Source organism: Carettochelys insculpta, chromosome 15, assembly GCF_033958435.1.
Source record: "Carettochelys insculpta isolate YL-2023 chromosome 15, ASM3395843v1, whole genome shotgun sequence".
In the NCBI taxonomy this organism is placed as follows: domain Eukaryota; kingdom Metazoa; phylum Chordata; order Testudines; family Carettochelyidae; genus Carettochelys; species Carettochelys insculpta.
In genome coordinates, this window is record NC_134151.1 from 32,124,847 (window position 1) to 32,195,666 (window position 70,820).

The 70,820-nt window shown below is 52.2% G+C and overlaps 1 protein-coding gene across 1 annotated transcript; it reads right to left on the reverse strand.

The window, feature by feature from the left end:
• Positions 1 to 3,364: 3,364 nt before the first annotated feature.
• CAMK2A (calcium/calmodulin dependent protein kinase II alpha) lies at positions 3,365 to 49,221 on the reverse strand. The gene is made up of 15 exons (XM_075009687.1): positions 49,170 to 49,221; positions 46,768 to 46,840; positions 44,386 to 44,488; positions 42,689 to 42,772; positions 41,476 to 41,570; positions 40,457 to 40,579; positions 38,575 to 38,658; positions 35,910 to 35,952; positions 27,286 to 27,326; positions 20,905 to 20,937; positions 19,752 to 19,800; positions 15,326 to 15,401; positions 12,865 to 12,959; positions 11,363 to 11,591; positions 3,365 to 9,765 (listed from the first exon to the last, which is right to left on the reverse strand). The coding sequence occupies exons 2-15, from the start codon at positions 46,792 to 46,794 to the stop codon at positions 9,762 to 9,764; spliced, it is 1,086 nt and encodes a 361-aa protein (XP_074865788.1). The 5' UTR covers positions 46,795 to 46,840; positions 49,170 to 49,221; the 3' UTR covers positions 3,365 to 9,761.
• Between the last annotated feature and the right edge of the window lie 21,599 nt (positions 49,222 to 70,820).

The window sequence follows — 70,820 nt, forward strand, 5'->3', positions numbered from 1 at the left end:
TCCCTTCCAGCCCCAGGATTCTGTGATTCTATGAGTCATCTCCTGTGGAAGATAAACTCAGTGAGAACTGAAGGAGGGAAGTAGATACCGAGTCAGTCAGCCCATTTCTTGGGGTATTCAAAGGTATCAGCCCCGTCCAGCTCAGCTGCTATCCCAAAATCCCTGTTGTGGAGCATTCCCTCAGTTTCCCACGCTCGCTCTCTGCCTGATGAAGTAAGCAGCTGTGCAGCTAGTGGTCTTTCACTGCCATCTGGTAGACAGACCTGGTATTGCAAGCAGAGGCTCCGCATACCCCTACCATCATGAGTGCACCAGGCCTCCTGGTCCCAGGGCTGGTTTGATGTAGTTTTTCTCATCATGTGCAGAGTTTACAGTTGTGCTCATGGCTTCCAGCACCAATCCCACCCCATACAAATTGTCCCAATGCCCCTGTCCAATCCTGTCTTGTCTCCCGTGCCCATCTGTTTGACTCCTCTGATTGAAAGACCTGCAGTCATTTTCAATGGGATTTTAAATGCGGTTTCAGCATTTTTCCTGGCTTTGACATTCTATTATAGCAGAGTGCATCACCGCCCTGTAGTCTGCTCTGTGAGCTGGATGCTCACCTAGGCCACTCAGAGGTAAGGTTCTCACACTTGCCTAATTGCAGTGTATGGTGCATAGCGAGGAGGCCACCAAGGGCAAACACCAGGCTCTCCATGTTGGATTACAAACACAATCAATTGACTGCTGTGGTTCAGCCGGACACTGTTTGGCTTTCAAAAGTCAAGAAACTTGCACCAAATCTTCCTGCAGCTGAAACACCAAATGCAAAGCTCAAATTCTTGTTAAAATCTTTAGTAGGAAGCCAGTTGTTCCCAAACCTTTGTCCAGGGGTGACAGAAATCCCCTGGTCTCTGTGTAGAGGCTGCCAGCTCCCACATGGGCCCACAGCCATGAAGGCCTGAAGTTCTGCCAGATCCAATGACTTTCTGTCACTCCTGATCCAGGGCAGATTTGCTCTAATGACCTAGATGTGGGAGGCTCCCTCTGTCATTCTGGGAATGCTGAACCATATACTCCCTTGGCAGGGAAAGCATAAGTAAAAACTACCGTGCCCTCCCACAGGGGATGTGCAGCTCCTGGCGCTGGGAAGTGAGGAGGACGCATCCTAATAGGTGCAGCCCCAGCTGGTGGCATTCGGGGAAGCACTAAGGACACAACAGCTCCACCAAGCATTGAGCTGGTAAATTCCTTACTAATTGCTTTAAAGCAGCGTTTCTTAAACCACGTCCTGTGGAACACTGGTGTTCTGCGAACAACGCCCAGGTGTGCCGCGAGCAGCTGACGCTTTTCTGGCTCGTATTTTCTGTTATTAAAACCAGATACAAGGTTGCTTCATTGCTATGCTACCCGATTAATTTACATCATTCTGGTTTTGTGGTAGATGTTGCCATTTGTTTTTGTTTTTTCCATCTGACAACAATCTTTTGTTTTGAAGAAAATTTCCAGAGGCAGTCTGCAGAGAAAAAGTATGATTGTTTGGTGTTCTGTGGTCTCAGGAAGTTTAAGAACCACTGGTGTAGGCGAGCAACAGTTTAAAGTGATGACTTTAAGCAGCACCCAGGTTTATCAAGACACCCCGTTCATGAAGCTCCACTTTGACAGGTGATTTTTGTTGGTTGGTACCTGAAGACAATGTTGCATTTTGCTCAGAACACTGTATACCTGTTAGAGGCCGTGCCTACACTAGCCAAAAGCTTTGTGGCTGCCCACATGCTAATGAGGCGCTGAATATGTATTTCAGCGCTGCATTAGTAAACTTTGAAATGGTCATTTACATGGCCATTTCGAAGTTTTTGGCTAATGTAGACACGGCCACGGTGTGTCAACACTTGCATTCCTCTTTCAAGAGGTATGCAAATGAGGTAAATCAAAAATGCAAATGTGGCATAAATGTGCATATTCATCACCTCATTTGCATATTCTAATTTCTAAAGAGCTTCCTTCGAAAGAAGAAAGCCAGTGTAGACGTTGCTCTTTCGAAAGTAAACCCCATCTTCGAAAGAATCCTTTTCCCTTAAATAAAGAAGGATTCTTTCGAAGATGGGGTTTACTTTCGAAAGAGCAGCATCTACATTGGCTTTCTTCTTTCGAAATTAAAATATGCAAAGGAGGTGCGGAATATGCAAATTTATACCTAATTTGCTTTCTGGTTTACCTCATTTGCATGCCTCTTTCGAAAGAGGAATGCAAGTGTAGACACATCCTTAAAGTTATAATGAGCTCCCAGGGAAACTCGGGCTGAAAGGAATTAGCATGCATGTGGGGCGGGTGGCAGGGGGAGGTGATTCTCTACTCTTCAGCTGCTTTGCAGTGCGTGTAGTCCATTTCAGTGTGTCTCTCTACGCTATGGAGATGGTCAACAGCACAAAACTAGATGAGGAAGAAACTGACCACAGTCCAGATTCAGCAAAGCAGGTAAGCACCTACGCTTAAATGCTGTGCTGCATCAGGGCTTAAGTGCACAAGAGATCTCTGTCGATGTCAACAGGGAGCAGGAAAAAAACCCTTTGAAATGTTTTTGTTTGCAGGAGACGGGGGCAGGGAGAATCACAGCCAAAGGTTTTTACGGGAGCTCTTCCCAAAAAGGGAACTTGCACAAATGAGTTCACCTCAGACACAGACATAAATACCTTGAAGATGATTGTCTCTCTTCCGTTTGCCTTTCTGGATGAGAAAATCAGCCAAAGAAAAGGAGAGTAAGCCAGGCTTCAGCCCTTTGGGCCAGATGCTTCTTTTGCTCTCTGATTGCACAGCACCTAGAGTAACGAGGACTTTGTCCCTGAATGAGACTCACAAGAACGGCCACGCTGGGTCATACCAAACACCCATGAAGCCCAGTGTTCCCTCTTCCGACAGTGGCCAATGCCACATGCCCCAGGAAAGGAGCAGAACACATCTAGTGATCTGTCTATCCCCTCTCACACATTCCCAGCTTCTGGCAAACAGAGGCTGGGGACACCCACCCCGTCCATCCGGGCAAACAGCCATTTATGGCCCCAACCCTATGAATTTATCTAGCTCTTTTTAAAACCCCGTTATAGTCTTGTCCTTCACAAGAAAGAGTCCCACAGGTAGACTCCCACGGAGAAAGATAATATAACAGAAACAATAAAGAAGTCATACAAATCCTTCTCCCTGGCCTCTAACTTCAATCCCAGACTCAACACCTTGGACTCCACGAAACAGACCAACAAAGCGGCAGACCATCTGAATCACTGCAGGAGAAATCATCGCTTTCCATGCTCAGAAGTTTGTAGCTATTTATTGCACTTGAAACACCAAGAATAAAACTGACAATTCCCCTCCCCACCCATTCCCCGAAAAATATAGCATAAAATTTGAGCAGTGATCATTCTGTTCACAGCCACAGGTTCAAAAAAACTGTAACAAAGAATCCAACACGGACACGCCGCTTTACAGATCGGATTCACTTACAAAAGATACCACAAGGCTTAGAGTCCAACCACATTGAGTTACAATCAGAAGAGGACACACCTTAGCCTCTCTCTGGGGTTTTCATGTATTACATTAAAAAGCGCCTTTTTTATTATTTTATGTCGTTTTTTGCAGTTGTGTGAAATAAATATTTCCATAGAGATTTCATATATGTATATATCTCTCTATATTTCTCTCTATATATATATATCATTATATTTTTGAACCACTGTTAACGTTTTCCCTGCTTGTTCAAAAAATGTTACAAAAGCCCTAAAATTGTGCAACAGTTAGAAAAAAGTAACAACGTTCCAAAAGAAATAAGTCAACAAACAACAGCCCCGAAGCCCTCCCGCCCCTGCCGGTTTCACAGTTACAAAAAAGGTGGATGGTTCACAGCCGTGCAGGAACTGAGAAGGAAGCTCAGCCAAGGGAGAGGAGCCAACAGGGTCAACAGGGAAGGGCTGTGACCAGCTGTCCCCCCTCCAGCACTGAATCAGAGTGGGGACAGACAGCAAGTCCTTTGATCTGGGCTCCATCCCTGGCAAGGAAGGTGTTTTCGTTACACGCTATACTGAGGTTCCCTACGTCAATAGACTATAAAGTGTTCAAATGTGCTTTAGTCAACTGTAGACCCCAACAGGTAGATTTTAAGTCTCTAGCACCTCTGCTGAGGAAGTGCCTACAACCTTCTATGGCTCTGTTGCTCAGGTCTGTGATGTTTATACTGCCTGCACTCATTTGTTAACCCTTTAGAAACAGTTTGTAAATAGGTGACCACTCATTCTCTGCTGTTCTGCCTGTGAAGGGATAATTGTGGCTCACCCCAAGAGTATCTACTTCCTGGAGGTCCTGGAAAATATCTTCCCCTTATTCCCAGCCAGGCAATCTGGGATTGGATCCAAAGCTACCAAAATATGGGCATATATCTCCAAACAAAGTACTTCCTGAAACCCAGATGAGCCTGCCCAAGGGAATACGCCCCCAACGTGACCACAAACAGATGTGCTTCTCTTGGCTAGGCCCAAAGGGAAGAGATATCTACAGGCACTTACTGCATGACTTTCTGCATCTCGGCTGTCCGACGGAGAAAGCTACCACTTGGCCACAAGACTATATCTGTATTATCTGACAGATACATCACCATCCTCCGCAGGCACCATGGTCATGAGGCTCCAGCGCAAACTTCAGATGCAGCATCACCTCTACTTGCAACACCCGATGAATGAAAATTTGCACCAGCTGGACTGCCAGAGCACCCTGTCAGAGCCATCCTGCAAACACCAGGATGGGCCACCAGCCTACACCTATTGCTTGCTGACCTGACCAGCACCCTAAGGAGGCCACAGTCCGTGATGGTCATGGTGGGATTGGGGTCAGGAACAGGTTCTTTGCTCATCATACTGGGCAGAGTGATTGTCTTCTGCTGTAGAAAAGAGACTCTGAAATGTCCTCCCAACAACCTACAAGCTAGATTACCAGGCTGGCAACTTTTTAACCCTGTAGGTCCTCACAGACCACAGTGCCTTCATGCACAGGCACAAGAGTCACCATGGCATAATGCTGACCCTTTTTTCAGTGGCATGGCAAGAGGCAAACCTCAGCTGCTCCAAAGACATGAAAAAACATGATAACATCAGTGCTGCTCGTGGACAGGCAGGTTTACACTGGACTGTGATATGATACCACCACTGCATTCACCTTTGGCCAAAACTGATGGGATAATCTACTGTGACCATCTGCAGGACAGACCTCTGGGGATCAGGTCTTCTCGCCCTTCAGAGCTATCCACAGACAGCCAGCAATGAGGGATGGGAAGAGGATACACTCACCAATCTCCTTCCTGGCTACGGACTGATGCACTAGCCAGGACATGAGAGATGAAGCTGCAGACTGAAGCCGGCAGCTTCCCAAGGCTCAGAAGGGAATTGCCACCACCCGCTCCTCCAGCCTGGAGAGCAGAAACCAAAGTGGCAAAGAATGTCACTGCAGCTGCTGCTTGTGGTCTCCTGCGACAGACAAGGGAAGTAGGAAGATGACTGAGTGTGGCTTGGCCCTGACGCCCCAGCCACCGGGGAGAGAGGGTGCCCTTTGTTCTGTAAGACAAAGCAGAGCCACTTGCAGGTGATGGAAGATGCTTTGTCTGGGAAGAATTAGAGAGTTCAGGGAAGACCAAGGAACCCAGGAGCCAACCAGGGATAAAGGAATTTTGTCATGGCTGCACAAGGAAGGCTGCAGCTCAGTAGCCTGACACTTCTTACTAGCCAAAACCTCGGCTAGGGTTCCTAGGCCAGGCTGAGAACGGAGACCAGGGCACAGCAATCACTCGTGGTAGCAGAACCCAAAAGTGCAGGTGCTAATACCAGACGTGATGGGCAGGATGTGAGAAGCTGGAGCGCCTCTGCCTTGTCAGGAGTCTCCTTTCCTGGAAGACTAAAGAGAGCCAAACCCCCAGCCTCAGCAGGGAAACCGCTTCCCTTGGAAACGCTCTGGTGGCTCACTATTCTTACCAAAGTCCATTGGGTGTTGTATGGCATCCATCCAACCCTGGAGAGAGGATGAGCCTTCCCCTGAGAAAGAGGTCCATGGGGAAACAGGCACAATAGGGGGCCACTCACATCCATGAAGCCAGGCCACAACCATTGACTACAAGCAAAGCCACACCCCGTGCAGAAGTGGGTGGAGCCTAAGTGGGCATAGCTGTCCAACCCTAGCAGCAGAGGTCAGTGTCACCACAACACCCAATCAGCTTCATCCCTTAAAAGGGCACGCTGGTGGTGGGACAGTGTTTCTGAGCAAAGGTCAATACCACTCTTCTGAGCTCCCCTCTGTCTTCTCCAAGGTATTTGTGTTCAAGGCCCACCCTACGGCATCCCTTCCCTGGGGTGACCAGAAAGTGAAAAATGAGGACACGTTTCTGGAGAGAGAAGAGGGGTATAGATGCATGGATATGTCTAGTCACCCTGTCTCCCATACCCCACCGCATCTGTCCAGTCCTGCTGCTCTTATGGCTTGGCTGCAAGAGCCACCTTTACCGACAAAATTCACCATAGAATCAAGAACACGGGATACTAGAACATTAGATACATAGAACACTAGAACTGGAAGGGATCTTGAGAGGTCATCGAGTCCAGTCTCCAGCCCTCATGGCAGGACCAAGCAGTGGTGGAAGCTCTACTTGCAGGCTGGACCCCAACTATAGCCTGCACTGTCGGAATTACAGTGGGGGGCGGGGGAGATTACGACTATGGCACTCGATAGTGTAGCCACAGCCTCCAGGGCTCATCCTGGAGATGTTCACATCCAAAATACTACTGATGCCCAGACGGCATGGTGATAAATAGGTGGGTGAGATACTTTGTCTGATTTGGCTTCATGGGAGGTTTTAGAAGAGCACAGCAAGCCATGGAAGAGCTAATGCCCTCACTGAAACAGAAATTGCTTTGGCACCAAGCAAACACGGGAAGAAAAACACCATAAAAAAGCAACCCTAAAAGGCTGATCCTCTCCCCAGCATGAGAGTGCCTGTTTAAGAGATTTTGGGCCAGATTCTTGGATGGTGAGTCAGTGTCACTCCCTTGTAAATCTGCTTACAAAGTTTATAGGTCCATTGAATTTCATAGAGAGACACTGATTTCCAACAGCAGAGATTCTGGCTGATACCTTCCTTAAAAGGCACATTCAACACCCATTCTCCGTAACGAGCTCATAATGAGGTCAATAGAATCTCATCAAACGTGCCTTCTGAAGCTTGTTCAATGCTCTGGCTACTTGAGTTTCTTCCCCTCAGGTCCCACGGGAAAATATTTTTCGCACTTTGCAAATATATATGTGTTTCAACAGGTGGCTGTCCTGCTTGGATGGTGAGCTAAGCACTTGAAACCACGGAAAAGGCAAAATACATCGTTCAGAATTTACATTGAGAATACACTGGTAATTTTGTCCAAAACAAGCATTTTCGTTTGTTTGTTTGTTTCTAAATACACGCACCGTCTATAAAGTTAAGCATCATGCAAAGGAAGAAACTGCAGTTAGAAAGTCCCCAAGGCAGCACAAGCGCACTGCATTAACCTCACATCAAAGAGCAAAGAAGTTGCAGCTGGAAAAAAGAGACCAAGAAACGGAAGGATTACCAAAAAAATAACCAGTTCATGCCTCTCATACCTCTACCAAAAATAGATGTCTTTCCAGCCCCTCCTCATGTCATGAGACTGACATAATGGTGGCTCCGGAAGAATCGCCGGACAGTGGTTTGTCATTCAAGGAAATGCACAGACTCAGAAATGACCCATGCCTGTCTTCCTGCCAGTTGGCTCAGACGTCCTGTGGAGATCACCACTCCTCCTCCGGAGCTGGCACCTTCCGTCCAGGAATGCCTCGCTGTCCAGTCGTCTCCATTCACATGGGCACTTCTGACATTCAGACATTACCGTTGCAAATAGAAACGACCTTGTTGCCACGAGTCCCGTGTGTCTTAAGGGGCTCAGTGTGGTTCACAGGAAAACCAGATATGGAACTTTCCCCTCGATCCCCTCCTGGAACCAGGTCTGGGCTGGAGCCACCTTCGTTATGAATATCTCTCTGTTGCCAAGCTACTCCCGCATGTACGCAAAACAAAAACAGCCTCCCCAGAATCCAACAACCCCCAAAAGAATTCCCTGCCCTCCCCCCAACGTCCAGTATTTCTAGTTATTACATAAAGATCCATTTCAGCAAATACTCAAAATCAATTTACGAAAGACATGGTAGGTTTCTTTTTCCTATAAAAAGGCATGCGCTCAGAGTAGAAGAGATAGCTAGAGGGTTGCTTGTTTCTTCAAAGCATAATCAGACTCCTCAAAGTTTTATTACTAAAGTGTACATTCGCCATCTTTGCTGGAAGGTGTCACACGGTTGGTTTGTTTCTCTCTCTCAGAGTAACCAGCTCTATTTCCTGAAGCACCAGTGGTCAATACGGGGAATTTCCTGAAGCTGCTTAATGGGGAGGGATTTTGGTTCCTGGTTTTTTGGTTGGCCTTTATGGAGCCTTGGTGGGCAGAATGAAAGAAAAATCGGGTGGGGGCAACAGGGGAGATTCGGCCCTCTCGATGGTTGCAGCTGGTCTCTTAAATTAGCTGAGGGTAAAGAGGACTGCTGCAATGTGTGCTTTGATGGCAGGCTGCCTCAGAGAGGAACAGTTCCTATCACTAGTCAGGAACGGATAAGGAGTGCTTGCAGAAGGAGAGCCAGTGACTACATCCAATTCATAACCGTGGCTATGACTGCCCCCTGCACAGAGAGCTGATCTTTCAACTTTAGTTGCACTTGGCGACCTTATCGGGCCGCTAAAGCCATTGAAATTGTTTTCTTAATCTCTCCCTCTCTTTTTCCAGCCTCTCTAATCCCCACTCCAAAGGGAGAGGGGGGAAAGAAAGGACAATTTCACATTTGACCAGCATGGTCAAAATTCGTATGTGAGAACTCACTGGGCCATGCATACAGCCCTGCCTGCCCAGCTGTTTCTAGGAAGAGGAGCAAAGAATATGGTTTACTCACCTGGCACAATAAAACTCTCCTCGCTCTAGAGTAGCAGGTGAGTACGATTTTGAAAGAGCTGATGTCCGTCAGCTGTTGCTGCAAAGGAAAATCAGGGGGCCAGGAGTGACACAGCCCAAAGAGGAAGCAGTGAGGGGAACACGCCAAGGTCAAGGGCATCATACCAGGTACTTAGACACCAATAAGGCAAAACCCTCTGGTGCTGAGAGGAGGCGGCCCCAGACCTTGGTCAGCCCAGAGTGGCTTGTAACTCCCGCCCACGCGCCTCTCTTTGGCCTTCGTCCCCAGAGACGCGCAAGCAGAGGCGGGGATGGAGGTGACGTAGGAGTCCTATCCCCATCGGTGAGAAATGCCCAGAGCTGTGAGGGAGGACGTGCAGGAGCTGTGAGAGCAGACGAGGAGGCAGCTGGAGGCTTCCACCCCAGATACATTCTGTGGGTTGGCCACTGGGTTTTAATTACCTACTGCAGAGGCTTTCATGCAGAAGCGGAGGAGCCCGTGCACAGGCCCTAGAAGCGCGGGCCGTGCCCCAGGTGTGAGTGAGAGAGAGAGAGAAAGAAGTCAATTGGGAGCTCGCTGTGGCCTGGTTGTCCTTCCTTTGTTTTGGTGAGGAGCCTGGTGGGCAGGAGAAATTCCAGCAAGAGCCAAGCAACAGAACCAGCAGCCAAGTTCCGTGGGTGAAGGGTGGGGGTGGGTATTCCCTTCGCAGTGATGCCGTGACAAACCTGGCCCAAGTGGCCAAGGCTTCAGCTGGAAAACACAAGTCAGGGGAAAGACTTCTCACTCCATTTGTCCTTCCAAAGGGCCTCCTGGGCCTATTTCTTGTGCCTGCCTCTGCCCCACCCATGTGCAGGAACAACCTCCCACACCCCCGATCATTTGCCTCACCAGGCAGCCTCTGTTTGATTTTTCCTGGCTCAGATATTTCTGACTGAGAACCCAGCCCATGCACATGATCTGGAGGGGATGGGGCGCTTATTTCCCCAGCAGAGAGCTGCCACGAGAGGGTAGGACATGAGACCCTCGACTGCAGTGGGGATGTGCAGGGGACAGGCACCCCCAGGATCAGGCCCTAAGGCTCAGGATCCAGACAGAATTGCATCCCTCTTCCCAGCTGGATTTTCCTGGCCCTTTCCTCACTCCGTCCAGATGCCCTCATGCAGAATGGGCCAAGCAGGCAGGAGTTACAAGCGGGGTGTGTAAACACAGCTTGGCAGGCAGGGGGAGCACAAGGCATTTAACCTACATGGCAGGGCCATGCCGGGTAACGCTTCCCAAGCTGCCGGCACAGGCAGACCCTGAGTCCCAGGGCTGGAACATGATTTAGGTGGTGCTGCCAGAACTCTGTCCTCTAGGTAGACAGGGTGTTTCCTCCCCACCCCCACCATAGCTCTGCCCAGGGCAGGGCCAGCTTCTCTACTGATCAGCAGGGGACTGCTGGCTCCCCCTGGGTCCCTCCACAGACACAACTGCAGCTCTGGACCATTCTCTGCCTTTCTGGCACTCGCTCTTCCCATTGCACTCCATCCGGCCTGGCACCGGCATGGGGGCAGGTCACAGGCTCTATCTTGGACCTGGCTGGGGGGGAAACTGATAGGATGGCTCAGCGCGAGGGTGGGAGGCAAATTTGCTTGAACTACCCCCCGGCCCTATCTAGGATAAAATTATACTGGTGCCATCCCAGAGCTCCAAAGTCTGAGCCAATCCCGGCTGGGGCTGGGGCAGTGATGAACTTCTGTCCCCAAGGGAGAACTCTTCGCAGATAGGTGCACTGTCTGTAGAGCAGCAGTGGAGCGAGTGCAAAGAGCCACGTATTATATATTTATTTTGTGTATCTATATATGGGTATTTAAAATAAATACATAATATTGGCTCAATGCCCTCCCCTGCCCCCAGAACCAGGCGCTCCCAAGCCCCTGCTCTAACCCAATCCCTCTCCCCTCCTCCAGAGCCAGACACCCTCAGCCCCCTTTTTCCTCCCACTCTAACCCAATGCCTGGGACTCACTGGAGCCACCAGGCGCCCCTCCCTCCAGGCACTGGGGGGCCTACACAGAGCAGCGGTGAGCAGTCCAGGTGAGTGGCTCCGAGCAGGAGTTGCATTTCATGGACCAAAGAGCCGCATGTGGCTCGAGAGCTGTGGGTTGGCCACTGCTGCTGTAGAGCCTATTTAGCATCCCCAAACATCAGGCCTTGACCACTCTTAGAGACAGGGACTTGAAGGGACCCTTGGTTCATTTTGCTCCCTTAGTGGGCCCTTAACCACTTCCCGCTGCCTCTCCTCTGCCATGCCAGTCTCCAGGCCTGGTGAATGGGGGTCAAGCGGGGCAGGCCCTGGTTTGGCTTACTGTGGTAGAACAGAAGGTGCTCCAGATCTGTGGAAGTGAACGATTTGCCATTTGCCATCCCGGCGGTGCCAGATGCGGGTCTCCTCGGACTGGGCCGTGCGCGGGATGCCACTGGTATCGATGTACTGCGTGATGCGGATGTAGGCGATGCAGGCCGACTCCTCTCCCATCAGGTGGATGTGTGGGTTCAGGATGGTGGTGTGCACCGGCTTGCTGTTCCTGGACCACACTGGACATGGGGGAAGGCAGGTGGAATTACACAGAGGCAGGGGGCCCGTGTGGGTGACCCACACATCTCCTGGCTGCGGTTCATTGGCCCATGGAACCGCACTTAGACCACTTACAGAGAGAACCAGTGTCCTCCACAGCCTCAGCTGAGACCCAGTTGGCTTCTAACCCAGCCTGTAGAGGCGCCTGTCTCAACTCCCGAGATCCCCAGTTTGAGTCTGCCTGGGGTGGTTACATGTGCACATAGGTCTGCCTATGAGTAGGGAATTTCCCCTCGCCTTCACTAGCCACAGCAGGCTGTAGCCATCTAGAAAGGGGAGGTCCTGTACAAGCAGACTTCCTGCCTGCACCATGGAGCACTGGGTCATTTCTGCATCAACGCAGTTTGGACTGGGAAGGGGCCACTCTATAAATCATGTAATAACTAACCAAACTGCTAAGCAAAACACCACCCCATGTGCCAGCCGCTCCCTGCCTCAAATTACATACCAGCTGTGATTTGCTTCCTCCCTAGATCTTTTGGGATGGCCAGGGGACAGCACTGAGAACATACCTTCATGGAACCATAGAACACTGGAACTGAAAGGGACCTTGAGAGGCCACTGAGTTCGGTCACCTGCCCTGATGGCAGCACCAGGCACCATCTAGGCCAGGTGTGTCCAGGCCGCAGGCCGCGGGCCGCATGCGGCCCTGGACAGCTAGTAATGTGGCCCCACAAGATCATAAACTTTTAACATTATTATGTGATTTATATACATTAACTATATTATATATTTTATATGCGGCCCAAGACAACTTCTCTTCACTCAGTGCGGCCCAGGCAAGCCAAAAGGTTGGACACCCACGGTCTAGACCAACCTTGATAGGTGTCTATCAAACCTGCTGTTAAATATCTCCAGTGATGGAGATTCCACATTCTCCCTAGGCAGTTTATTCCAGTGTTCAAACACCCTGGCAGTAAGTTTTTCCGAATGTCCAACCTAAACCTCCCTTGCTGCAATTTAAGCCCATTGTTCCTTGTCCTGTTCTCAGAGGCCAAGGATAACAATTTTTCTCCCTCCTGCTGTAACCCTCTTTTATGTACTTGTAAACCACTACCATGTCCCCTCTCAGTCTTCTCTTTTCTAAAATAAACAAGCCCATTTCTTTTAGTCTTCCACCATAGCTCAAGGGGATCTACAGAGACCCCAGCCCAGCCACGCTGCTCTTCCAAGAGACATCAAAGCATGTCAACATGACAGGTCAAAGCCTCTCTGGGGAAAGGAGCTGCTTACGGTTTTCAAAGTAGAATCGATGGAAATCCAACCCTTCCACCAGGTTTCCCAAGGCCTCTGGTTCAAAGGCAGTCATTCCGGGGTCACACATCTTCCTGAGGAAGCCAAAACACAGAGAGGGGAGAGATTATCTCTTTGCTTCCAACTGAAAGGTCTCAGGGAATGTTGCTACATAACAATAAATTTCTCCCCACTGTGGGGGCTCTTCTGGAATGCAGAGTACAACATCCCCTCTCTCACACACACACTGTGCTTGTACTGTGCTTGTACTGGTCAGTCACCATGGGAATACCTAGCTCTCCTGCCTTCACTGGTGCGGAGTGCGAACTGATTTTTGAGTGCACTGGCAATTCCAAAATACTGGAGAAAACAATCCATTTGGATCAAACCCTAAACAATATATTTTATAAAAAATCAGCAAATCAAAGGAAAAATAATTTGCTTTGGGTCACGAAAAATATTTCATTTCGACTAAAGCAGACTGTTTCATTTCAAACGTCGACCAGTTATTTAAAAAAAACAAACAAAAAAACAAAAGGAAAGGACATTTTGACATGAAATGCCGTTCCAATTCCCTTGGGTGTGCAGGGCCATCAAAAGGCTGAATTCCTACATTTTCAAAACAAAACATTTCAATTTTTCTCAGCATTGGGGCTGTGGGGTTTTTTCCCAGCTGAAATAATTCAGCACAACCAACCTGAATTTGCAAAACCTTTAAGGGTGCATCTCACTACTGACACCAGTGTGGCTGATCTTCTGGAGTTTGATTTAGCATGCCTGGGAGGGATGTACTAAATCGAACTTACAGGGTGCCCCTATAGCGCAGGTACTCCTGCTCCTTGTTAGGAGTCAGGGAAGTCAATGGGAGTATTCACTGCTGTCAGACTCCTGCAGTGGAGATGGAACGGTAGCTCCAGTTAACGCGCATTGACTCCAGTTGTATAATTAACATAGCTGGAGTTGCACATCTCAATTTGACCTTCTGACTTCAGTGTCACCAAATCTGTAACCTACAGCCCACAAACCATGACAAGGTCCATCAGCACCTGCTGCTCTGGGGGTTTCCACACCACCTGGCCTGTACCACCATCACCAGTTGAACTAGAAAACAAACTGCAAAGCCTGGAACTGCCCCCCTCACCTAAGATCTGCTCCTGCTGAGAACGTCAGTTCTCTGACAGCAGGAACAAAATGCCCAGTGTGTCCTCTGCATGGTACAAGGGCTATGCAGATGCATGGACCACCGAGAAGCCTCTTAAAAATATTCTTAAAGATTCGCACTACCCCTCTGGATTACCCTCGCATTTCCAGGATAGCAGCTAATGATGGGAGCTGCCAGGATAAAGCACCAAGAACTTTGGAGAGACATGAGCCCTGTTTCTCAGTGTCAGCATCTGAGTCCCTGGTACAGAAAAGCAACATGCCAATCACAATTCATCCTTGTGCAGTGGCTGTAAAATGCGACTTTGTAGATAGCTTATGGCTGGCACCATACCCAAGCAAGGGGGAATTCTGTGATGCAGATGGGCCCACGTCAGATCCATTGGCCCAAATCCCTCTGGGCTGCAAAGGGTTCAGATAAAGGGGATCAGATCTGCAGCCTGAATTTGCAAAACAACAGGATTTTCCGGACCCAAAGCAGTGGTACCGAAGCTGCTAGCTGGTCCCTCCGTCTGGATCTGAGATGCCTTTTGCACATCTCCCTTCACCAAGTCCAGAAGGACTTATTGAGAAATCACATGCTCTGAGTCAATCCTGAGAATTCAGGGAGAGGATTTTAATGCTCCATTGCCAGGTGGAACTGGATCTTTCTGATGCACTACTTCAGCTTCTGCAGAGCAAGAATAGGCTTCCGACCGCCTCTCTTTTCTGAGATCAAATAAAACCCAAACAAAAACCTAACCCTGCTCCATACCACTAACCCTCTGCTTTTGTTCCCTGAGGCAGGAACTGCAATTTGTACTAGCTCAGCAGTTGCTCTTAAATAGGTTCTGGACACAGGAGCCTGTAGGTGGGAATGTCTTTGAGTCATACTTGCTCAGGAAATCGAAACGCGCTATGTTTCAAAGCACCACATGGCACTTCTGATTAACAGTGTGTAGCAATAACACTCTGTACAAGTATGCGTCCTTTAGCAACCCATAAAATGCACCCATCCAAGAGCTGAGCTAGAGGCACAGGCCAGTGGCTTGGTCGGAGTATGGGACTGGGAGAGCCAATCTGAACTCCAGTCCCAGCTCTGACACTCTGGAGTCTTAAACTAGACACTTTCCTTTTCTGCGTCTCACCTTCATAACAACCTGATACTGCCCACCTGGACGGTCACACAAACCAACCCGCCTTGTTTTCACAGGACAGACTGCTTGGCAGCATTGCTGCTTTCTGAGACCCTTTTAGCTAGCTCAGCCAAACTCCCCTGCTCCCCGTTATACAATTAGAACCCACCCCAAGGTACACTCACGTGTAGGACTCAAAGTCTCCATTGCTTATTGCTTCAATCAGTTGCTCTGTGACCTTAATTATTTCTTGTTTTCGTACTGTTGGGTTAAAAAAAAAAAGCGCAAATGTTTAGTTTCTCATGAGCAGAAGGGCACTCCCTATTCACCCAGTCACTTGGGAAAACCTGTTAGGGAGGAGGGACAGAGGACAGAACGAGGGGACTTCAGTGTGGCTGGAAACCATTTTCAAAGGGAGCAGGGAAGGGACTGGGAATGATGGGATGGAAAAGTTTTAACCACAGCAGATGGGAAAGCTCCTTCAGAATCAGGGAGAGCTTACAGGAATTAGAATAGAATCATAGAATCACAGAGCTGGAAGAGATCTCAAGAGGTCATCAAGTCCAGTCCCTGCCCCAAGCAGGATCAACCCCAGCTAAGTCATCCCAGCCATGACTATGTCAAGCCAGGACTTAAAAATCTCTAAGGATGGAGATTCCACCACCTCTCTAGGCAACACGTTCCAGTGCTTCACCATCCTCCTGGTGAAGTAATTTCTCCTATTATCCAACCTACTCCTCTCCTGCTGTAACTTCAGACCATTACCCCTTGTTCTGTCACCTGTTACCACTGAGAACAGTTTCTCTCCATCCCTTTCAGAGCTCCCCTTCAGGAAACTGAATGCTGCTATTAAATCACACCTCAGTCTTCTCTTCTGCAAACTAAATAAGCCCAAATCCCTCAGACTCTCCTCACAGTTCATGTGCTCCAGCCCCTTAATCATTTTCTTTGCCCTCCACTGAACCTGCTCCAGCACATCCACATCCTTTACGTTCATCCTTCTGTACAGAACTAAAGGGTTAGTGACTCATCTGATGGTCCATGTGTGGTGTAAAATGCTGGCACCGAGTCTTGCATGACCTCCACTTCACCATCTGGCCAGTTAATCTCCACTAGTTTAACTACCTCCATGCAGGAGAACTTGGCTTTGACTCTCCAAGGCTTTTTATCCTGCTTACTAGCTGGAATGCTGTGCTACAGACTCATACCCAAATGCTAACATGGATATAACCAGTTAACAGGTCCATCATCTGGTGGCTGGGTGTCCATCCTGCCCGTGATCCCAGCTGAGACTTTCATTGAATTGTACCAGTCTGGGGGTGGCAATTCTCCCATGGGAACCAAAGAACGCCCCTTGTCTCTGCCCAAGGTGGGAGGAGAGTACTATAATATCCTGACTTTGAAGAGGAGGATTGTCCCGGCATGTCTCAGAGGAAGGTCTGACTAGGAATCCCACCTGTTTCCATTCCATTGCCCACAGAAAACACAAGGAGAGAACTTTCAAGTGTAGCCCTCAGCAGGGACTAGGCCAATGTTTTGTACAGAGTCATAGAATACTACAACTGGAAAGCACCTCAGGAGGTCATCAAGTTCAATCTTCTGCACTCATGGCAGGACCAAGAACCACCTAGACCAGGGGTCTGCAACCCTTCCAAGGCAAGGTACAAGCCAAGTGCCAGTGATACTTTTTAAAGTCACTGATAGTCCTACTTAGACAGTTTCATTAATAAATAAATGAAGGTGCAGAGCTTTACCGTTGAAGTGGTGGTTGGTAGCATTAGCTGGTCTTTTGTTACTCCACAGATGGCCTGGCTTTGAGCAAGCTTCCAGCTGCATGGGACAGGAGAGGTGGGGCTGAGCTCCTGCCTCACATGCCGATGAAAATCAGCTCACGTACTACTCTTGGCACCTGTGCCAGAGGTTGCTGACCCTTGTTCTAGACCATCCCTGACAGGAATCAGTCTAACCTGCTCTTAAAAATCTCCTGGGAGGGAGATTCCACAACCTCCCTGAGCAATTTATTCCAGTGTTTAACCACCCTGACTGTTAGGAAGTTTTTCCCAATGTCCAACCTGAATGGCCACTCCCTGGCCACAATCTGAGCCCACTTCTTGTCCTATCATCACAGGTTAAAGAGAATAATTTTTCTCCCTTCTCCTTGTACCAACCTTTTACTTACTAGAAAGCTGCACTCATGTCCAGGCTCAGTCTTCTATTTTCAGACTAAACAAACTCAGTTCTTTCAGTCTTCCCTCATCTCCACACCTGTTCCCAGATGGATCTTGATTAGGCCTAGACCTGCTTGGGACAAGTCCAGTGATTCTCACTGGCACTTCAAAACAGAGGTTCAGAACAGGAGGTTGTCAGTGCTCCCCACTGTGCTTATTAATGAAGCCCAGTTCAGAGGCTGATCAGGGGTCTGCGTGACTCAGAAAGTGGAGTAAATTTTTTATTACGCCAAAGTGGGAAGAGAGAGGGAGAGAGATAGTGAACACAGTTGTTAATCAAACCCAATATCCAGCTCTGGGCCTTGCGTGCTTGCTTGGCCTGAAGTGCTTGCACCCTTTGAAATGTTAATTTCCAGTCCCTGCCTCTCCGGAGCTGTTCCCTGGGAGGACGCCTTTTCAATTAGCTTTAATGTCAAGCCAGAGTCCACATCACCTGCTGCTGGGTTCATTTCACTGGGATGAGTTTACAAATTAATGCTGAGCAATTATTCCCCTGGTTATTCTTGGCAAGCTGGCCCTGACAGGCGGGAGGGAGGTATTTCCTCCTTACGCTTGTCCCTAAGGCTGATTAACTTTTCAGCCTGTCTCCAGCGGCAGGGGCTGAGTCAGAAGGGACAGGCAGATAAGCAGTGAGGGTGGAGCTTCACAGGGCGAGAGATGGCTGAGCTCAAGCACTTGCAAAGACTGCGAAGATCCCCGGTGAAGCATGGGGACGGAGTCTGGTAGGGTCAGACTAACACAAGGGCTAATCACATAACCGCTGCATAAAGCCCAACGTGTTGTGGGAGGTTCTTGAGTCAAACACTATGGATTAGAGAGGGATCAAACTGTGGCCAGTTATCCGCCTCTCCTCCAATGATCCCTTGTGTGTGCAGATAAAATGGGCGAAGCTTCTTTGGTGTAAGTCCAATGAAGAGAATGACTTTTGCCCATTATGTTCACAGTGATTTGGCTACCCCACGATAACACCACCTACCTTGGATCTCCCACTTCTCAGCTCTATATCGCAAAGCACTTTGCACAGAAGGGCAGTATCATTATGCCCATTTGACAGATGAGAAACCGAGGCATGAGGCAATAGTGAGTTTCTATTGCATGGCCAGTAATCAGGCCTGATGAGGGGGTGGAGGTGGACAAAGGGGGCAGATGCACAGGGCCCAGAGTTCTCTGCTATCCTGACCATGGTGGCAGCTGGAGCTCCAGGTCCCTTTGAAACGCCATGACAGGGCTGCTGTGCCACTCCACGTGGCTCTCCAAGGGGGGAGCCCACTGCCATGTCTGCTCAGACCAGGCATGGTTTCCCAAACTGGGGGGTGAAGAAATTCCGGGGGGGGGTGAGGCAAACCAGCTCTCCCCCCATGATTCCCCCCCACCCTTTGCTTCTGGCTCTCAGCCCCTGCCATTTTACGTGGGTGACCTGGTGCAGCTGCTATAAAAAGCAGGCAGCCGGCAAAGACCCACGCACAAAGGTGAGTGAGTGTGGGTTGTAGGGGAAGGAGGAGGAGGATGGGGTTAGGTGAGGGTTGGGGGTGCCTGGCTCAGTTAAGGGGGATGGGGTAGAAGCAGGGGGCTGGTGGTGCCTGGCTTTGTGGAAGGGGAGGGGCTCGGGCGGGGGGCTTGCAGGGCTCAGGTGGCTGGCCGCCGCGTGGGACTCATGGGACTTGGGTGGCTGGCTCCAGCATCACAGGGTTCAGGCTGGCAGGCGGGTGGCTGGCCCCAGCAACATGGGGCTTGGGCCGCTTGGGCTGGCAGCTGGCCCGGGCACTGTGGGGCTTGGGTGGGTGGCACAGGCAGCTGGCCCGTGGCTGGGGTGGGCCCCAGTGGCTGGCAGGCGGGCAGGTGGCTGACCCCAGCAGTGCGGGGCTTGGGCAGGCGGCTCTGGCAGTGTGGGTCTGAGGTGGGCAGGTGGCTGGTGTGGGCAGCTCTGGAGGCCGGTACAGGGCTCAGGCAGCTGGTCAGCTGAGGCTGCACCAGGCACCCGCAAGGGGCCAGAAAAACTATTTGATCATTTTTAATTTTAAATAACATTTTTCCATCAAGTTTCTGTGTTCATTGTAACTTACGAATTGAATTGTTTGTTAAAGGGGGGTTGGACGATGGTAAAGAAGAGGCGTCGGGGGGGGGGCGCGAGGGTTTCTCAAAAATCAAAAGGGGGCATGATGCTGAATCGTTTGGGAAACACTGAGCTAAGGGCTGGTGGCCCCCTTCACCCAGTGGCCCAGCCCCCTCTGGGGTTACGGGGCTAGGCCTCCCCCCCGCTGCTGTGGGGCCCACAGTGGCTGCTGGCCCCACTGCCAGTACATGAGCCTGACTCGGGAGGGTCCAGGGAAAGGGGTAGGTCCCTGCTCCTCTTTCCCTGAGGCATGGAGGCCACCTACTGTACCTTTAGTGTCTTCGTCTTCAATGGTGGTGTTCGTGCTCTCCGAAGATTCCTGAGCAAAGGGCGGAAAGGAGACAGGAAAAGTAAGAGCCACTCTGTGAGGTTTGTTAGGAGGCTCCTGTGCTCGCCGCAATCCATCGCTCTGGGTCTGCCCACAGCACCCACCTCTGCCAACGGACCCAAACCAGGTCAAACACCAGCTGACCGAGCCAGCCATCAACCACTGCTCGAGTTTGGCAACTGCAGAGCCTCCCTGACTGTCCAACCTCGTCACCAACGAGAAGCCAGCTAGGAGTGGATGTGCCTTTCCTTCCTGCAACCACCTACAGGGACGTACAAGGGTGGGTCTTGGCAGGGTGGGGCAGGGGTGATGGAGGGCGTCAAAGATTCCTAGGACTGCAGCCGGAAGGGGCAGGGAGAGGCTGTGCAGGGGTGAAAGACATCATGTTGACTGTACAATAGGAAAAGAAATGTACAAATTAACAAAGAGAGGGAACTGCGATGAGAGAGAGCAAGGGACTGCGCAGGAGTGAGAGAGACCACATTGACTGCATAATAGGGAAAGAAATGGACAATAAAACAGAGAGGGCTTCCGAGACCCATGTGGACTACCAGAGGCTGAGACAAACAGCCGACCGATACACAGATTTGTGTGGAGAGATGCCAGGGCCAGCTGAACCCATCTGCTCTCCAGACTTCCCAGGAAGACGAATCTGCTAAATCAGCTAGAGTGATGCTCCACTAACTCATCCCAGCCAAGGTATGTGTATGTATTACCCACAAGCCACTACAGTGGGCTGTCAAGAGCTGCCATTGTTATTATGACTCTGGTGACCATACAGTTCCAGCAGAGCCAAGTCAGGTGGTTTTTTTCACGTCTCTTTGGACTGATGCAGACAGGAGAACAGGGAGAAATGCCGTGACAACCGTCCGGCAGGAAGCAAAGCTGGCTTCCTGTCAGCCTTGGGCGCCACCAACCCTGTTCAAGGGATGTGTGGGTGGGTGAAATCCTGCTTTGAAAATGTTCCCTCCAAGCCCAGTGTTCCCTCTTCCCTACCCACCTCCCTGTGTCAAAAGTTAGCTCCAAGGATGGGTGGGCAGGTGTACGTTGGAAGGCCCCGCAGTAGCGGCATCGAGGAAGACAAAGCACACTCACCATTAACTGAACGCTGGAACTGGACTTTCTTTTCTGGAAAAACAAGGAGAAGAGATGGGACAGGGAGAGACACAGAGTGAGAAAGGCAGAGAGCAGCACAGGGAGATGGCAGCTCCTGAGCCACCTTCACAGTCCTTCAGCAGGGGCGAATTTTGGGGGTAAACTTGGTACTCAAAGCATGAAACCAGGGCCACTCACTAAAGGGAAACCTAGTGCCGCCAGTGATACGCGAGCTTCCCAGTGCAGTTTGGCCAGTGCCTCGCAGCCCTGATCTCCTGCAACACCTGCTGTTCCAGTTCTGGATCCATGCACAGCTCTGCCTAGGCAACTCAGCCCTAGCCTGGCTTTTCCCAAATTTGTCTGTCACTGCTTATGACAATGACAGACAAATTGCACAGCAGTTTTGCAGTGTGGACAAATATCCACTTGGCGCTAGCATGAGACTGCCAGACTCATTCTACTTGTGACTGTACATAGATCTGAAACCGGGAGGTGAGGTGCTGCTATTCTAATCCTCTTCACCAACTTAATTTCCATCTCTCCTGATCCTGCATTAGTGCACACTGTAGTTACAAGCACTGGAATTGCTCAGTCACAGGTCCTCAGTGGAGCGATTTTTGCATTCAGGAGTGTGCTAGAGTGCTTCCTAAACAAACCAAGGCCAGGTGACCAGGGTACAATTCTAACACTTAGAACACAGCTGAGTTCCTCCAAAGAGAGGATGCCATGTGTCTGCTTTGACTCCTCTCAGAGAATGCTCTGGACTCCTTAACTAAAAAGATTCCTGCCTGTTATCTCAAAATACTGCTGGGCACCTCCTGCAGATTCTTGGCTTATGCACTCAGCTTCTTTTCACTTCTTGTTTGGTTTGGAGACCTCTCCAAAGGGATGGGCAAGACAACCTACTGTCCTTTCTCTGTCTCTGCCTTCTAGCAGGAGAGCCAGGGCTACCCATTCCCGGAGAACGAATTCCACTTTGACCACCGTGATGCGAGAAGGGGGAGGGAAGATGGCAGGAACTGGGAATTCCCACAACAGGCAAGGCCAAAGCATGATGCTTCAGAGTGGCCATGCCAAGATAACAGGCTCAGTGCCAGTCCATGGAATTAGGCAGACACACCTCCCAGTGCCAATGGAGCTACGGGCAAAAAGCTAAGCATGCCCTTATGAACTAACGCTCTGAGTCCCATCAGAGCTCGTGACAGGCTGCGTTAGAAAGAATGACCATAAGCCACTCATGTCATTCCCACTCCTTCTACTTTTGCATCCTATAGGTGTACAGCCATGTCATGAGGTTCTACCCTGCCTTAGGACACCTACCACCGCCCTGCTGACTTCATTGGATGTCCTAAATTAGTCACCCAGCAAAAACATACGTCCTCAAATCTGCCCTAAGGCTAGAGGGTGACAACTGCCCTGTTTAGGATGAAACCTGCTGAGCAGGCATAAGGACTGCTGCCTTGATTCAGGACATAGGAAGGGGCAAGGAGGGTCAAGAGCTTCCAATTCAGGACAGGAGACAAGGCAGCCAGCGTAGAGATTTCAGACGGAACATGATGCAACACAAAGCAGTGACCGCATTAATTTAGGACATACAGGAACAGGATGCAACATGGGGCAGCGACTTCGTCAATTTAGGACGTAACAGGACGTGACATGGGGCAGTGATTGCATTCATCTACAATGTAACAGGACGTGACACCACACAGGGCAGTGAATGTTTTGTACCTGCCAGGAAAAGGAGGACCAAAAATAGCCTCCGTGCATTAGGAGTAGGGAAGGGCAGGTCTTGTGTAAACTGCTTCATGGGAAAAGAACCTCTTGGGGTCTCAGGTTTCCAAACGAACACGACCACACTTCTGGATGTCTGCCCTAGCAGGAGAGGGGGTAGCAGACGTGGGAGGAGGAAACCTGCATCCTAACCTTTGGTAGGATAATGTGGCTGCTGCATTCGCTGAGGAATGGGATTGTACCTTGGGAATGGTGGGAAGCCGTGGGTTGTCACGGGAAGGTGGGTTCCCCCAAGCAACTCATCCAGCAACATATCAAACTACAGGGCCTGAGACACAGCCATGTTCACTGACAGACAGCACCCCCTGGCCACTGGGGGTGGGGGGGAAGGGGACTCACACTCCTGTCCCCAACGAGCCTCCAGAGTTTTCAAGACACTGTCTCACTTCTCCAGCTAAATCAAAATCACAAACCAAAGAAAGGAACGCTTGCAGCACGTCCTGGTTTCTGCAGACGGCCCACCATCTGTCACGCCAGCTGCACCCCGGGGCGTGTCCAGCTGACAGCCTGAACATTCCACTCCTCCGGGCCCGGAGGCTGCTGGGAGGCTGCCCCGAGAGAGAATGGTGCCTGCAGGCTGGCTGGGGCAGAATGAGGAAGAGTGCAATTGAACAATCCATTGGGAAAGAACTAATGCCTGTGTTATTTCAGCAGGAGACCTGCCTCTACCCTTCCCACAGAGGTAACACTTCTCCCCTTTCCCCATCAAGTCGCATCACAGCTCAGGAGTAGGGAGAAGGAGCGTCTGGGCACCTACCCAGGCTGTCCCTCCTTGATGCCCAGAAAATGCAGTCATGTCAGTGCAAAGCCATTCAGAACTATGCCCCAAGTTCACCCGCTCTTCAGAAAATGTACAGCAGAGACCCCATACACTCACCGCTCCCTTTTTCAATGGGGTCCATGAGACAAGGTTCAGAAATGACAGATATAAACCTAAGCAACCGGCCACCACAGACCCAACAGGAAGAACAATCAGCAAAGATGTATTCCATCAGAACTGCCACCTTTGTGAAGTCACAGGTCTAATGCAAGACAGCCCCTTAGGGATGGCAAAGGGCCCTTCGTTTTCAGTTTTTACCAAAACATTCCCAAGTTTTACACAAGTCATTATTTTGTAATTATTTTACCACTTTTCACCCACATTTGGGACCACATAGGTAAACCAAAACACTAATTATGTGAAAATCCAAGGCACTGCATTTTGCAGATTTGTTTGTGTTAACACAAAATTAGTCTAAGGGTAAATGTCAGGCTACTAGAGGGAGACACTGTAGCGAAGATATACACATGCGTGTGCATTTACACAATCTCTTCAGATATAGTTCATGAAATAAATAACAGCATTAAACTGCTCTGACATAACAATAGCCTCACTTCCTTCTAGCTGTTAATTTGTATCTGTTCTCCCACACCTCCAATATAAACCCAAATATTTACCCAGAAAACTCCAGATTTATTTTTGCACAGATTTTCATTTGTTTTTAAATCTTTATAACAAACACCAATAAACTCCCAGGACAGGTTGAACCTCTCTTGTCCGGCACCCTCAGGACCTGACCAGGGCTGGATGAGAAAATTTGCTGGACCATGGGAGGTCAATATTGTCTAGCAGCGTTATCAGCACATCCACTGCTTACTGGGCTCTTAGGAGACAGTGGCTACGTCTACACGTGGAGCCTACATCGAAGTAGCCTATTTCGATGTGGCGACATCGAAATAGGCTATTTCGATGAATAACGTCTACACGTCCTCCAGGGCTGGCAACGTCGACGTTCAACTTCGACGTTGGGCAGCACCACATCGAAATAGGCGCTGCGAGGGAACGTCTACACGCCAAAGTAGCACACATCGAAATAAGGGTGCCAGGCACAGCTGCAGACAGGGTCACAGGGCGGACTCAACAGCAAGCCGCTCCCTTAAAGGGCCCCTCCCAGACACAGTTGCACTAAACAACACAAGATCCACAGAGCCGACAACTGGTTGCAGACCCTGTGCCTGCAGCATGGATCCCCAGCTGCCGCAGCAGCAGCCAGAAGCCCTGGGCTAAGGGCTGCTGCACACGGTGACCATAGAGCCCCGCAGGGGCTGGAGAGAGAGCGTCTCTCAACCCCTCAGCTGATGGCCGCCATGGCGGACCCCACTATTTCGAAGTTGCGGGACGCGCAACAACTACACGGTCCCTTCTTCGACGTTGAACGTTGAAGTAGAGCGCTATTCCCATCCCCTCATGGGGTTAGCGGCTTCGACGTCTCGCCACCTAACATCGATGTTAACATCGAAATAGTGCCCAACACGTGTAGCCGTGACGGGCGCTATTTCGAAGTTAGTGCCGCTACTTCGAAGTAGCGTGCACGTGTAGACACGGCTATTGAGGGGTAAATTAGAGCTAATAACAAAACAGAACACTGAGAGCCAGGACTGATGGCTGGAAACAAACTTCATGGGGTGATGGAAAACCTGGCCACACCCATGATAAATGGTCGTCCAGCTAACTAAAGTCATGCCAGATTACGGACGTTGCCGGACAAGAGAGTGCCATATTAGAGAGGTTTAACCTGTATACTCTAAACAAACAAAACCATGAACAGGAAGGGCCTTGCCACTGGGCAATCCAACAGAGGAATCCCCTTTCTCAGGCTTGCCACTCTCTTTCCATAGCTTTAGAAGCATCTTTCAGATTGTCTTACCTTTCCCATGGCCTCCTCCACTGCATCAGCACTGCCTCTGGGGGAGGCCTATTTCCCTAGGTGACCCACATCAGCTGCTGGAAGCTCTGATGGTGCCAGGGTGGCACAGGAGAGGCACAGGTTGATACTGACATGTTATAGTTATGGCTCTCCTGCTCTGGGGCCTTATTGCAATGACTTTGTCCACATTCCAGAAGAGCAGCATGAAGGATGTTAACAAGGAGAGTGGACCTAGAGCGCCCTTACATGAGTCATGATATCATGAAGCAGCATCTTCATATTGCAGCGTTACATTGTGAGGTCAGGAGACCAAGATAAAATACTTTTTCGCTGCAGGCAAATCCCAAGAGTTAGTGGGAGAACTGGACAGCAGAGGCTGAATGAGCTGAGACCTTAAATACAGCATGTTTTGTGGTTAGAAGTGCTGTTAATGGAGCACATCTGACCTCCTCCGACAGGACTAGACAAGAAGGAAGCAATTCATTGTCAGATCTCCTTAGCCCATCTAGCAGCTCCTGGGGCAAAATGGGGACGGCTGGTCCGATTCTCTGACCTGCCCAGAATTCTGTGGCCCTACACAGCTCATACATATGACCCCAGAGAAAGCCCTAGAGAGACAAGATCCCCATGGCATCCTGGTGAAAACAGTGGGAAGAATCTGAATGACTTCAAGAGATTATGGACCAGCCTCCCATGGGACTGTGAGAAGAGGGTCTCTTGGGACTGACAGGCCTTCTGTGGCTACGCTACTTCAGCCAACAAACGACTGCCTGTTCTCCTCAGCTGTGAGCAAGTGTCTGCAGGCCTGGGCGTCACACAGGCCTTCCCACAGACCGCAGACCCCCTGCTCTCAGGACGACGGGTGACCCGACCCCCTCACCAGAGGCTGTTACCACAGGAGGTTAACAGAGACAGCTGATTTCCATTGGGTTGCCTGGCTCCTGTTGCGGGATTGAGCAAGGTAGCTACCAAAAGCACATGGGGTGCCCTTGCTCACCCTAACGTGGCAGAAGAAACAAAGACCTGGACGGTCCATTTCCTTTTTAGGTAAAATGGATTTTTTTTCTTATTACTGCCAACTATTGAAATTGGGGCGAGAGGGAGTGGGAGGGGCTCATTCTACTGCCCCTCCCCCCATGCTGGTGCCAGCCGCTGGGGAAGCCAGAGGAGCTGGAATGGAACTGGCAGGCTGTGAAACCCTCCGCAGAGAGCCAGGCTCAGGCTGCTCATTTATTCATTGGCATATAGGCAGCTCCCTCCAGGCTCTTGCACTCAGCCTCCCTGAGGTGACCCTGAATTTGCATGGACCCTCCTGCTGATGAGCGGGGGAGATACTGGGCTGCCTCTGCTTTGGGCTTCCACTGGTCATCTCCACCCTGGGCTCTCCCCACCAAGTGTAAATTGCAAGCTTGTCTTTCCCCTACCCCTCCTACATCTGCTCCTCTCCTCTCCCCATCACTCCTGAGCACCTAGGGGGATGGAGGGTTTAGAGAGGGCTGCAGGCAGCTGACTAGCAATAAAATCCTCAGGAGGAGGCTGATTTCTGCGTTCTCCTCCCATCGGCTTCCTGCTGGGGTGGCGGAGGAGGGCATTACTCAGCCCTGCCTCCGTTCTCTCCGCTCACCGCGCTGCCAAGCGGCTCCCGAGAGAGCTTTGCACATCTGACAGTTTTCCCTTTTGCTTCTGTTGCAATTCTGATTGAAAGCAGGGACCGGGGAGGCGGAAGATCCCTCTGATACCAGGACAAGGGGGCGGTGCCCAAGGAACAGGGCTGGCAACTCATGGCTACCAACTGCACTTTCAGACAGAGGAAGGCCCTGGCGGGACCTTCAACAGAGCCAAATCCACTGCCGCCCCGGAGATCGGCACCCAGGGGCCGTACTGGCCAGGAGCGAGCACCTACCTTCACGCCATCATTCTTCTTGTTACCCCCGCTCTTCCCACCTGTGGAGATAAGGTAGGAGGTGAGCAGGGCCAGGCAGGGCGCCAGGGCCAACAGAATAAGGATGAGCAGCATCTGGGAGGCTGGAGCTGGCTGAAAGGAGGGAGTGGTCCAGCTGTCCTTCCTCACTGCTGCCCTCTGGGCCCTGAGCACCTCTCTGCAGCCCCTGCGAGGGGGACGTCTCAACTCCAGCCCTTCCTTCTCCAGCACCCGGGAACAAAGGCCATAGCCACCTCTCTCCACGCCAAGCCAGGGCCGGGGAGAAACCTGAGCAACAGGCAGCGATGGAAACAGCAGAGGCTTGGGCAGAGGAAGAGGTCCCTGGGTGGTTTTCTTCCTGCTGGGATTCAAGGCTCATGCAGCACCCTGGCCACTGAGGAGCCAGTGTCCTTCATGGCAGAGCACGAGCCTTGGTCCTGCCTCAGGGTCTCCCGTCCTGGACCTTTCTGCCGTTGTCTTGGGGAGCAGAGTACTAAGCTCTCTGCAGCTTGTTGTGGCATTGCCTGCCTGCCTGCCCGCCTCTCTAATTTTAGCCCCATGCTGCTGGGGTCATGTGCTCTGATTCCCTTGGCCTGACAGCTGCAGCCCACATTTTGACAATGATGAAAAGCAGACGGCCTCCCTTGAGCCCACCTATCACCGCAGGCCTGGCCCCATCCCCCAGGGCAGCTCTGGCTCGCTCCCAGCTCACGGCCCTCAGCAAACAGCAAACAACCCCCAGCGGCCACCCTCCCACACAGCAGGGCGACATGGGTGTGCCTGGGGGAGCACAGCCCTTTGAATTCCTGGGCAGAATGCAGGCAGGGAAGTGGTTCTGGGGTGCAGCTTTGAGCTCTCGGGCCTGTGACGCTGCAGAGCAGGCCCTTAGCAAAAGCAGATATGATCTCCCTCCTGGGTGTGTAACTCTTCCAGCCCCACCACGTGCCCCCACCACTGCCCCGTCAGCAACACCCTAACAACCCCAGGAGAAATGCCCAGGCTGCCTTTCCCCCCACTCCCGAGTAGCTGACCTCTCCCAATGCCCCTGGCAGGCCCCAGTGGTTCTAGAGCTGACCTCCCAGCCAGCTCACGCCCTGCTCCCTTGTAGGCTACGTCTACACTAGCCCAGAAGATCAACCCTGCTAGCTGCGTGAAATCAAACTCCCAGGGGCCGCAGTCAATCCCTGTCCTCCTTGTGAGATGCGAGGAGTAAGGGAGGTGGGTGAGAAACTCTCCCATCCACCTTGTTCAGTAGGGATGGCCAAGTAAGCTGAGTGCAGGTCCAGCGATTGGAGCGACGCAATTGCCGTAGGTAGACTGGTGCACCTGCAGCTGACAGACATAGCGTTCGCCATCTGAGAAGCACCTGCTCTGGACTCTTCAAGCTGCTTCACTTAAGCTCCCCATGTCAATAATCCTCCCGCCAGCTCCTGAGAGGTCCTGCAAGGCCCCACCCCAGGCAAGTTTAAACGCTCTGTCATCCTCACACAATCCAACCTAGCAGTGCCTGTCCTGATCCCCAGTCCCTCCACCTCTCCAGAGAATCACAGAGTCCCAGGCCAGAAGGCACCTTTGTGATCATCTGCTTTTATTTCCTGTACAACCCAGGCCAGGGAGCTACCCCAGAATGCACCTTGTCTCCCACCTGAGCTCAGTGGAACACCTCACAGCTTCTCTGCCCTAGACTAGCATTGGATTACCCCTCCCTCAATTCCTGGCTCCCCAGCTCTCATCTCTGTGCCCAGTCCAACGTCCCTGTAAGCCGAGCACGCAGGCAGCCACCCAGAAAAGATTCAGGTGCCCCCCAGCTGATTAGAAGAGTTCAGGCAGCAGCCGGAAGTTTGTGTTTCCACTGGTTGTGCAAATCCACACACACCTCGGGGCACATAACAACACTTATTCTGCACATGGGTGGAAAAAAATTAGCGGGAACATTGGCACGATCCGTTTAGTCCCTTCATACGCTCTGTCCTCCCTGCCCTGCCCCACCCCACCCAGGAAGGCCGTCTTCCCGCTGATTCCTTCCAGCCACGAGACAGACTGGCCTTGATTCATCCTGCGTCACATTTACACCTGCGCATAGCAGAAATCAGACGGGCAGCACTTTTGCAAGCGACTATGCAAAGGAGGAGCAAGCACGCGAGTCAGACCCTCAAAGAGAAGGTGTTACAATCAGTTGGGGCACGTTTTGTTAGGACTTTAAAAAAGAAAGCTGAAATTCCCCCAGTCACTCCCAGTGGCTGCTGAAGTTGGGTGTCAGCCTTGTACTCCAAGGGCTTTTCACAGCTCACACCATTCTTCAGATTTGCTCCAGTTATGTTTTTAGGGTCTTCCTAGAATATAGGTTATTAGCAAGAGCTGGTCTGCGATGCTATTTAGATTGGCAAGACTTTTAGAGACTGTGTCTTCTAATTGCCTGCAAAGCCCCAAGCATGCTGTGGGTGCTATGTAACTAATTATGATCAAACAATAAGGCTGTTGTCTACACTAGCACAAATCTTCTAAATGACCATGCAAATGGCCATTTTGAAGATTACTTACGATGTGCTGAAATGCATATTCAGGGCCCCATTAGCATGCCGCCAGCCGCGGCTCTCCGAAATTGCGGCGTTTTGCTTCCGCGTGACTTGCCCAGATGGGGGGTCCTTTCTAAAGGATCCCAGGAACTTTGAAATCCCCTTTTTCTGATCTTGAAAGCAGGGACCAGGGGAGCGGATGGTCCCTCTGACACCAGGCCAAGGGGGCATTGCCCAAGGAACAGGGCCGGCAACGCATGGCTACCAACTGCACTTTCAGACCGACGAAGACCCTGGCGGGACCTTCAGCACAGCCAAATCCACTGCCGCCCCGGAGTTCGGCACCCTGATCTCCTACCTAGGAATAAGGGGATTTCAAAGTTCCCGGGTCCTTTCGAAAAGGACCCCCGTCTGGATGAACCGCGCAGGAGCGAAACGCGGTAATTTCAAAGAGCCGCAGCCGGTGGCATGCTAATGAGGCACTGAATATGCATTGCAGTGCCTCATTAGTAATCTTTGAAATGGCCATTTGCATGGCCATGTCGAAGATTTGTGCTAGTGTAGACGTAGCCTAAGAGTGTAATCTGAAAACTCCGTGACCCCATCTACCCTTCAGCAATTTTTCAAGATTAGCTATCTTTTCAGAACAATACTGCTCAGAATAATCAGAACAAGCAGCAATGAGCTTAAACTGCAGCAAAGGAGGTTTAGGTTGGACATTAGGAAAAACTTCCTAACTGTTAGGCCATGTCTACACTAGCCCCAAACTTCGAAATGGCCATTCAAATGGCCATTTTGAAGTTTACTAATGAAGCTCTGAAATGTATATTCAGCGCTTCATTAGCATGCGGGCGGCTGCGGCGCTGCAAAATTGACGCGGCTCATCCCGACTGGGCTCCTTTTCGAAAGGACCCCGCCTACTTCAAAGTCCCCTTATTCCCATCTGCTCATGGGAATAAGGGGACTTCGAAGTAGGCAGGGTCCTTTCGAAAAGGAGCCCCATCTGGATAAGCTGCGCGGCAGCGAGCTGCATCAATTTCGAAGTGCCGCGGCCGCCTGCATGCTAATGAAGCGCTGAATATGCATTTCATTGTATTTCATTTCAGTGTAGACGTAGCCTTAGGGTGGTTAAACACTGGAATAAATTGCCTAGGGAGGTTGTGGACTCTCCATCTCTGGAGATAATTAAGAGCAGGTTAGACAAACACCTCTCAGGATAATCTAGACCAATGGTTCCTGGCATCTGTGGATCAGAGGGTTTTGAAGGGGTCCGTGGGGAAAAAAAAAAGATAAATAAAAATGATCGCAGAAAATAAGTTTTAAATAAATTGCAAATTTACAATTAATTCTTTGTAAATTAAATCTCCTCCAATAATGTTATTAATCTCTGTCCGAAAAATCTGTGGCGTGGTTTCCTTTTCCATTTAATGAAGTGTAGAGGGGCCAGAACTGGCTGTGATGAGGGTCTGTGAACAGTTTGGGGGTCTGCACCGGTGAAAAGGTTGGAAACCATTGATCTAGATGTTGCTTGGTGCTGCTGCAGGTACAGGGGACTGGAGTCGATGACCTCCCTTCCAGTTCTAGTGCTCTCTGAGTCTACAATGGTCAGCTACAATGTCCTCCGCTAAGGGGTCTGGGGGAGCGTAGGGTCCAGCCCTGAGAGGTGCTCACCGGCTTGACCATCACTGCTATGATGTTTTTCTAACAGAGATCTTTTCTGCTTCACGCTGGATGAGCGTGGAATATACCTGCAACGGGACCAGGTCAAAACACATCTGTGGCCTCAGCAAGTCTGGGCGACCCTTTTTGTAGGCCAGCTGGGTCTGTGCAGTCAGATTCACCGCTCTGTGGCGACCAGAAAGGTCAGGCCTGCAGCCCTGCATGCTAAGGCCCAGTGCCCTGCTTGGTCTTCTCCACAGGACTACGAGCAGGTTGCAAGAGGGAGCTGCAGTGACGGTGTGGGAGAGGCCGGCTTCTTAGGAGGGCTGAGGTTCAGACTACGACCCTGCATAGGCACAAATTTCTATCCCTGGATACCAATACCCACTGATCCTGAAATCGGTATCCACTGGTCCACAGGGCTCAACTCCCAGGAGACACAGTGGCCAAAGGAAGGGAATATGATGCCGCCACTTCCAGGAGCCAGAGCCCTGCACTGCAGCTCTTCCAGGCTGTGCAGGTGGTACTGTCCCCAGCCCCACTGCCAGCGGGGCTGCACAACCCCAGAGAGGAGAGGCAGCTGGCAGCAGAGCTGGAGGCAGCACAGCCACACAGCCGGGAGGATCTGGGCTCCAGGTCAGACGATCGTTAGAGATCTCCTTTGGGACCACATTTAAGGAATCACCTGGGAATTCACAAGCCCTCTGTGCGAATTCCCACCTGTGAGGTTTGCTTTAATTCGGCTGAAGCTCCATGAGACAGCAGCTTGGGGACGGGGGGAGGCAGAAGATGCCAGCCAGCTATGCCTGTGCTTCCCATGAGCACCAACAATGGGCTACAACCCGCCAGCCTCAGCTCCCCCCTTGCCTGCTTGTGCGCGCTAGCCTAATTATGACAGCTGGGAGTTAGGGAGCCCAGACTTCCCGGTAGCTTTCACCCTTCCTGACACTCTGATCACAGGAGTCTCCCCTTGAGAGGGGCACAGGAAATGAAGAAATAGACAGGAGGTAAACAGAGACTCCAGCCTCCAGGAGCTGCTGCGGTCAGTTCTGCTGCTCCGTGGAGGGCTGCCAATGGGCCTGACAGCAGGGCCGTTTTTCCATCACTCTCGCATGCCCGCCCCCACACAGAGAGACCTTTTCACTTCGGGCTGGACTCCAAGTCCAGCCCTGCAGCTGATCCATCTGCTCAGGGAAAAACACCCTAATAACTCGCCTGCCATGATGGTCAAGGCAAGTGGGACGTGTTCTCCCAGAATCACAAGGCTGGAAGAGACCTCAGGAGGCCATCTAGTCCAGCCCCCTGCTTCAGGCAGAATCAACCCCTACTAAGTCATCCCAGCCACGACCTTGTCCAGCTGGCACTTAAAAACCTCAAGGGATGGAGAATCCACCACCTCTCTAGGCAACACATTCCAATGCTTCACTGCCCGCCTGGTGAAGTAGTTTTTCCTAATATCTAACCTACACCTCTCCCTCTTCAACTTCAGACCATTGCTCCTTGTGCTGCCATCTGACACCACTGAGAACAGTTTCTCACCCTCCTCTTTAGAGCTCCCCTTCAGGAAGTTGAAGGCTGCTATTAAATTGCCCCTCGGTCTTCTCTTCTGTAGACTAAACAAGCCCAAATCCCTCAGCCTCTCCTCACAGGTCTTGTGCTCCAGCCCCTTAATCATTTTTGTTGCTCTTCGCTGAACCTGCTCCAGCAAATCCACATCCTTTTGAGACTGGGGGGGCCCAAAACTGGACACAATATTCCAGATGTGGCTGCACCAGTGCTGAATAAAGAGGAATAACTACTTCTCTAGATCTGCTCGAAATGCTCCTCCTAATGCACCCCAGTATGCCGTTAGCCCTTTTGGCTACAAGGGCACACTGTTTACTCATATCCAGCCTTTCATCCACCATGGCTACGTCTACACGTGCAGCCAACATCGAAATAGTCTATTTCGATGAATAACGTCTACACGTCCTCCAGGGCCGGCAACGTCGATGTTCAACTTCGACATTGCTCAGCCCAACATTGAAATAGGCGCAGCGAGGGAACGTCTACACGTCAAAGTAGCACACATCGAAATAGGGATGCCAGGCACAGCTGCAGACAGGGTCACAGGGCGGACTCAACAGCCAGCCGCTCCCTTAAAGGGCCCCTCCCAGACACAGTTGCACTAAACAACACAAGATACACAGAGCCGACAACTGGTTGCAGACCCTGTGCCTGCAGCATAGATCCCCAGCTGCCGCAGAAGCAGCCAGAAGCCCTGGGCTAAGGGCTGCTGCCCACGGTGACCATAGAGCCCCGCAGGGGCTGGAGAGAGAGCATCTCTCAACCCCCCAGCTGATGGCCGCCATGGAGGACCCAGCAATTTCGACGTTGCGGGATGCGGATCGTCTACACGGTCCCTACTTCGACATTGAACGTCGAAGTAGGGCACTATTCCTATCTCCTCATGGGGTTAGCGACTTCGACGTCTCGCCGCCTAACGTCGAAGTTAACTTCGAAATAGCGCCCGACGCGTGTAGACGCAACGGGCGCTATTTCGAAGTTGGTGCCACTACTTCGAAGTAGCGTGCACGTGTAGACACAGCTCATAACCCCTAGGTCCCTTTCCATCGTACTGCTGCTGAGCCAGCAGTCCCCAGCCTGTAACAATGCTTGGGATTCTTCCGCCCCAGGTGCAGAATTCTACACTTCTCTTTATTGAACCGCATCAGATTTCTTTTGGCCCAGTCCTCCAATTTATCCAGGTCCCTCTGGATTTTCTCTCTACCCTCCAACAAATCTACCTCTCCCCCTAGTTTTGTGTCATCTGCAAACTTGCTGAGGGTGCAATCCAGTCCCTTATCCAGGCAGGGCCGGGCCCTCACTTTCCCAGCCAGCCATTGGCCCCTGAGGCCCTTGGCACCGCAGTTCCCATCCCCGAGGACCCTCAGTGGAAGTGAAACTTGCCGGGATGTTTTCTGCGATTAGGTTCTGCATTCTCGTGCTGATGCCTTCAGAGAGGCTCACGAGACCACATGCATACCTGCCTCTCCCCAGCCTCAGCCGAGAGAATGGGGACGGGGGAGGAGACACCCTGAATCCAGAACCCTTCCTGAAGGGTTTTTTCACTCTCCCTCTGCCCAGAGAACATGGGAGAGCTCTGCTGGGAGCCCAGCCTGGCATGGCCGGGAAAGGGGTAAAGACAGCTACAGGAACTAGCCCGGTGGCTGGCAATCTGAGGCCTGTGGGCCAATGCAGCCCAGTGGGGTTCCATGTGAGGCCCACACACCCCCTGTGCGCGCTGCTCGCCCCCACACCTCTCACACACTGGGGCACTAAAGTCCCACACATCCTATTCCTCCCCTGCCCTCCCAGCACTTTTTGAGCACCACTGGAACCCTCTAATTCCCACTCCAGACCCATTAGGTGGGTGACAGAGGAGTAGGCAGTGCAGAGCTCCAGCCCCCCAGTGTGGGAGAGGCACGTGGGAGAAGGAGCAGAGAAGGGGTGTGCAAGGCAGCAGCTGGAGCCCCACAGGGCTGGGGGCTGCAGGTTGCCCATCACTGGTCATGCGGCCCACTGAGATGACGGAGGACCACTCACGCTGCCCACTCACTGGCCTTGGTTGCCCCCTGCTGAACGATCTCCTCTGGGCTGATCTGGGCATCAGCCACCAGCTACAGAACTGGCTGGACCTGCTCTGCCACAGCACCTCTGCAGGATGGGAACACGGCTGCATGCTCACTCGTAGGAGGCAAATGCATACTGAGCCCTTGCGGAACCGTGATTTCCTGCAGTGCCACCCCCAGGGACAGCGGGGCCAGGAGGGCCATTTGGCCTTGGCCTCAAGCTCAAGGGCTGGGGGTGGGGGGGCTCATATTTAGACACTTGTTAATTTTTTGGCCTTTGGTAGTTTCACAACCTGCTTTTAGAACAACGAGAAGTCCTGTGGCACCTTATAGGCTAAAAAAGATCTGTTAGTCGATAAGGTGCCACAGTTCTTCTTGTTGTTCTCGAAGATACAGACTAACACGGCGACCTCGCTGAAACTTGTTTTTAGGGGCATCTCTATCGGACCAAAAATTTTTGGTCCCTTATTTTGTTTTCATGTGTTGTTGCTTTTTGTTTGTATTCTGGTTAGGGGCCTCAAAAGTTGGCAGTGGCTTGGGACTCTCTGGACCTCTGAGACAGCCTGTCTCCTGCTGCCCTTCTCCAGCCAGCCGCTACCCGGGTGGTGCTTCCCAGAATTGGGAACACCCAGCACAAGCGTTCAGCTCCACAGGCGTGTGCACAGTGTAAATGCAGAGGGGACAGTCTCAGCCAGACTTTACCAGTAAGGCTTCGGGGGTTGGCTGGTATTTGGGGCGTACAAATCAGCTTTCACTTAATACCAGCAACTCAGCGTACATCAGAAATGCAAAGCATGTGAAGTACAGAGCCAACACCTACCAGAGAAGTTCCGGGTTGCCAGCATGGTGGTGAGAATAGCCCCCTGAAAGACACAAAAGGCAGAAAGGGAAGAGAGATCACCGTGCTCAGAATCACATCCCTCCATTTGTCCTTCAAAAGGTGTCCGGTGGAAAAGGGAAGCAGCAGGAGCTGGTGGGAGGTTGACCCGGGTCATGTGTGCAGTCCAGGGGTGATATTAATAGACTCAGAAAACCATCTGTAAAGACAGGGCAGTGCTAGGTATCCTGGGGAAGGGCCCTACAGTCTGAGCCTTGGGATGGGGATGGGAGGGTATACAACCTTCTTGTGAAGGCAATGTCACTCTCTTTCTATGAGCCAGGCAGTGGCTTCAGTTCTCTGGCTCTGGGCGCCAAAGACACCAAGACCAGCCCAGCAGAGAGATTGCTCTGGGGAGTTTCGAGGAAGTGTGTTTATCTTGAAATTCCCACCTCCATCATCCACCCTTCTGAGATTCTGTCGGAGTGAAAGTGGCCAGAAGGCCAGGACTCTGCTCCTCCTGCGACACACACTTGCACTTCTCAGTACCAGCTTATTCTCTTGTACTTGCCTTCCGAGCCACAGCCAGAGGGTTTCCGCTGCAGGTCACTCAACTGCCTGTCCCCATGAGATTAAAGCGGGTATCAGACACGTGGGGCCATACTCTGATTTCAATGTAGTCTGTGTCACTTGTAACCAGTGGAATTACTCTAGTTTTAAATGGGTGTGACAGAGGTCAGAATCAGGTTCCCTGCAATTAAAGTCACTTATACGAACTACAGCTGTGGGGAGAGGAGACATTTGCTTCAACACTAAGCTCTGACCAAAACCAGATAAAAAAAAAACTGCAAAAATGTTCACCGGAAATGTTTTCTGTTTTCCAATCGACTCTACTAGCTAGTCAGGTAGCGTGTAATGAGATTTGAGGCACTGGTTACAGTAATGCATTCTGGCTTAGAAGAGGGGACATGAACTAATTGGATTACTGGCTGACATGATTAGTAAGCACAGATTATTGCCAATGTCTCTTCTTTTCAGTTTTGTCACCAGTCTGAAGCCACCCTGCTTGGTGCTGTAAACCCATCTGCCCTTCCTGGGCAGGGCTAGATTGCTGCTTAGATGGGAGACCTCCAGAAAACAGTGAATACTTTGCAGAAGTGGTTGGTTTAATGACTCTGTGCTTGGCACTATTCTTCCCCAGTGAGTATGGAATGACTGCCAGCATGATTCTTTTCGGAGGAGGTGGACAATCAAAGGGCTGATTCGTTCTGATCCCTCAAGATCTAGCAGTGCTTTTTGTAAGTGGATAGAGGCATTAGCCCCAGTCTCCAAGTTACATCTATAATCCAGCATTTTGCCTACCTAAAATCCCCCCTACCCAGTTAATTGGATGTATCATTCCCTCTTCTGCCTGCTCTAAGTTGCACTGGTGAGTAGCGCTGCTGTGCTCTGTTCAGAGGGCAGGCTCCCAGTGGCAGGTGAAGACACGCTGGATCATTGTTTAGCTTTGGTGTCCCTGTGGTGGAAAGGCAGCTGTAAGGCTACACTGCCGGATTTTTTAGAACTAACTTATTTTGAGGTTCTAATGTTGACATAAGTTACTTCTGAAAAGAGCGTTCACATTGCAAGAGCATTTCGAAACTCAGTGTTCACACTAGGGAGCCCAATTTTGAAACAAGAGCAACGATGGGCTGCCTCCCTGGAGGTCAATGAAGTCATAACTACCTCTGCTTAATACACACCAAGGCTCTGTTTAGACTGTAGTTGCTATTTTGGGATAAAGAGGTATCCCGAAATAGCAACCCTGCGAAGTAGTGCTGCTATTTCGAGCGCAGTATTCCAGTTCTGCTACCCCTTCTCATGAGAGGGGTAACGGCACCAAGTGCAAAATAGGGTACTTCAAGATCATTTATGCAATTTGCATAAGGCAAATTGTGTCAATTTTTCAAGACACAAATGCAGTATAAATGTAGCCTGAGTCAATTTTGAAATTGAAAGTGTGGGGGAGGTCGTCAAAATCATTTCATTTGGTGGAGTTACTTTTTTGCATCAAATGCTCTGTTATTCCAGAATAACAAGGTTTGCAATGTAGACAACAGGTTTTTTTCCTGCAATAAACAAAAACAAAATAGCATAGACAAGCTCTAAACGTCTATCAGCAGCCCCGCCCCATGTGGGAATACAGATTCCCCAACTTGCTGGCAACACACCCAACAGAGGAAATCCTCAAAATCACCACAACAATAGGAAGTCTGGTGGCACCTTATAGACTAACAGATATTTTGGAGCATAAGCTTTTGTGGGCAAAGACCCGCTTCATCAGCTTTGCTCACGAAAGCTCATGCTCCAAACTATCTCTTAGTCTATAAGGTGCCACCAGACTTCTTGTTGTTCTCGAAGATACAGACTAACACGGCGACCTCTCTGATAGATATCGAAATAACTAGCAGCTCTGATCCAAGCCAGCCAGTGGGGCTGGCGTACCACCACCTCTTTTACATCCTTTCGTGCGAGATTTCTAATGTTCGGCCCCTCTGCTCATCCTCTGCTTTTCCCGGCCAGTCTGGCCCCCCTGAAATCCAAACTCGCAGGACAACACAGACGCAGGAAAACCAACTCACTGTGCAATTCCCAACTGGCTCTGAAAAGTACCCAGGTGGCGAATTACCTTTAACTTTCTTCTGGCGTTGAACTTCTTCAGGCAGTCCACCGTCTCCTGTCTGTGCATGCACGATGCCACCGTAGAGCGGTGCTAGGAGAGAGGAGAGTCTGCTCAGTAGCGGAGGGCAGCTGAGAGGGGAGAAACCTGGAGACCTGAGGACCCTATCGCACACTCACACATGTGCACACACTTGCTCTTGCACGCACACAGGCTCTCATGGCTGAGGCATGAGGCCTTAGCTGCATACAGCTGCGTGGGCCTCCCTGGCAACAGCCGACAAAACTTGAATGGGTCACATGAGTTAGACACCCTCTTCTTTCATTTGCTCCTCCTGCTGCTAGGCAGTGGGCCATAAATCAGCTGCGCTGCGCCCTGGGCTGGCTGATTTGTCTGGGTGATTAACGCGGCAGTTCCTTGCTGGGGAAGGATGAGCTGAGGGCCCCGAGGCAACGTTGGTGGTCAGTTAGTTTTATGAGACGAAAGGCGCGTGCATGCTTGGTACAGACTCTCCATGGAAAGGAGCCCTGGTACTGGCCCCAGCCTGGGGACTTTCCTGCTTCTAAGACCTGGGTTGCACTACACAGTTAGGCCGACAACGTAAGGCAACTTATGCTGACTCAGCTGCATCAGCCTTGTGGCCCTGACGGGCGCACCCTAGTATACCGACACAGTGACTCCACCTCCGCAGGGTGTGGGGCTTGCGCCGGTGTAGCCAGGGCGATGCAGCGTCCGTGTAGACAGCACCTTGCTAACAGCAGCTGTTGGATGTCTTCGCAATTTCAGGGCTCCATGCTGGACAGGTGGAGCCAGGCGAGGGCCGGGGAGGTGAGAAGCCCAGGTGGCTGCCCCAGGCATTGAGAGACTGAGGATAGCTGGGCGCCCAGCAAGGGGCTGCACAGCACTGAGCATGTCGGTTCTCAGCCCCCTACACTGTCTCTCTTGAGTCGGGGAAGGGCTCCTGATGAGCACATGCACCGCTGGCAGGAAGGTAGCGTGTTCCTCAGCAACCAGCGGCTGTAAGTCGACCTAACATAGGTCAACTTGAGTCTGCGTATAGACACGTTCTGACTCCTGCTACAGCCTCTACGATAGGGCCCCATAACTAGGGAGCGGGGGAGCACAGAACAGATCTGAAGCGAAGCAACAGAGCTTCAGAAGCACTAAAGGAGGAGCGTTTCTGCCACGTGAAGACCTTACGCCCGTCAGAAACCTAATGGTGAGCAGAAGAGAGTTTGCAGGGAATGCTGGGGTTGCATTCACATCAGAAGCTGTGGCGGTGAGGAGGAGGGGAGGAGGAGGAAGGCAAGGCTTAGAGGTGACCTCTGTGATCCAAGCTGCCAGGGAACTGGGCTGGGGGTGTGCGTGTGTGTCTGTCACAGGCCCCTGGAAAGGGAGAAGGGATTTCCACCATTCCCCTGTAAAGAAGCCAGGAGCAGCAGCTCTTGAGAGAGGGGCGAGATGTTAATGAATGAGCCCAGCATTTTTCTTGGTTTGGCTAAGGTGGCCCAGGCCCTCCCCTCAGCCAGCTGTCTGGGCTCAGGCATTTGCCGTCAATTCGTTTTAATGCTTCACTCGCAGTCAGGCTTAGCGAAAGCGAAATGTCTCGTGCTGACGCAGAGAAATGCCCGTCGCTGTGTCTGAGCGACTGACTCTGGAGCAAGACCTGGGAGGAGGGCTCCAAAACACATCACATGGACCTGCCACACACAAGGCAACAGCTATGCAAAGGGAGGCCTCCCGTCACTTGCATAAAGCTGGCCCTTCATCCTGAACAGAGGTGTGCCCGCTCCACAGAACAGGGCGCCTCCCCCAGCTGCGTGCTCAGCTGCCCAACCTGCCGGTGTCTGGCTAGCATCCCAAATGGGCCCATCCTGCACACCAGGCTTACCGATATCCAGGGATGCTTCAGCGCCTCTGCTGCCGTGATCCGCTTGGATGGGTTGATCGTTAACATCTTGTTGATGAGGTCTTTTGCCTCTGGAGTGACAGTGTCCCACTCGGGGGAAGGGAACTGCAAAGGCAAAGGGGTGAGAGTGCTAACGACCATCGCACCAAGGTACTGCTTCAGCTGCCCAGCCCACTTGGGTTCCCGCACAGTCCTCCTCCAAGAGGAGGACCCCCTGCTCATGCTGAGAGAATGGGGTGTGTTTTGGCCGACGGGAGTAGGAAGGGTTAACTCTGCCCGCCCAGGGAGGGTGAAACCTAGAACAGTGGAGAGGAGGAGAAAGTCTGTCTTCTGCTGGAGAGGATCAGAGCCACTGTTGTTTCCCTGTTATCTTGTCCCCCCCCAGAGCTTGGGAATTCTCCTTTGGCTGAGTTCGGCAGGCCTGCTGCCAAAAAGGCTCTGACCTCCAAGCTGATGAGCTGTCATAGTACTTGTAACGTAACATCCCCATCAGATACTTCCGGAGCAGCAAGAGATCCAAAAGGAGCTCCAGAAGATTTGTCCAAAGTGCCCCACAGCAACCCTACGTGTTTTGCATTGTGCTATTTCCCCAGGGAAAGCCAAGTCACATCCCAGTGATACCCCTAACTTCAGGACAGCTTTTTATGTGCACTGAGTGCAGATGTCCACCACTGTGTCGGGAGGCTGTGGGCGCTGTGCTAGTCAGCTGGGCAGCGTTTGAATCTCTCCCGGGTGGCCACCCAAGCACTCGGCTTACAGGAAACACGGCCCTACACCTGCCGGTGCAAGGCCTGGGAATGGCCGTGTTTGCGATGGGTGGATGCATTCTTCCACCTTGCCAACCACGGTCAGGGCAGGAACGGCCCAGCTGATTCCTTCAAACCAGCAACGGGTCTCAGCCACTGGTCCTGTTTGTAGAAGTGACAATGTGGGGTAAGGTGGGTGCCGGAGAGAAGAGATGGGGTGAGAGTGAGGAGGGGAGAAAAAACAAAGCTACTTACGTCGTAGGCCCCAGCTTTGATCTGCTGGTAGAGTCGGTGCTGGTCCTCATCCCAGAAAGGAGGATACCCAACCAACAGAATATAGAGAATGACACCTGCACAAGAGAGGGACAGGAATGTAAGAATGGCCACACTGGCTCAGATGGAGAGTCCATCAAGCCCAGTGTCTCACAGTGGCCAATGCCAGATGCCCCAGAGGGAACGAACAGAACAGGCGATAATCAAGTGATCCTTCCCCTGTCGCCCATTCCCAGCCTCTGGCAAAAGCCAGTGGACACCGTCCCTACCCATCCTGGCTAGTAGCCATTGATGGGCTTATCCTGCATGAACTCATCTAGTTCTCCTATGCACTCTGTTCGTGTTTTGACCTTCACAACATCCTCTGGCAAGGAGCAGCGTAAAGAAATACCCTGTCAAGGGGCGTGGGGGAGAGTTTCAATCACCGACTCAGAGGAGCTGTATGGGCCCAAGCACTGGGCTGGGGCACATGAGGGAAAGACGTCTGAGGTGCGACTCGATGTTTAATAAGTAGGGCTGACTTGTTTACTCTCCCCGCCCCCCACACTGATTAGAGGCGTAATGCATGGAACCTCCGACGCGTGCATTCACTCACAGCTACTGTGCCCATGCAGCGCTGGCACCCATCGCGTATGGGGCTCCCTGAGAATAGTTTGGACCAGAAGAGAAATCTGTTTCACTCTGCTCTGTGTGACACGCTGGGCACCCACACGGAGAGCAGCGCAGGCCTGAACTGCGAAATCCACTTGAAAGCAAAGTTTTAATTAACTGGCTCACTTGTGCATCGTGTTCCAGATCTGCCAGGCTTGGCCTGGCCTCATGCAAACGGCACGTGCCGAGAAGAGCGCTGGCGTTTCACCAAGCGCTGGCGTTTTGGAGAAAACTGCTACCCTGGCAGCATTTTCCAAACAGGCCTACAGGAAAGGGGTTGGCTTGCTGGGAGTCACTGCTGGAGAGCTCCCAAGTCCTGAGCAACAGTCGCTCTGGTGACACGGAAAGCCAAAAGTTCGCAAGAGCTTAGCTGTTCAATACTTAAATTAAACATCTCACAAGGCCGTTGGGTGCAAGGAGCAATGGCCTGCTGAAATAGAGGATAGTGCATGTGGCACCAAATGAGGACAATTCAAGCTTGGCTGATGCTTCCACCTCCCAGATGCATCTCTCCTGCTTTTCCATTTCCCTCAGTCCGACTTACCACACGCCCACAGGTCCACAGCTTTGCCATAGGGATCCTTCCGCAGCACTTCTGGAGAAAGGTACCCAGGGGTGCCTGCGAAACCTAATGAACCAAACCCAGACAAGATCCAGTCACGTCAGCGCTCCCCAGGAAGTGCCGAGCTCCTGACAGCCAATGGCGAGACAGACAGGTGGCCCGGGACTTATGCTGCATTTAGGCCATTGAGCTGTTCAGAGAGCCCATGCTGCGTGATCTGATTACAGGTCTACAGAGTTCAGTGTCTGTTCCTTCAGGACTGTGAATGCCCTCGGTCAGATTCTGCTCTAAGTGACACAGTGTCAGTCCAGTGGTGGAATTGCAGTGACTCGGGTGCAGCTATTCCAGACTGACACCAGTGTAACAGAGATACCCATCTGGCTCGTGGTGAGGAAGTCCTGGCCTATTAGCTGCTAATCAGATGGGAGAAGGAAGAGTAGGAAAATGAGTCAGGTAAGGCAAGAAGCCAGACTGCTGAAGCGGCTGCTGGCACAACGTTAGGAAAGACATCTTGGGTTTGCATCCTACACTGTCTGTCTCCCTCGGTATTCCTCTCAGCCTTGGCACGTTCGCTCATGAAGGTGCATGACTGTCTCTCCTGGGGAACGTGTAGCCCACTCCTATTATGGGGGCTTCACTTGGGTTTCAAGCATTGCACAGGAGACCAGTTTTACCCATCTTTTCCCAACTGGCCTGTGAGGTGGCAGTACACAGGGCCTGCGACAGCCCAGGGAAGAGGCACCTGGGGATGTCACATGGCATGAACCCACTGGTGGACGGGGAGCTCAGCTGAGGGGTTACTGGCTGTGTGCCCATCACAGAGTCATCAAACTGTATAGCTTCTCTGGGTCTCGCATTCCAGCTTTGCAAATCCATTCAGCAACTTCGCCTACATCTCGCCCGGGCCCCTCTGGGACCTACTCTCCCAGTGAAAACAAATGGGTTATCCCAAGCGCCTAGCACGATGGTTTCACCTTGGAACCACAAAGGCTGTCAGAACTGTTGCTTTGTAAGGGTCTAGCTGCCAGGCAGCTCTTCTCAGCGTTCCACCAGGCTGCCCCATCCCTGCTGGCCTGGCTTTGCCTTGGGAACTCAGTGGAAACTTTTTAACCCTTCGGTTAGACTTAGAGGTAGATTTTCAAGGTATCCATGCTGATTAGGACATTAATAAAATATTCATGGACAGTGGGGGTGGGGGAGGAGAGCTGTTTAGCCACACATAGAAATGGGAAATGGAGAACAATCATTGGGCTGGAAGAGCCCTTAGGAGGTCATCAAATCCAACCCCTTGCTCAAAGCAGGACCAATCCCAGCTAAACCTTCCCAGCCAGGACTTTATCAAGCCAATACTTTAAAACCTCTAGGGATGGAGATCCCACTAACTCTCGAGGCAACGTGTTCCAGTGCTTCACCACCCTCCTCGTGAAATAATTTTTCCTAATGTCTGACCTACTCCTCCCCCTCTGAAACTTGAGACCATTCGTCCTTGTTCTGCCATCGGCCTCCACTGAGAACAGCCTCTCTCCATCCTCTTTAGAGCCCCCCTTCAGGTAGCTGAAGGCTTCTGTCAAATCCCCTCCCTCACTCTTCTGTAGACTAAAGCATCTTAATCCCATCAGCCTCTCCTCATCAGTCAAGTGCTCCAACCCCTTCTCAGTGCCCTGACCCTTGGCACTCACCAAACCAAGCCTGCTGATCCCCTTCCACCTCAATGGCTAGGCCAAAGTCTGCCAGCTTGACTGCAGCCCCCTTCAGTTTGGATGCCAGCAGGAGGTTCTCTGGCTGCAGAAGAAAGTGAAGGGTAGAGAACAAAAGTAAGTGAAATCTCCCACTGCCGTATTCAGGCCACAAGCAGGACCCCTTTCCTAAGGCTCTCAGACTGGCCACTTGAATGGCTGTGCTCAGCAGAACTCCCAGTCTGGATTCTGGGGACTGTCTCCCATCAGATGCATGTAGCTGGGAAGCCCTGGGGACTGCTTGGTTAAATGTCTCAGTTAGGAGAAGAACGCGTGCTGGGGTCGCGCTGTGCCGGGTGGTGTTTGCTTGCCAGGCCATGCTGCTGTGGATGACACTAACTGTTGTGATGGGGCACTGCAGGTCTCCAAGCGGGGGAAGGATGAGAAGGGAGCACTCTAGACCTGGTACCTTAAAGGAAAAAAACAGGATGGACCATCCCTGCCTAGTCCCAGGGGAGCCCAAGAGCCTATCCTCAGAGCCCCCAGAGCGCACAGAGAGACTTGGGCTCCCCTCGCGTAGAAAGGGTCATCACCACTGTCCCTCATTCCAGCCTTTTGTATTCAAACCACTTGCACAGTCGCTGGCCTGATTCAAAAGCCATGAGAAAGGGTCCCTTACACTTAGATTGCCCCAGACCCAGTGAGATGCCTTAAAACTATTCAGCCCCACTCTCTGACACAGAAGGGAGCAGACCCAGAGGAGATGGAAGAAGGCATAAGTTAGACCACGCGGGTGGCCTGCTACAGTCACCTTCGGACAGTCTCCTGTTAGTTGCTTCTCCTACTGCATTCCTCTCCTCCCGCCCTGGGCCTGTCAGTCACTGGTCACCAGCTTGCACTGCCCTGCTCAGACTCAGTGGGCCACATTCAGGGGTCATGTGTGAACGGGGAGGTTATGTGACCCCAGTGGTAAGTGGATGTGAGTCTGAGGGAGTCTGGGGTAGTAGAACATTCCTGTCTGGGTGGACAAAAGGAGGGGGAAGCTGGATCAGTTTGTGTTACAGATCGCTTGTCCCCTGACTCACAGCCCTCCCTGATCTTTTCCTCGGGTGAAAACAAGACGTGTCATGGCCAGTAAAGCCCTCTGTGCATGGGTCCTTGTCAATAGGCTTGGTGGCTGCTGTTCAGGCTTCATCACCACCTACGTTAGAGCTGATGAAGACATATGAACCTGGTTTCATCTCCTCTGAGGCGCCTGACTCCGGGCTGCCACTCAGTGGCAATGTTATTACATCTATTAAGGAGAGCAACAGTCTAGTTACACTTTTTCAACTGCATTAGCCGGCCGGGAATCAGGGCAGCTGGCTCAGCAATCCTCATACAAACTGCAGGCAAACTGGTGACACCCCCGACTGACTCCCAGGTATTACCAGAGTTAGCGATGTGAGCGACAACACTGGCTCGGACTTGGAAGCGCCGCCCAGGCCGCGTTTGGGCCTGAATGAGGGAGGCTTGCAGAAGCGGCTGCTGGGCCTACTGGAGAAGAGCTCTCTCCAGGGAGAGAACGGTACAGACCAGCCGGGATTAAGCCAGAGCTGCAGAACCCCTCCTGGCCTGCAGGAAGGGAGGGTCTCTGCTGCCAACGCTCCGGGGTACTGAATCAAATTCCCTCTGTGTGAGAGCCGGAGTTTTAAGGCTCCCAGACTATAGCCAGATAATCAATCCCTTTTCAGCCCAGCTGGGTTCCAAATGAACCCTAGAGAAATTCCTGTTTCAGATGACGTGAGAACATGGGTCAGGTTTGAGGAAGCCCACGTGTGGACCAGAAGCTTCACGGTCACTTACCAATCTCCCTGCCCCAGAGGACTGAATAGCTCTGCCCTGAGGCACCCCCGCAATGGCCACCATGTTAGCCCAGGGGTACGCGAATCTAAGAGAGTCTGAAGTAGTGGGTGGCTACAAGGAGGGGTAACCTAGGTCAGTCTGGGCTCCCCGGACCTATCCGTGTCTTCCTCTGGAGCTAATCTTGCTCCCTCCAGAGTGGGAGAAAGGTATTTTTCAGCAGACTAGCTGCATCCTTCTGGAAGGAAAAGTTGGCCTGACAAGGGACCTTGGGCTAGAAGGACCTCTTCATTGCTCCCCTGCCCTGCCCCCTCGACAGGCACCACATGAGTGCTGCCTCCTGAAGACCTGGCTTTGCTTTGTGCTCTTGGCTTTTGGTAGCTCCCAGAAGGTATTTTTCTCTTAGTGGTACGGGCACCTCAGACCCTCCCAGAGCAAGCTACAGGACAAGGCTCCTCAGGCCATCTCTTTGTGATGTTCTTATGTCCTGCAAGCCCTGACAGGTGCAGGTATAGGCATGCCAGCCTCCACTGCAGCTCTTACCTTTAGGTCCCGGTGCACCACACCCATCTGGTGGCAATGCAGGACCGCTTCCAGGATCTGCTGAATGCAGTGGCTGGAGGGAGAAATCATACAAATCACATCTATGCTCTGGGGAGCAGCTGTGACAGGCCTTCCCACTGAGTTTCCCTGCACTGTTATCTCTTTTCATCACTTCCCACACACCCCCGTTCCCAGTGGCACAGGAACATTTTTAAAAGTGGGGGTGCTGAGCTCCCCAACCCTGTCCACCCCCACCCCCAGGTGAGGCCGGGAGCAAAGTGGCTGCCAGGACATCGGGCATGGGACCAGCAGCAGAGGTCCTCGATGTACAGGGCTCAAATCGGGACCTCAGCACACAGAGCCAGCAGCAGAGCCCCCGGTGCATGAGACCAGCTGCGGGGACCCTAAGCACGAGGCGGGGAACTTGGGGGTGCTGCAGCATATCCCCCACCGCACCCTTAGTTCCCGCACCTAAGCTCATTTCTCTTTCCACTAATGGCCACACAGCCTGGCTTAGAATCTCACTCCAGAGTCCCAGGTAGGTGCCGAATGGAGAAGGGTGGAACAATGAACACATGATTGCCAACAAACCCCTCAGTCGGGGGTCAATGAATCATTCAGCCACACAAGTGAGCAGAAAAGGCTACTCCTGAGGCTGCCAGAGGTAATGAGCTAAAACAACCCAAACGATCCCCCCTAGAAACAATGAGAGCAGTTGCACGCAGAACTTGATTGTGGGTGAAACCAGGATGCCAGCCTGAGCTTGTGCTATCAGGCCGAGTGGAAAACTCAAAAAACATGTGGAGAATGGTAACTCCAGCCTTGTTTCTCCAGACCTGACTTGGTCTCATCGAGTCTGTTATATATAGCTCATTAAATCAAGCACACTCTGCTGTAGGCAGGAGAGAGACAGAAAAAGAAATTCCAGGTGCCAAGAGGGACCTATAACTTTGATTGCAAATCATTTGTCTCAAAACAAACGGTTCTGATTTCCATTTTTGCAGGGTGCTCATAAGGGGCTTGGTTATAAACATATCCAGTGCTTGCAGAATGCCTGATAAAAAGCTAATTCCAAACAGGGAAAGGAAGATAATCTTTTCAAGCAGGAGCCTGGTATCAGAAGCTTACTGCCTGGCTATGCTTACCTGAACCTCAGTATTTATTCCCTCTGCTTGGGACCATAAAGATAAAGGGAGAAAGGCTGGTTTGTGGTTAAGGTCGCTGGAGACAGGGATTCCATTCAAAATGCTACCACTGACTTCCTGTGAGATCTTAAGTAAGTCACTTCATCTTTCCAAGCCTTAGTAAAACGAAGCCAACCCTTCCCTTTCTCCCCAGGCTGCTCGGAGGCTTAATTCATTAATATTTGCTCAGATGTGCAGTGATGAATGCCAGCGATACGCCTTTAAACACACAAAAATAACTACTGCAACTGGTAAATGTCAAGAACTTAATCATACCCCTCATATCTTCCTAGGACTCTACACTATACTGGCACCAAGACCGCTTAACCGCAATCCAGTGCGCTAGGGGCTTCTCCTATCTCCTACATTGGTGAGTGAGACAGACGAATCAGGCAGGTAGGTTGGACATTAATTGTGTTCAGTCCTGGAGCGCCTTAAAGACAAACAGATTTATTTATTAGGTAATGAGCTTTTTGTGGATTCAACCCAGTGTGTCTTATCCACAAAAGCTCATTATCTAATAAATAAATGTGTTCATCTTCAAGGTGCTCCAGGACTGCTTGTTATTTGCGAAGCTACAGACTAACAGGGCTGCCCTTCTGAGCTACTACAGGCTGAAGCTCTCTAGTCCGGCACCCCGAGGACCTGAGCAGTGCCTGATGAGAGAATTTGCTGGACCATGGGAAGTCGATATTGTCTAGCACATTAACAACACTTCCACTGCTTCCTGGGCTAAATAACAGCACAGAACATGGACAGCCAGGACTGGTGACTGGAAACAAACTTTATGGGAGTATGGATGTTGCTGGACAAGAGAGTTCTGGATTAGACAGGTTCACCCTCTAACCGCATTGTCAGTCTGGGGTTGGGGACAGCAGGTCTGTATTCACTGAAAGCAGCCCAGGTGTGACTTTGGAGAATCAGCAGCGCGATTAGGCACGGAGGCTTTGGCATCTTTGGAAACCACGTTGGCTAGGTCAAGCCACTTGCAGCGTCATGTTGCCTGGACAAGCAAGAGCAGCAGATCCCAGAGCACAGCTATGCAATCGGCACGCGCTGTGGAGGAAGCTGCTGCTTTGATATGGTGAATGACATAAATACACAAGCCATTGGCTCAGGACAGACCTCAGCTGGCGACGGCATCTCTACCCTTCCCTTGCCTGGCTACACCCAGCTGCCAAGGCTTGCAGGGTCTCATTGGCAGGCTTCCGTCCTCACCTGGCATCTGCTTCACTGTAGTATTCTCTGGCCACAATGTCCTCGAACAGCTCTCCACCCGTGACACTGCGAGGGAAACAGACAAGGTGTCCGGTCAGCTCAGGAAGCCTCTAAAGGCAACGGATTGAGGACTTCTACCAGCCAGCGGTCGGACCCCTGGAAAGGCTCAAAGTGCAGCTAGACAAGCAGCTCAGCAGAGACTGAGCATGTACAACAGGGGTGAGCGCAGCAGTGAATGTAACTTACGTCTCTTACAGGTATTGTCGTATCGCACCCCTGGGGGGAGAGGGGCGGGTGCAATACAACGGTACCTGTAAGGAATCTGAGGTGGAGTGCGTGGGGCTGCTCAGGGCAGGGAGTGAGGAATTAGGGGGGCAGGAGTCAAGGCAGGAGCTTGGGAGTGGGGGCTCAGGGCAGGGGGGGAGTGGGGGAGCAGGAGTCAGGGCAGGGACTGGGGTGTGCGTAGGGGTCAGTGCAGGAGGGAAGGGAGCCGTTTCGGGAGGGCTGTGGGGGACCTGCAGTACCGGGGCGCTGAAACACTTCTTCCCCTTACTTAATGCTCAGGAAGCGAGGGGAAAGTGCATGGCTTGCACGAGTTACTTCTCTGGCCCTACCCTCAGCAGCTGGGAGAGGACTGCAACCCACCGTGCACTGTCCCCTCGCTCCCTGATTGTCAGGGAAGGGGAAGAGGAGCAGCGACATGTGGCTGCAGCCCTCCCCACCTGGCCCTCCTAAAAGGGCAGCAGGGCCGGGGTCTCGGAGCTGGGGCTGCCTTGGAGTGGAGCCGGAGCACCCCGAAGCCAGCCCCTTTCAGCTGTCTGGCTGCCTCCCGCCTAGCACAGCTGCCTGCAGCAAGCTCTGCAAACCCAGCACGAGCAGCTGTCCCTCCTCTTGCAGCCAAGCGTCCTGGCTGGCTCCTTGCTGGAGCAGTGCACCGGGGCACACCGGCTTACCTTCCCCCAGGCTGAGCATGTTGGGGCTTTACCGGGAGCTGTGGGACTGGTGGGTGAGGCGGCTAGGACAGCTGGCAATTTTTTTTTCCAGGCCACGAAAGCAAATTGAATTCACATTAGAAGTCCTGTGGCGCCTTACAGACTAACAGATTTACTGGAGCATAAGCTGTCATGGACAAAGACCCGCTTGGTCAGATGCCTTGGAGTGGAGATGCCAGAGCCCATGAAAGCTTATGCTCCAATAAATCTGTTCATCTATAAGGTGCCACAGGACTTCTCAGTGTTTTTGTGGATACAGACTAACACAGCTACCCCCTGATACTGAATTCCCATTTTAACCCACTCCCCAAGCAGTGGGTCTTGGGATGCTGAAATGGTTGAGCTTGGAGGCACTGGAGAGAGAACCACAGAGGAATAACTGCTGATAATTCATTTCCCCCACCCAGCGATCAGAGTCACCCACTGGGGGAGCAGCTTCCAGGCAATGGATGGCCTGTGGCTGGAGGAGAGCATGCTGGGAAATTTAACCAGTTACATGCTACTAAAAGAACTAAGCTCCTCTAACTCACATGCATGGGTTGTGCTACTGCACATAGCAGGTGGGTCCTGAAGTTGTCGTGATTTTGGCAAAATGTGATTTCAGCCTGGCAGCCCATTTCATCCTTGAACGGCTAAAGCAGTTATGGGCAACCTCTAGGCTCGTGAGTAGGCCCCCTTTGAGGTCGTCCTCTGTCTAAGTGGGCCGCAAGGTTGTTGGAACCAAGACAGTTTCCCACGTCGGGTAGTTTGGCTCACTGTGCTGGTGTGCCTAGAGTGTGCGGGATGCGCCAACCGACCCGTAGCAGCACTATGGTTGGGTGCAGCGGGAGCAAACGGCGCTCACCGTCAGTATTGTGTGTAATCAGCACAGTGCTCACTTCACGGCACATAAGGGTCACTTTACCGCGAGGAAAAAACCTATATGAATGGAACCCAGCAGAACCTGGCAACCCTGCACATGGACCTTGGGAAACAAAATGTCTCATGGGCCACACCTCCATCCCTGATGGGTCACATGTGCCCACGGGCCACAGGCTGCCCCCCCCACTGGGCTAAGGCTTCCCCAAGACCAGGGCTCTCTATGTCTGGGATCTTTCCTTTTCAACCATCTGCAGGAGTGGAAGCCAAGTTCAATCATTCCCCATTTTGGCGCAGGGACTGTCCGGTGCACCAGCGCAGCTGGACTGAGCTCACCAGCTGGGCTGGATCTGACCTGGCGACTGGAGCAGGAAAAGCCAGTCCCCTGAGCCACCCTCTCCCCACCCCAGAAAGATCAGGGCGTGAAGGGGGTCAAACCCAATGACCACAGCCGTCCCACTTTAATCTGTGGACAGTGCCAGACACACCCAGCAATTTGAGCCCTAGCGGGCAGATGAAATTACACTCTTCACTGTCAGCATGCTCTGGGAGTCTCTCAGAGCCGCCCCTGACTGTCAGCAAACCCCTCAGGGTCCCAGTGTTGCATTTGAACTGCAGCCGTCCCTGGGCAGCAAAGGAGGGGAAGAGCAGGGAGCAACCAGGCAGAGGAGAGGAGGGCAAGAGGCTGGGGGGAGGGGGGCCATGCTCCAAAGTGGAGCGTTTAGAGCTAACTTGGCCACAGCGCTCCTCTGTCTGCACAGGGAAGGAAGGAAGGAACAGAAGCTGCTGTACGAGGCAGGATCATGGACACAAGCCAGAGAGCAGCAGCAGCATCTGGACCTCCAGGGAGGCGGCATTAAATGTGCTAATTGCTGCTCTGCGAAGCAGGGAGGGCTGATCTGCAAAGAACACAAAGCTCATTTGAATCACACCAGAGCAAAATGGCCTCTCCTGCCTGCCCCGTTACTCTGTGCACCCCTCGGGAACACGGCCTCTCTACAGCAGCGGCAGCAGCAGGCCCTGTCGAGGGGTTCCTCGGCGCAGGAGTCGGGGGCACCCTGGCTTGGCGCAGTGGCAGGCGAACATGCCCCTCTGCGGCGAAGGGGGCAACGCGATGGTCCCCGGTACTTACAGGTCGAATATCAGGTAGTGGTGGCCCTCCTCGGAGATGCTGTCATGGAGCCTCACTGCAGCAGAGACAAAAGACCAACAGTCACCAACCCCACCGGGCCCTTCGTACTCACCGACATGCACCACTCCGGGGCCTCTGGTTCCCGTGCGGATGCTTCTGTTTCCCTCGGGCTGCACCATTCCCCGGGCGGTAGAGGTCCATCGGGGCGTGCCATAGCCCCGGGCGGTAGAGGTCCACCGGGGCGCGCCATAGCCCCGGGTGGTAGAGGTCCACCGGGGCGCGCCATAGCCCCAGGCGGTAGAGGTCCACCGGGGCGCGCCATAGCCCCGGGCGGTAGAGGTCCATCGGGCTGCGCCATAGCCCCGGGTGCTTTCCTCAACCAGCCTTCCCACAACCTCACGACTGCAAGCGCTCAGCAGCCCTCCTTCCCAGTGTCCCTCCCACAACAGCACCAGGCCTGGGAAGTACCAAGGCTCATCTCCCAAGCAAGACACTGGTGGTGGTTTTCACATAGTGCTCATGCTTGGCTGAGGCCCGGGGCAGCTGCTTGGTTATCTCCAGCACTGAGCAGGATTTCAGCCACACACGCACTTACTCGCTTCTCTAATCCCCAGCATCAGGGGGGTTTAATCAGGACAGATGGAAGCAGCAACAGGAATCCTACCACGGCAGCATTGTTACAGGCAGGGCTTCTCTGTGGCTGGGAATACAATTTTTCCCTTTCTCCTCAAGGGTCCAGGTGGACCACTTGGCAGGATGGTCTGGGATCAGCCGCAGAAACCTTTTCTTATTCAACCTTCTCCCTTGCCTCACTAGTACAGTTCATTAACTAAAGATCTGAATGGAAGAAGCAGCACCTTGTTGTAATCTCCAAAGAATACCTTCTCCTGTCTGCTTCCAGGAGCGTACCCTTGGGGCTGCTGGCTGTTCCTAAGGCCACCACCATCCACGTGCCACACACAACTCAAGGTGTGTGGGGACACAAAGCTCTTGTAGCAATGCTCAAGTTGTGCCAGAGCTTGTCAGGATCGAGTCCTGGCACCTCAGGGATTGGCAAGACATAGCCCCAGCATCTCCGGACTTCTTGAATCCGTTATGAATGTAAAAAAAGTGGCTTGAGCCCCCTGAAGCTCTGACATTACCAATTAAGTGGCAATCAAGAAAGCTCTCACCTCTTCTCTTCATTCAGAGTCTTGAGGCCAAATTCAGCTCTCGGTTACAAAGTCTGGCATTCCAGGACTACACAGATGGAGATGGCACAGAAACAAGGTGACACTGATAGAATTAGAAGCAACTTCACCGTAGTTGCACCAATGAAAATGTAAGCAGAATTCGGCACTTGTTTTGATTTACAGTTCCCCAAGTCCCAGAAACCAACATCTTATTTTGGTGACCATTTAGATTATTTTAATGGTGCAAGAGCGTGTCTGTCACCATGTCTCAGAGCAATCAAGCAAGTCTCAATACCTTTGAAAATGATCTTTCAAAACTGGGGGCAAAAAGAAAAAACATATATAAAAATGCGTGTTGTTTTTCAATTCCCTTTCTTGTTCAACTCGAGTGCTGTTTTAGCTACTCAAGACTTTGATCACAGCTAATTTAGCCTCATTCCGTATGGAAATTTTATTCATACTTGATGTTTACTGTCCGTAGGCTAATGGGAGAGTGGGAAATAGTATGCCCTCAGGCTATATCCAGCTCTGTATCCGAATGCAGATTCTTTGCATTCCCGGTGTTGTTTTTCGGATTCAGCGAAATGCTGGTTTGTTAATATCACTCCCAACACACCAATGTGAAGAATTGCTCAGTTTGCAGATCCAACAGTGGATGGTGATTGTAGCCTGTGAAGTAGGACACCGCTGGGAATGGGGGCTGGCTTGCAATGGAGGCTGTAGAATTAGGAGCTGGAGAGGATTTAAGCACCATTTTGCAATGGATACAACAGATAGAAAGGCCAGGAAGGAACTGCTGGAGTTAAGAAAATGTATGTTCCCCTGTCCAGTGCTCAGACCACGCTGCTTTCACAATGACTTTGTGTCCCACTTGAGATGTACAGTCACAGTCCTCAGCCCCCCTGAAATCATGCTCCCCAATGGACACACTCCTATTGGGCTGGCAGGTGACCAGTCACATCATGTACACTATTTTCACGACAGGTTGCACCTCCCTAAACTGGGACCCTCTGGTGCGGCCGCCCTGGGTGTTCTTGGGCCAGAAAGCCCCAGTGGCTGGGAGTCAGGCAGCAGAACAGCCAGCAGGTGAGAACCCAGCTGGGCTGGGAGCTGGAGCTCCAGCAGCCCAGCAGGGGAGTTTGGGCCAGGACCACCTGGCAGGAGAGCCGGAGCCAGGTCTGGGGCTGTAACAGCCCAGCAGGGGGTCCAGAGCCATGGCAGCCCAGTAGCAGTCAGCCCTGCAGGGGCTGGCAGCAGAGTGGCCAGCTGAGGCCAGACATGGAGCTGGTAACAGGCTGGGGGCCCGGTGGCAGGGCCCTCCCTGGTCCGGCAAATTCCCTTGTTTGGGACAGGTCAGGTCCCAAGGCTGCCGGACCAGGGAGGTCCAACTTGTAGTGGTCACACCATCCTGTACTCCAGGGCACGTGGAGAGCCACTTCCAACACCTACAATGGAGAGCAGACGGGTTCCTGCAATGGTGGTTGGGTTTGCTTTGACTGCAGTCCTGGATCTATTAGTCCACCTCCCTTAGAGGTGTGATTCAGAAGCAACTTGTGTGTTCTCCTGGTAGGTTTTCACTGTGTTCTTTCAGGAAGAAGGCTGCACTGGCTTTGACTTCCTTTTGCCTTCTGTCTCCTTTCCAAGGGACCACTTGCCTTAGTGCTATCATCTACGCCCAGGAAGACAATGACCCATCGCAACTGCCGTCTTGCTGCAGGAGAGTCCTCTGGGAGGTTAAGCATTGTATTTCCATTAATAGTTATGAAAAGAAAGGAATCGGGTTGTCATGCCTGAGTGGGTCTTTGTTCTCAGGACCTTTGGTGGAGCTGAAGATTTGAGCTGCGGCTGTTATTTATTGGTAGTTTCCCACTTCCGCATTGCTGGATTCTGCATTCATCCTGGTATTCTCTCTCACACACTCAGGCTATGTCTACACTAGCCCGCAAGATGTACCAGCTCAGAGTTGATCTTCCAGGAATCAATTTCACATCTCTAGTAGGGACAGGTGAAATTGACCTCTGAGGAGTCGCAGTCAACCCCTGTACTCCTGGCGAGACATGAGGAGTAATGGAGGTCGATGGGAAAAACTCTCCCATTGACCTTGCTCAGTATGGACAACCAAGGAAGCTGAGCACAGATAGGTCAATTCTAGCTACCCAAATGCCGTAGCTAGATTTATGTATCTGCAGTCGACTTACTTTGCCCAGCGTAGACATTTAGCCTTAGTTACAACTTCTCCTCTCTTCTCATGATGGCTACGTGGGCCAAGGGAGAAACATCCAGTACATAAAAGGTTGTTATAAAGAAGGAGAAAAAAATTCTCCTTTACCTCTGAGGTTAGGTCTTCACTAAGCAGATCGACACTGACACAGTCGATCTTCCGATGTACAACTTAGCACATCAGGCATGCTAAATCGAGCTCAGAAGGCACCCCCATTGGTGTCAGGACTCCTGCTCTTTGCGAGGAATGAGGGAAGTCACTTGCATCGTCCTTCTCCAGTGGAAACTGTGCAGAAGCTCCACTGAAACTATGTCAACTCCAGCTACGTACTTGATGTTGCATCTCTTAATTCGACCTTCCCCTTTAGTGCAGATCTGACCTGAGGACAGCACGAGAAGCAATTGGTCTAAATTGCAGCAAAGAGACGTGTAGGTTGGACTTTAGAAAAAACCTCCTGGGTGTCAGGGTGGTTAAGCACTGGAAAAAATTGCATAAGGAGGTTGTGGAATCTCCATCAGTGGACTTTTTAAAGAGCTGTTCAGACAAACACCTGGTCTAGATAATGCTCGTTGGGGGCTCAGCAGGCCAGAAGGCCACAGCGGAGTGGAACAGGCTGCCACTTGCACCACTCTCATGGTGTGGGGAGGTGGGGTGAGGGAAAGCAATGCCCTGCAGCTGCCGCTGGCCCCCTGCTGCCACACCTGCCCCAGGTATTCCCCAGCCTGGTTGGGCAGGGAGGGAGTACGGGGCAGGGTAGGGAGTGGAGCAGGGGAAGAGTGGCCCTGAAGTGTAGGGAGGGTGCCCCAGGCCACGCCCCACTCCCCGCTCAGGACAGCCCTGCCTCCCAAGGTCCCATCCAGTCCTGTGATTCTATAATCCCATGAAGAAGATGTCCTATTCCTGTGAGCATCCTGTAGTCAGTGACAGGAGAAGTGCCATGGAATTGATACAGCCAGAGGGCTGGAAGGTGGCAGAGACCTGGAGTTTCAAACAGGGCATGAGAACTGAATGAATTCAAAACCTCAAAGCCAAATTCAATTGACACCACCCTGGTTTGCTCAGCTTTGGGGTCACTGCCAGGTGAAACCCCCACATTCCTCCAGAAATCCACCCCAAACCAGGAATTCACCCAGCTTCTCTCCAAGGTGGGCCCACTCCAATCTGCTCCAAATCCGTAGGTTTGCTTCTGGAAATACTGCACAAAGCTTTGACCTCAGGGATGTTCAGGAGACAGGCTGGGGGCCATGAAGGCTTAAAGCCTCCCATGCCCACCTACATACCACTGTCTCCTTTGAGCCTCTGTCCTAGGCTTGGTCACCCCTTGCCACAAGACATGGGATGGGTTTGCTTGGTAAAGCTTGCCACCTGGAAATGTTTTGAATTCCTGGATATGCAACCCCACCAGTAACAGCAGGGTGCACCATGTCCATAGGAGATCACGTCAATGAGAAGTTGCCTAGAGAATGAATGAGACCCCCCGACTAAGCAGCCCAAGTCTCAGCAAGAAGGAAGGATTTTAAAGAACATAAGAACGGCCATGCTGGGTCAGACCCAAGGTCCATCTAGCCCAGTGGCCTGTCTTCCAACAGTGTCCAATGCCAGACGCCCCAGAAGGAGTGAACAGAATAGACAGTCATTGAGTGATCCCTCTCCTGTCACCCATTTCCAGGGGAAGGGACCCCATTCCTACCCAGCCTGGCTAATAGCCATTGATGGACCTAATCCCCACAGATTTATCTAGCTCCTTTTTGAACCCTATTAAAGTCTTGGTCTTCACAACCTCCTCTGGCAGGATTTTCCCTGTCTCTCCTCCTGGAGGTCCCAGAAGAACTGCACGTTATGGGCTTGGCTCCTGAGGACTAAAACCTGAATAACTCTAACAGGAGGACGAGAAGATCTGACCAGTTATTTCGGAAGGAGATCTAATGTCTACCAGAATTAGAGATGGCTCAGACCAAGCACTTGATTCTGGACTCCCCTGAACATCAGGGAAGCTGGGTCCACATCTTGCTCTTGGCTCCCATCTCTAGCAAGATGCTAGACCTAAACAGCTTCAAGCTCTGGACCCTGGGGTCCATCTCTGATTAACGTGAGAGGAAATGGTCCAGCCCAGTGAACACCCCCCTATCCCTCCAGAAGGGGTGGTACTGTCCCGCAGGCCACAGCCCTGGTGTCTGCCAGGAATCTTGGTTCCACTGCAGACTGGCTTTCCTTGCACACATCTCCTGATGGCATTGATTCCTCTTTCTCCTCTTTAATTCCAGTCTGCAGCATTCTAGTGTATTCCAGAACACCCGTGGGTAATTAGCCTGTTTGTGCGGCAGTCGGGGGAGCCGTACTCCCAAGTTCCCAGGCAGCAGCGAACAGTGGGGGTGCGAGGGGGGGTGGGGAGAAGCGCCTTGCGGGTATAAATAGCAGCCAGATTGGTTTCTGTTGCATCTTGCTCTGTTAACCCTTTCCCCCTCCGTGCACCCTGCACGAAGCCCAGCAGTGCACGGCCAGGAAGGGTGGCGAACAAACAGGAGGCAAGACTGGTGAAGACCAATCTGAGCCGTACGCTGCCCTCAAAATGCAGTGGGCCTGGAAGGCCTGAGCAGCTGCGGAAGCTCCTGTTTACTTTGGTGGCAGCAGCGCCTGGCCCAGGAAGAGCCTGTGAGGCGCCGCAAGCTCTAAGCCAGCCTCGCTTGTGCTGCTAAGAAGCTTCTTCAGCTGTGATTGATGGCCTGTGCTACGGGGTGCTGGTCAGAGGGGAAGGAGAGATTGTGCAGGAGACCTACCTGCCCTGTATCGCTCGCTTGCAACCCGAGTCACTTCGGGGCAGTCATCTGCAGCTGTGATGAACACGTGTTTCCCAGAGCGCCTCTGCTGTCCACTAGGGGGTGCTGTGGGGCACCATGTGCTCTGACTCCGACTGTTTCTTACTCACTCCCGCGGACTGAGCCCTGCATGTGCAGCCAGTGACACGCGTGTTCCGTGCCCAACTGCAGCTGGCACAGCTGTGGGTGTTGTCCCCTGTCCCTCACCGAGTAGCGGGCACCTTGCCCTGAGGGGGTGGGTTGCTTGGGGTACCTGGTTTCAGGACCGCTTTTGCTTCTTGCATCACTGGCACCCCCAGACTGGGTTCCCCTATTTTCTCCATCCATGGGCAGAATAAATTTCCTTATGTGCACCACCAACAGAAGCACACGCTGACAGCTGTGGGTGGGCTGCTAATCTGCTGGGCAGCATCTGAATCTCTCCTGGGTGGTCGCCCAAACGCTCAGTTTACAGGGAACGCTGCTCACAGACCTGCCCTAACTAATGTTCCGTGCCAGGACCTGTCTTGTGGGGGATAAGGGAATCTGCATGTGTTAGCCGGAGAAATTCTGTATTTCCTGTAGGAACGTATACACTCCTGGCAGCGACAGGCTCATTCCCCGGCCATCTTCTTACACGTGTCCATGGGGTCCTTTTAGTTTTCAGTAGGTAGGTGCTCAGTGCAGACTGCTGGCTACCTGTGCTCAGGGACGGCCAAGGGGAGGAGTCGGTCCTTATTCTCTGCTTCCCTCTGTGCAGGAATGGTCTCTTTTTTGTCCCTCCCACAGCATCATCGCTTGAAGGACAGTTTGCACACAGCGGGGCGTCTGCCACTGGAGGAACTCAGAGTGCTCTAATGAAGCCAACCTCCCAGCACCTCTGGGAAGGAAGCCCATCTTGTTTCATCCCCACGACTGTGGTCACAAGCGAGGAGGCACGGAAAGCTCTGGTGACTTACGCAAGTGAATCCGTGACTACAGCAGGGAAGTGAACCTTGCAGCAATCACCTACTCTAACTACTTCGCGAGAGCCCTGATCTCTTCCCTTAGGTGCTGTGCCCAGGTATGTAACTATGATGCCTTTGTTTTCTCCATCCTGCCCATTCACTTTCCCTGGGAGCAGTGGAGACAGCAGCCTGTGGTTCCCACAAGCTGCATGCAGAGAGCAGAACACTTCACCATGCTCTCGCAGAGAGACTTTACTTTTGTTCTTTCTTACACTATGTTCCTGGAATCCCCCCAAAAAAGCCATCCAGACTGAAAGGAGATGCTCCTCCCTTTGTGCAGTGAAAAGCACAACACCCTCTCATTTTCAGCCCTGGAGCACTGGGGAGACATTCGGATGCTGTGTCACTTGGGAGATGCCAGATGGGCAAAGATTAGTTGTCTAGGAGTGAAACGCTAGGGAAATCGGCAGCATGGCTGTGATGGCCATCGTCTTCCCCTCCTCCCCGCTCTCTGCGCTTCCCCCCACATTCTCGCACTCCTTGGCTGATGTTCCTTCTCATTTCCCCGCTTTTGCCCGGGACTGTTTTGCCAGCTGGAGCCAGAGGTTGGGGGTGGGGGTGGAAGAGCCAGTGCCTCTGTTGTCACGGCAACCGCTTGGTCCAGCTTGGTCTGTGACTCCGGCTGATGCAGAGGAGACCTGACGCTGGTGCGCAGGCATCTGCTGGAAACAGATTGAAGCTGACAGACTGTTTCTGAGCTGAAACACTGGAGAAGTGGGCACCGTGTGTGTGCATGTGCACAGGAGCGAGGGGGGCGAGGTGGGAATAGGCAGGGAGCGCAGCTCCAGGCGGAGCAGACAGTGCAGGGTGGATGGAGTCTGCTCAGCAGGGGCTCGCCCACGGCACTGACTTTCTGCTGCCACTTGCCGGCTCCCCCTCACCACGGTGCGCCACAGAACGGAGCTGGGCGCTGCGTGGCGACGTGATTTGCCAGACAGGTGCATCAGGAGACACTGGGCAGGGGGCGGACAGGTGGAAGCGCTTAGCCAGACAGGTGCATCCAGAGTCATGGGTGAGGGGCAGACAGGTGCGAGCACTTAGCCAGACAGGCCATGGCTTGCAGTGCTCAGCATTTGGCAACCCCATGGGTGGCTTGTTCCAGGAGTCCTCCCCTTCTGGGCAATGGCTGACCTCAGCTCGGCAAGGAGAGAGAAAGCCAGGCAGCAGGCAGCAGCAAGACAAGGGGGGAAGCCCCAGCGGGCTCCATCTCGGCATGGTGGGCTGCTCTGGGGGTGATACTGGTGCCAAGCCTCTGCTTCCAGGGTTGCAAGCCTTTTCCTTTCCAACGCTGTGCAAAACCCCATCAGCGCTCCTGCCTCAGATCCCTAGGGCGGGGAAGGCGCTTTGCCTAGTTCCCGCCCCGAGAGCCACTGGTTTTGCTCAGCATGTTCCCTGATGGCTGGGGATCTTCCGAGGCGAGCTCTGGCATCGCCAGCATCAGCTCGAGTGCTGGAAGAGCGACAGATTGAATCAGCATCCCTCTCAGCTCTTGGGGTTGGCTCTTTTCCCTCTCGCTTTCTCTTCTCCTGGCCTATTTCTGTCTTTCCCAGAGGCTCAGGCATTTTCCTGGAACAGCTTTTCTGAAGGAGGCTACCATCAGATGGACGTTTGATGGGAAAGCCCCCCCTTCTCATGTCACCTGCCTCCGCAGCCCCCACCCCTTTGATGGTCCCTTTGGAGAGCCCTGAGGAAAGAAGCACCTGGGCAGTGGGAGGTGAGGAGGGGTAAAAATGGAAGCAACTGCCCACTTCACAGCAGGCTCCTGCTTCTCCTCATCTGGCCCAAGGGCTATGTGTGGGGCTTGGTCCAAAGTCACTGTCCACTGATTTCAATGGAGTCTGGATCGCACCCTGAGGCCTCTCTGGAGGAAGTTGCCTCAGGGAGAAAGAAGCAGCCCCAAGCCAGTCACTGAACGTTCATGTCCCACCTCGGGCACCTTGTTCCCTTGTCATTTACAACGGTCTTGTGCTCCAGGTGCACTGACCGCGAGGAGCCATCCCTGACTGTCTCAGCATGAGTGGGAGGAGAACTAGGCCTTGGCCCCTCGGGCCGGCCTTGCAGTACCGATGGAGGCCTCTGCCTGCTCAGCCATGCCAGGGAGCCTCCCAGCCAACCTCCATGGGATGAGGAGGCGGGTGCAGGGTGCAGTGGGAGGGAAGGCAACACAGGGGGGAACCCGCTCTCCAGACACACACGTCCACCTACCTATGTTTGGATGCTTCAGGAGGCGGCAGATCCGCGCCTCTCGCTCCAGCTTCTGGTGATCTGGAAGAAACAAGAGACATGTCAGGGAGCTGGGGACATCTACACAGACTCCCTTCCTCAGGGCACATGGCAATGACCAAACTGGGCTCCCCTTCCTCTCCGGCTCCAGAAAACACAAAGGCTCTGGGAAGGACTTGATGCTGCCCATCTAGGGGACCCTGGCAGCATCCTGGGGGCTGTGAGAACCAGTCACTTTTACCCATCAGGAGCAGGAGTGAAGATATTCCTTAACTCCAAGAGGGGCTGGTAGGAGAGACTTACAGAGCGTAGATCCTGGCTACTCTCACAAGGCCCTGGGTCATTTTAAAAGGAGACATAGGACCTGCCGTGTCTCCTCGTGGACAACCTCCCATCCCTGTCCCTCCCCCGGCGCTCCTGCAACCTCTACCTCCCCCAGGCTGTCTCGCAGTCTCCCCACTGCAATTTCCTTTCCTAGCCAGTCCCAGTCCCACACACCGAGCTCCTTGTCCACCCCTCACAGCTCCCCGTCTCCCTCCACGCTCTGGGCCTCAGCCTCCTGAGTGCTCTCTCCTCACCTGCAGTCTTCCCCGCCTCAGGTGCCTTGCCAGATCCGTGTTTTGCATCCACCCCAGTTCCAGTTCCTGTATGCTCACCAGGCTTCCAGTCCGAGCCTCCTGGCCCAGTCCCAGCTCCTCCTCTGAGCTAAGTCCCACTCCGCTCCCAAGACTGGTGCCTAGTCCCCCCACTCCATTTCCCACACGGGCTTCCAGCCCAGGGCTCTTTGCCAAGGCCACGCCAGCCCCCACCCAGCTTCCAGTCCTGCCTCCCCCTCTGGCTTTGAATCAGGCAGTCTCCGCTTTTCCCCTCCTCGCGGCTGGGGTGCCAGCACAGGCGAGACGCTCTGCTCTCAGTGCTGGAACCAGCATTGGAGGAGCAATTGAAGGGAAAAACCTACTTTGCCTTTGCAGCAATGGCGGGGGCATCCTCAGCTGTTCTGTGGGGTGAGAGCCTGGTGAGCAGATAGGGGCTGGGTGGGGTGATGTGAAGCATGTTCAGCGTGGATAGAGTCTTCAGAGAATTTAATTGCCAAACTCTACCAAGTCTCTACTGAGCATGTGCAAGCTGAGACTTCGCAACAGATTACAACTTGGTCTGATTTGGCCAGTTTTTTCCCCGATAACAGCAAAAGACACATTATTGACATCCAGGTGACCTCTCTGATAGATGTCAAGCCCTTTCTACTGGGAGACACTAGAGCGTTTCACCGAAACAGCTGTAGGAATTTTTTAATACAGGCAATATGGTGTATTTCCCCCTACACTAGTTCTTGAAAATGTTGGAATCTTTTCCACTGAATCCTCCCACCCCTCAAAATATCCCAAAGGCAGAAACGCACCATCAAAAATTTCAGCTCAGATAGTTGAAATCTGGCCAAATTATACAGCAACAGAAAATATTGTCCAATGACAAACAACCAGCGTGTCTCCCTCTCTCAATCTCTCTCTTTTGCTCTGTCCATTCTCTGCGCCTCTTACGACCGCATATATTTCCTCCTTTCTCCCAAAACCCTTGTGCTTCTTTTTTAAATTGAATGCGTCTGTCCGTCTCTGTCTGTCTTTCAGGAAAAAATGCAAACCCCACAAGGTTCACTTTGCATTTCTGGGATGCAAGATGAACAGAATTAGACAGCCCGCATTCTCCCATCCCTCACTAACAATGTGCTTAGCTGCAACTAGATGATCAGGGACAACAGTCTCACACTGCACCAGAGGTGCCATAACATCGGACTCTTAATAAGCTCCAGCAGACCTTTTATTGCTGTGTGCTTGTAAGCACAGCACCAGCCTCTCCCTGTCTCTCCGACACATCTTTCAGTCTCTCTCCAGTGTGTGGACTTTGATACAAACTGCAGTTGAATTCTCTCCTAGCCTCGTTTGGCCCTGCTCTGTGTTGTCTGCAGTAACGCGCTTGAGGAGCATGTCTCACAGAGTTAACGTAGACACACACGAACCACCATGACCTGTGTCCAGTGAACATCTCATTCCACCCAGGATGCTGCATGCAGCATCCCTTGGCCAGCATCTCTTCCCTTCTCATGACCACTCCAATATATCTTGTTCAGAAATTCCAGTGTTTCTTTAGGAATGGGCTACAACAAAGTCTCCAAATACAAAGACCCCCCGGACACTGGACATTGAGGAAATCCAATACAAAGAACCAGATCCAAATACTTCCTGCATTTTATTCTGGGATGTTCAGTGTTTTGTTCCTCTGCACTTTACTGCCTCCCCGGTCTGTGAGATGGACTTCCTGGGAAGAGCCGTGTTCCCACAGCAACAGTGTGTGCATGTATTTCATGATACCAGGCACTCAGCAGCCAGAAGAAAGAGGGTTATTATCAGAGCTGTGCAAACCTCAGCAATGACTCTTGCTATGGCCCATTCCCATTCACAGCTTAGAGTTTAACTCTGACTTTCAGTGAATCCCGAGAGGCAGACGCCCAAGCCAGCCCCTTGCCAATTCCTCTCCATCCCTGGCATTTAGATGCTTCTAGTGTTCGTAGGCTGTTATGTCTCCCTTTCAGCCATTGATTTGTTCAATGATACATGTTTAGTTATCTGAGCCTTTGCCCAGAAATCCTCCCACTATTTCCCATGTACTTGTTCTTCTCTCAATTCACGACCTCAAGGCCAGAAGGGTACATCACAGTCATCTAAGTGGAGCTTCGGCCCATTGCAGGTCACAGAAACTCTGCCCTGCCATAGACCCCTAACCTCTGCCTGAGTTATTGAACTCCTCACATCTCTCCATTTTACCAGCTTCTTTCCGAGGGTGTGGGGGCCAGCGGGTAATGCAAAGTCTCGGCTGTTAATGCACTGCAGGAAGGGGCTCACACACGGTGGGGATTAGCATGATATAAAAAACTGCACAGAAGCGAGGAGAACCGAGCATTTGAGGTGCAGTCCCAGCTGGCCTGTATGGAGACAATCCATGTCACTCCCTGGCACACCTCTATACAGAGAGCCCAGAGCCCAAGCCTGGCGTTCGGCCACGGTGAGCAAGGCGGTTGCCTTGGGCCCTGCGCCTACAGGGCCCCGTGTTCCAATTGACTGCCTCAGGCCCCCTGTCAGCATGTTGCCTTGGGCCCCGCTGGCCGGCTGGGTTCCGCGGTCAGCGTGCCGCCACGGGCCCCAAAAACTCTTTGGCTGGGCCTGCCAGAGCGACAGTGAACTTTTGCAAGGTCTCTTTCCATGCAGGCAGGGAACTGCCCCAGAAGCACAGTCCCACCGGCTCTTCACAGTTTCACACGTTTAAGGCCAAGGGGAAGCATCTCGCCTGGCCAGGGAGAGCACAGGCTGGAGGCAGTCCTGCTGTTACTGCTTGTCTCTCGTCTGGCTAGTTCCTCTTTCCTCGGCTCGCTTACGCCAGGCTTCCTGGCATCTCCCTTGTTGGACAGAGTTCCCACCGTGCACTTTCAGAGAGGCGGTAGGCACAGGCGGCAAGAGGGAACCTGTGGTAGACCACCTGCAGCACCTGGCCTATGCCAATGAGGGGCAGGGGTGTCACATGGCCCCTTCCAGCGACTGATAACATGGTCATGGTCATGTCTCTCGATCACACAAGACACAGGCCGCTCTGTTGGATGGCCTGCAGTGGACCCCACTGATAGTATCACATCCCTGTATTTGTTTAAGGGAGAAAGTACCTGTGAATACAGCAATCCTTGGCACACTGGAGAGCTCCTCCAGGTCAGGCAACGGCCCTGGCACAGAAGCTTTCCGTTCCCTGAGCTGCTGAGGCCCAGCCCTGCGTCTGAGGAGTAGAGTTCCCTGTAAGCTGAGCTCTTGGGCGGCTGCCCAGGTGACATTCACGTGCCACCCAGCTGATTAGCACAGCCGGCAGCCTGTGTTTCTGTTGGTGGTGCACATCTGAACATGCCTGGGTGCACCAAACAATATTTATTCTGCCCATGGGTGGAAAAACAGTAGAGGGAATGCCGCTATGGAGTGCTGAAGAAACCAAGTGCCTGGGCAGAGCTGCCAAGCGGCACAGCCCTGGCAGGATGGGGGCCGACGGCTAACTCACAGGAGGCTCCCATTCCCTCCCTGTCCCGTCACAGCAGAGCAGCCTCCCAGCATGTGAGTTCAAAGAGCCACAGTCACCTCCAACCACAGGGCTGCACAGAGGGGGTGGGGGTCCTGTCCCCCTTCCTCTCACTCTGGCTGGCAGCTGACTGGGCTTCACTTGTCAGGATCTGGGCTCTTGCTGCTTTTGAATGCCCAAACAGCCCCATGTTCCCCTCAGCACCAAGGGGAACAGTATATGGGTCACACTCAGTTCCATCTTTCCCCTGCACATCCTCCAGCTACAACCCAAATACTGCCGGTTGGCGGGGGGACAACTTTCCACTGCACACAGTGTGAACCAGACAGATTTAACCCCTTGGATGCCTGCCTGCTCCCAGCTGAGCATGCTGGGGTAGCACATCTCACCCAGTGCTTGATCCTGTGTTTGTACTTCAGGAGGGGAGGATAGCTGGGAGCAAGGCAGGAATAAGAGAAAAAGAATCAGGAAGGCAGTGTGTCCTAGTGGACAGAGCACTGGACTGGGCACAGGAGAGCTCAGTTCCATTCCTGTTTCTACTGGGTGATGCTGGCCAAGTCACACCATTGCTCTGAGCCTAAGTTGCCCCATCTGTAAAATGGGACAAATGTGACACTGACCTCCTGTGTAAAGTGTTTTGAGAGCTACTGATGAAACCCTCCACCAAAGAGCTAGTTCCATTATTATTTTGGTAAAACCCCTCACTTACAGAGAACTATTCTGCTTGAGGCCTGGAGCTCCCTTGAAAGGCGACACAATTAATGCAAACCGCAGGTGACTTGCCTGGTCCTTTCTTGTGTTTCCGTTAGCCAGTGTCCTCAGGGAGGATAGCACCGCAGTGGGAGGCAGGCCCCCTGAGCTGCTTTTCTGACTTTCCCTCCAGTCTTCCTGGGTCATTTGACCTCTAGTGCCTCAGTTTCTTCATCTGTGAAATGAAGATGCTAATACTTCCCTATGCCTCATTAATGCTTCCAGAGTGCTTTGAGATCCCAAGAGAGGCTGCTGTGCACAGTGTTATTAGAAGCGAGGCAAAATAGGAACCACTTCTCTGAGGCCATTAATAATTGAGATTTAGAGCCAAATGAACCAGGTTTGGATTACTCAGCTAATGAGATTTTGCAAAGAGATTGCCACTTCCCTGCTCCTGCCCATCCCTCCCATTCTGAGATTCAGAACAAATCTCTCCCTGTGTCTCTGTCACACTCTCTGGCTTTTCCTTCTGCCTGGTCCTGCATTTGTACCCTCGCAATCTGTCAGTACTGAAATGACTGCAAAGTCACAGCTCAGGCATTTGACAGCAGAGGCGGCCAGGAGGGGGGTTAGCACTCCTAAAGCACACACGGTACTGAGAATAAAGAGTGAGAAACAAGTGCACAGGACCCGGGATGGTGAGAGCAGGTAAAGCAGTAACTCTGGAGCTCGGCTGGCATGGGAGAGAACAAATACATCAACTGTCTGTTTCCCCAAGGCCACCCCAATCTTGGCACAGAAAGAGTGGGTTAAACCTTCATCTCCCATTTAGTCTTTGGCCTCCCTCTATGATCATAACCAAAGACACCAAGCATGATTGTTGTTTTGCCACCAGGAAATGGACTAAAACAGGGCTCTGCAACCCCCGACATGGGTGCCAAGAGTGGCATCGGAGCCGATTTTCACCAGCACACAAGGCAAGAGCTGAGCCCCACCCTTCCTCCCCCACACGGGCGGGAGCTTGCTTAAAGCCTGTGGATTAACAAAAGCTAATGCTACCAACCACCACCTAAACAGTAAAGTGCTGCATCTTAAGCTGTTGTGAGTAGGACTAGTAGTGACTTTAAAAAGTGTCACCAGCACCTGGATCATACACAGCGGTCAAAAGGCCAAATTTCAGCACTCTGCCTTGGAAAGGTTGCTGACCCCTGGACTAAAACAAAAAGTGAGACCTCCTAGAGTAGAACCACCAAAGGGTAATGTCCAGGAATTACTCACCTGGGCACTTCTGATCCAGTAAAAGTTAAAAGTTAGTTAGCCCAGTAGGCATTTCCAGTGCAACTATTCGCCACTAATGGAATAGGGTGTAAGCCTTGAGGTGCTTGAACTGTGTACCCCAGTCTGTTTGATTGACACTGAAAAAGGGGACAGTAGGTACAGCTTTGCCTGTCTAACTCTGCAATCATGCGTGTGCCAGGATAGGAGCTGTTAGAAAGGCACCCCGCAGTGATAGCAGCAATCTTTTTATATGCATCACAAAATATTCAGCATCAAAATGAAAGGTGCATGACTGAGAAATGGTGGTATCTGTTAAAATGAGACTCCACTAGCCGTCTGTTGCCAGGGATGCGTGTGAATTCATTATTTGCCTTTGCAGTTTCTGATGTTGTCAGGCTATGTCCTGCTGTCCTTACCCAGGCAAAACTTCCAGTGAAGTCAATGAATAAGGAGAACTGTTTAAATGCAACAACTTCATGATTTGGCAGCTGGCTCCTCTGATATTTACCAAAGAGATTTGGGCTAAAATGTGGGGGGTTTAGGGCAGTCAGTTCAACCGTAATCTGGCTGGTAGTAGGGTTTTAACCCTATGACCTTCAGCATTAAAAGTAGTATCTCTATTACCTGAATAACAGAATAGCTAAATGAGTAGCTCCACTAGATGATAGGTGAAATAGACTCTTATCCTCCAATGTGGATCAACCACTAGAAGGAAACAAAAATCCAACTTCTAGTATGGGTTGCCCATTCTTTGCTATCATATCCACAGGTGCTGGAAAGTGAGGTCAGGAGACAGAGAAGGTGGATTCCACAGAGATCGGCCCTCAAGCACAAGGCAGCATGGCACAGGGACAGTACATCCGGGGTGATGGCAGGTGCTGAATCCCAGGCCAGGCGACACTGGAGAACATTTCAGGGAGTGAACATCAGGGAGATTAAACTCTCAGTCCTGAGTCTGGCCCTGGGGCATTGATTTCAGGGAAGCTGAACAGATCTGAATTTTCAGTTAACGTAGTTCTATGCCTTGGCGGGGGAGTAAGAAGGAATTGGCTTCCACAAATTCTTCCCAGCCACATTTGCTGGGTCACCATTCCAGCGGTTCTAGGGACTCATGGGACAGACAAGCTGTGGGAAGACCATTGATGTGCGGGGTCTTAGCAAAGAGCCCAGCACCTGCAAGAACAGGGCCAGTGGTGATTCACTCCATCTGGGCCTCAGGGAGAAGAAGGGGTGCCCCAGCCAGCGGCAATGATGGTTTTGTTTAGATAAGCATCCCAGCGGCTGGATGCTCATCTGCTCCTTTGGGGACTTTTGGAGCCACATGTGCAGTCTGGAAATCTTCACTGAGGTGGGAGATTTTGACAGGTGTGTGCCTGCCCTTGATTTATCTGAAAGGTGGGGCTGGGATTTTCAAATGGACGTAGGTGACTTAGGAGCACAAATCCTATTGACTTTCATTGCAACTTGCTACAGGTGTTATTAAATCCCACCTTAGGAGGGAGAGGCGCAAGAAAAGGAAATCTAGTGGGTGGCAAAAGGCAGACAAACATCTCCCAGCTCCCCCCAGGTGTGTGATTTGAGTTTGGAATTCTCTTCTGCAATCCCTCCAGGTAATGAATAAAGAGCAGGTCCTCCCCTCCACTGGTTCTCTCCAGATACAGCTCCAGGCCTCTGTGGCCAGCACTGGCAGCTTCCCAACTCTGCATGCTCCCTGAGCCAAACCCAGCCCTGTTCTCCACACCTGCAGGAACATCCAGCAGAAAACAAGTGGTCTTTTGACAAAGGAAAAGGTTAGAGGAACAAGACACATCCCTTCTCTTGGGCCTCGAGTTCTGCCGCCATCCATGAGGGGTAACCCCTGTGGCCTGCCTGGCCAGGGTGCCTGGAAGCTCGTTCTGTGAGCTGCTCGGGGCAGAGGTGCTGCAGAAAGGCAGAGAGTTCAGAGCCAGTGGAGAAGACTGTTTAGCCAAGGTAGGCTATGCAAGTGGCCTGTCACACACATTCAATATGCAGCACCAGGTTCCTATAGAGAGACACCCCTAGCCGCCAGCAGAGATACACTCCCAGACACTTGCCTCTCTCACACAACCCCTTGTGCTTCCACCCCTTGCACAACCATGCACGCAGGTGTGCACTCACACGAAATTGCTCTTCCCGCACGCCCCCGTGAGCCTGCAGTCCCCTCCACACAGCTGAGCAGACCCCCGCAGGCTAAGGAATGCAAGTCTCCACACTCATCTCTGTGCATCCCTGCAGCCCCAGCCCACATATCCACCCCTGGCCAGGACTGCAGCCCCACACCAGCACAACATACACACAGCTCAGGCCTTGCTCCCTTCCCCTCATCCAGGCCACAGCTCTCCAGGGAATTGGCTGATTTCCTGTGCTGTTGTATTCAGGTTTTATATTGCATCCAGCAATGTGGGATTCAGCTCCTCCCAGTGATGCATTAACCAACATGACTAGGTTTGGCTGGGGTAGGAACTTTGGGTTCCGAGCCAGGCAGGGATCAGAGAGGTCTCTGGAACTGAGCTGGGGGCGTGAGAAGGAAGCATGGGAGAGATGAAAAGCCAAAGGCGTTTCCGCGCAGTTAAGCGCAGCATGGGGCCAGTCTCTCTTGCGTGAGCGGCACAAGCCAAGGAGGGGGAATCCCTCCTCCTCCTTCTCCAAACAAAAGCTGGTGGTGCTGTAGCACATGGCAGGAGGCAGGGACCCTTTGTCCTTAGACAAGCCTTGCCAGCCAGGGATTTCTGCAGGGGATCTGGGTTTAAATCAAAGCCGCTGCTTTCAAAGGCCATTGCTTCTTGTGGGGAGTCGTTGTCGAATTGATGTGCCCACGCGCCCCCTGATCAGGACACCCCTTGGACTGGAGGCAGGTTCCAAACTTACTGTGAAAACTTCTCCTGACTCAAGAAGTGAGGGCCGAAGACACACAGCCACGCGACGCACACTCAGAAGACACCAGGCCTGCGGTATTCCTCTTGGCATTGTGCACCTCAGCAGGAATGTAGGGGACGGGTATTTCTCAGTCGTCATCCCCTTTTCTCTCCCTTCCCCTTGCACAGCTCTTTCCTCCCCTCCAGAGTGACCAGCATCCTCTGATTCATCCTCGTGGGAGCAGATAGCCCCTTGCATTTGATCATGACCCTGGGGCTCTAACAACAGCTATGCTGCTC

What these genes read in the sequence shown, in the direction of transcription:
- CAMK2A (XM_075009687.1), bottom strand. Translation starts at nt 46,794, where the DNA reads ATGGGTGTGGTGCACCGGGACCTAAAG. An exon ending in GTTCCAGCGTTCAGTTAATG is followed by an intron (nt 19,801 to 20,904) that starts GTGAGTGTGCTT and finishes CCCTTTGCTCAG; the next exon opens with GAATCTTCGGAGAGCACGAA. An exon ending in TGAAGACGAAGACACTAAAG is followed by an intron (nt 15,402 to 19,751) that starts GTACAGTAGGTG and finishes TTAACCCAACAG; the next exon opens with TACGAAAACAAGAAATAATT.